This window comes from Lissotriton vulgaris, chromosome 4_1 (genome assembly GCF_964263255.1).
Source record: "Lissotriton vulgaris chromosome 4_1, aLisVul1.2, whole genome shotgun sequence".
Taxonomy (NCBI): domain Eukaryota; kingdom Metazoa; phylum Chordata; class Amphibia; order Caudata; family Salamandridae; genus Lissotriton; species Lissotriton vulgaris.
In genome coordinates, this window is record NC_141691.1 from 487,299,323 (window position 1) to 487,371,411 (window position 72,089).

Consider the following 72,089-nt stretch of genomic DNA (forward strand, 5'->3'; position numbering starts at 1 on the left):
TATCGGACACAAGTCCTCCAGCCGGGAATCCGCACCACAACGTCTAAAACAACTAAACAAAGTACTGCGACTAGGCATCTTGCACACTAGCCGAGTTTCACAAACTTCAAGGGTTACGGGATTTACCAAGTCCCAGCAAAAGCAAAAACCCTCGGTTTTTGGCGGCTGCAGTCGTCAAACAACACAACAAAGTACCAAGAACTACAAATGCAATGGAACCATGCAACCACTAAGCAACCACAACCAAGAACTCTGGGAGCGACCCACAAATACTTAACTCAAAGATCGATGGCGTCACCAGGAAGGCCCGTTAATCGTCTCGCTCTACCAAAGTCTACGCCAGGCGCCAAAACAGGTCTACAGTCAGGGCAGCAGTCCGTCGCAGCCGTCAGGAGGCGGGAATCTTCGCGGGAAAAGTCTTCGGGCCACTTATTTCGACAACAGGATCGATGAAGCGGAGTGCACCTTCCCTCGGAGATTTCACACGAAGTTCCTCACGATCGTCGGGCTTGGACCGGTACCACTGATGCAGCCCCACGTAGGGCGCCAACTGAAGGACTGGGTTCTTTAAGACCCAGCGGTGCCAGGGGACAACACCTGAAACCTTCGTGGGTTACCTGCTCCGGCGTACGAATGACAGAGACACGGGACACTTCCTTCGGCGTCAAAGATTCAAGGTTTATTTACTGCAGGGAACACAGAAGTCACGACAAGTACAACACGTGCAACTTGGGGAGACTGCTTCAAATTGGTTCTGTGGATCGCTCCTTTTATACACGATTTTCCCATAGGTTTGCATAGCAGACAAAGGTTTACAACCCGGTTCCCACAATTATCCCCGAGAGGGGTCGCTTTGGTCACTTTGATACTCATAAGGTCCGGAACATAAGTGCGGAAACATTTGGCGATTCCCAACTGTAAAAACCCATCTTCCCACCATTAGTACATTCCAATCAGCAGTAAAACAGATCGAAATAGGAACAGGGACAGGTGTAGAGGAAGATGGAAACAGTGGGGAGATTGGAAAGGGTGTAAAAGGGGAGGTATCGGGAAACACGAGCTACAGGCATCAAAGGGACGTGCCTAATGAGATGCACGGCTAAGACAATAAACCGGCACGGCGAGATGAGCCTCGAGCGGGGCCATCTGCCTTACAGTATCACCCCCCTCATCATAAAGACACTTACAAAGGACATGTGTCTTCCACAAATATCTTGGGAGTCCCAGGGTCGCGAAACGGACAACGTCCGTTCGCTGGCTACTTGAGGGCAAGAGACAAAATGGATGCCGTATCTAAGATGGAACCCGTGGGTACAGATGAAAAACCCACGTAGCAAACGAACTGTTTAAGTTAGCACAGCGAAACTGCGCACACTTACTAAACTCGTCATTTGCGGTTCGTAGATACCAGACTCGACCATATCTGTGCGAGTCAAAAAACACCACTTACAATTGTCACGGAACCTCACCTGGTAATTTTGTGCGGAAGAAAGAGCGCCGTTTGCAGGGGCCTGGGGGAATCCAGGTCAGTTTCGACCACGACGTGTGGCTGGAAAGGCGTAGGGTGAATACAGAAATGGAGAAAGCTGGCTTGGGCACACAGTGCGTAGAGCCGGGGATCAGGGGCTCCCATTCCGCAACTCGTTAGGGTAATGTTAAGATATCATAGGCGATGTGTGGCTGGCGCCCCGCCTAGATCAAGGCAATAACATTAGATTTCAGTTTTTTTTTTAATTGTAAGGTAAGTGCAATTGGGATGTTTGTGAATAAGTACAGAAATTTTTGAAGCACAATCATTTTTGTGATGGCTATGCACCCCACCAGTGAGAGTGGAAGTTTTTGCCACGCTTGTATTTTACCCTCCAGCCAGTCTATTGCTTTACCAAAATTTTCTCTCCATAACTCGTCCAAATCTCTGGATAACCAGATGCCCAGGTAGGTACCTCGTAGGGCCGGTCGCACAAACAAAAAGGTAGTCAGTTGGGAATGTTTTTGTGGTGTCTGTGAAGGGGAAAAGAACAGACTTGCCCTAGTTAACCCGAACACTGGATAAGCAGCCAAACAGACAACTTCCCTGGTCATGGGGGCCAAATTCTCTTGTGGGTCACATATGTAAAGCGTGACATCATCAGCATACTTGGACGTGACCAGGGTGCGGAACGAAAAAACAATGCCCGCTGAGTGTGGTGCTGTTGCAGGTGCGCCGACAGAGGCTCCATAGCAATGGCAAATAACATAGGCAACAGTGGGCAGCCCTGACGGGTGCCCCTCGCAATGCTTATGGGGTCAGTGACCTGCTTGATCACTCTGATGCGTGCCGTCAGGTGTGTATATAAAAGCTGTATTTTCCGCACAAAGCCCACACTGAAGCCCAGGCGAGGGAGGAGATAGAAGAGAAAGGGCCACTCAAGAGTGTTGAATGCCTTGGTGGCATCCAGAAGGGCTGCCACTGCGGGCAGAGAGGGGTTGATTTGGTGAATATGGTGTGCCATTTGTGAGAGGTGGCGTGCCCCTGGATTAACCCTGATTGATCTCGGCGAAAAATCATTGGCATCAGCGGGAGATGGCGATTCGCCAAAAGTTTAGCATATATTTTACTGCCGATGTTAATTAACACCTTCCATGCTCATGACGAGCTCAGCTCGTCATGAGGCACACTGGAGCTGTGCTTATGACAAAGTGAGCTCGTCATGAAATAATGCCTTTCGAGCTTTTCCAGCACAGGAGGGGAAAAGCCATAGCAGCCAAGGTGTTAATGATAATGAGCGATAAGAGTCGCAGCTCTCAGGGGACTTGTCTTGCTCTAAATAAAAGGGTGATCATGGCTTCTCGAAAGGAGGGGGGAAGCTGCCCTCTTCTAGAGATTTGTAGTACATTTCTGTCATGTGTGGGACAAGAAGGGGCGTGTACTCCATGTAGAATGCGGGGTGAGCCCATCTGAGCCAGGGGCCTTATCGCCCGGAAGACCCGCGATGACCCTGGAGATCTCTTCTTGCTTAAAAGGTTCGTCTAAGTATTCCCGGTGAATGCTACTGAGCCATAGCAGCTCTATGGAATCGAAATGCTGATTTAGAGAATCCCTGGATGGGGCTTCTTCTGCGAAGTACAGAAGTGAATAAAAGATTGAGATATGTGTGATGATCTCCGAGGGAGAGGTTGTTCGACCAGTGGTCTCATCACCGAGTGCTGTGATGTAAGAGGACGCATGCGGCTGCCTATGAAGATTTGCCAAGGTCTTGCCTGGCTGGTCGCCCTCTCTGAAGCGGCGGGCGCAGGCCTCTTTGCTGAGGAATGACACCTCCCTGTCCACTTCTTCCTGATACTCGGTAAGCTTGGCTCTGATGGATGCAAGAGTGGCTGGATTGGGGTCTTGGGATTGTTGACTGTCCAGGGGTTTGATGTCTTTTTCCAGCCGTTCAAGGGAGCCCCTAATGGATTTTAGACCCCGGATTGCTTTGCGATGCATCCCCCCCTGATGATGACATTAAAGGCCTCCCAGAGCGTGGAAGGGGACTCAACAGAGCCGCCGTTGCATTCAAAGTAATCTATTATGGCAGTCCGGCTATCCTCCCTGAACGCAGCATCGCAAAGTGAGTTGGGGGGTTCAGGCACCATGCGAACATACGGCACAAGGTGAGTGGGAGGCGCAGGCAGTCTCACTGTGGCGTGATTGGACAGTGTACGGGCCAAGTGGTCCACCGACGTCGTCCAGAAGGCAACTTCTCAAGTGGTAAGCCATAGGTTGACGCGTAACCGGGTGTGTGTGTTGCCAGGCATCGAACAGGGAGTTTTCCTCTAGGAGGGACTGAAGGGTGGTGATGGTGGCCTGCAGGTGGTGTGTGCAGTCGCCAGAGCGGTCTAATGATGGTGAGGGCACAACATTATAATCGCCCCCCCAAATCAGGTGGTAGGGCCCCAGTGAGGCAAATATTTGTCAAAAGTGAGTTAGAAAGGTGGGGTCATCAGTGTTAGGACCATATAGCGCTGCAAATATCAGTGGCTGGTTGTACAGGGTGCCGGCGAGTATCTCATAACGCCCTTCAGTGTAAATGATGGAGTGAGTGCCGTCCCAGGGGAGCCCCTTTCTGAAAAGTATGATAACGCCTCTCGCATAATTAGAATAGAAAGTGCTGTACGACTCCCCCCAGTGTCGAGAGTGGAGTCTGGCTGAGGAGATGGGAAGAAGATGTGTCTCCTGAAGAAAGCAGATGTCCACCTGGTGTCTGCTGAGGTGTGCGTGCATGAGGCTTGCTTTGCCTTACGTTTCATGTTATGACGGTGGTGTCAGTCATAGAAAAGTTTGGGGGGAGTGGTGGAACAGTACTGATGGTCTGAAATCAGGCTAAGAGAAGTCATTGTCGTGCAGCGTGCGTCGATATGGAATGTGTACATTAGGTGACATGCCAAAAACAGTGCAAAAAAACATTGCAACAACACATATAGGAAGGCTGCCTGTTAGGTACCCTTAAACAAAAAACACCTATCCGCCCCACCACCCATTCCAAGACCCCAATCAGGTTGAGTATCAACCCCCCCACCCAGGAACTCCAAGGTTGGAGAGAAAACTACGGTAGTGGGACTCATCCCTTGAGGGTGTGTGGGCACAGCCAGGGCCCCATGCCGCAATGGCAGTGGCGCCAAGCATTGGGTAATAAATAAAGAAGTAACGTTAGGGTATGACACGCGGTCAGAAACAGGCCACGTTGTGGAGGCAGATAGGGTAAGCCATGTGAAGAGAAAACCATGATCCAATAAACAATGCTGTTCCAATACAAGTTACAAATAGCATACATATCCTGGCAGGCAATACATGAATAGAGGACAATGGTTAGTGGTAGAATGCGATTACTGATTGTTCAAACATGGCGTGGGTGGGGCGGACACCCAAAGTCTGGTACAGCCACGCAGAGAAGCCGTGGCGTTTAGAATCAGTCATTGCCGCTCAGGTGCCTATCGTCAGAAATGGAGAGGTGTACGAAGTCAATTTTTGTAGCTTCTTGACAAAGGTAAGGACCGCCTTGGGTCGGCTTCCCCCACAGTCCACGAGGAGTTTGGAAGGGTAGAGCATGGCATAGGTGATATGAAGCTGTTGCAAGATGCATTTGACGTGTAGGAAATCCCGGCTAGCAGCCTCGACCGACAGGGTAAAGTTGTGGTAAAAGGACAGAGTGCTGCCCTGATGGTTAATCTCCCCCAGTTCCCGGGCACTGCTCAGTATGGAGTCTCTGTTTCGATAGTTTAGCAAACGGGCAATGATAGGTCTCGCTGGGGTGCCAGGGGGAGGTCAAGGACCGAGTGACCTGTGTGCACGCTCTATGATGAAACGGGTGGAGAGGACCCGGCCGAAAAAGTCGCGGAGTAGGGTCTTGATGTAGTCCTCTATCCTGCCAGTATCCGTGGACTTTGGCAGGCCTAGACCTGGGTGTTGTTTCTTCGGAAGCTCGCTTCAAGGTCCTCATTTTTAGCACCTTTGAGCTCCAGGATTTTGTCCATGTTTAATAGCTTTTTGCGTGCCTTCGGCCCTGGTTTCCTTGACATCCGAGACCCTGGTCTCGAGCTGATCAATGGGGTAATCATGGGAACCCACCCTTTGTTTACCCTGGCCTAAACGGGAGGTCAGGTTGTCAATTTTGGTGTCAATAGACTTTAAACTGGATTGAACGTCCAGGAGGATTGTCCAAGGCTGTCGTCCCTCTCCATACTGGGATCCGTTTGTGTGGACTGCTCGCCGGCATCCAGGGGGGCTCCCCGTACCTGCCTGCCACGCGCCCGGTGAAGGTGAGCTTAGGCTGCCTGGTATCAGGTTTCCCCATGGCGACCTGCAAAGCGGTGGGGGGGCAGGTTGTGCAAATGGTTGGTCGTTGATTGATGTCGGGGATGGGTGCAGGCCAGTAACGTAGTGAGTGGCGTGCAGTAGCAGTGGTGCAAGGTGGTGAGGGGCCACCCCGGTGAGCTTCAGGTAGTTTCCCCAGTGAGCTGCAGGCAGCTGCAGGCAGGCTCTGAAGGGTCAGAATTGGCCTCTGATGCATGGGGAATGGTGCCGGGGCCCGAGTAGGAAAGACCAATCCTCATGCAGATAAGCCTAGCACAGGCACGTCCAGGCCGGGCTGTATCAATATGCAAATGTTTGAGGTGCCTGGGGGGGGCTAGCCAGGCGGGGCAGCCTCTTGGGGGGCGTGAGGCAGGGCAAAGAGAGATTAGTGTCACAGGTATAGGCCCCCCGGTGTCGGTAGTTATGGTGATGGGGGATGGCAGATGCCTGATTGATGTGGCTGCCAGTACAGTTACAGGGGCTGAGGGAATTGCCAAGGCCCCTCCACAAATACCCCCCACCCAGAGCATCAGATGCAATTAGTGGGCTGCCGCAGACCAGGGGCAACTACCACCAGGCAAACACGGGTTGAGGTTGGGGGATCGAGTCAGCTGGTTACTGGAGGACTGCTGTGGGGATGGCATGGTAGCGGACAGCTACAGACCCATGATGATTTCCCCAGCTATCTGCAGCGTAGGGAGCCGTGAGCCGCTTCACCAGGTGTTCTGCTCCATCACAGGTCCAGGGGTGAGAGTAAGTCGAGGTGCAGACCGGCGCCAGAGTTGCAGCAGCACCTCCACAATGGAGTCCCTGGGTTTAGTGTCAGGATTAAGCCGCCGGGATGTTCTGCTGAATCAGAGAGCACAGAGATGATCCTTGGGTGGTGCAGCACGCCAGTGAGGGATATGCGGGCAGGCGCCTGCTGCAGTGGTGATGGTTTGGGCTGCGTCCGGCAGGCCGGGCCCATATGGCCTCTCCGAGACAGTCAGTAGCGTGCTGTGGCAGGTTTCAGGCTGCGGATCTTCAGAACCCCCTGAGTCATGCAGCAGGTAAGGGAGATCAATATCTGTTTTAGGGGACCAGATGGTGTCCTCACTGGTAGGATATTGATCGGATGGGTGGCTCAGCCCGGCGGAGCTCACTCAGCGCGCAGCCATCTTGCCGCTGGTGGGACCACGCCCCTTCACGCTTCTTAATGTTGATGCAAAGCTGTCAACTAGCATACTGGTACACTGCCTTAATCCGTTAATGCCGGGCCTGATAGACCCTGATCAGGCAGGTTTTTTCCCACTCGCCAAAGTAGAAACATTAGTAAGATCCTATTCCATCTTATGGACATGATACACAGGTCCCACAAGGGGCTTTTTTCCTCTCTAATGAAGCTGAAATGGCCTATGACTGCATTTACTGACCTTACATTTTTGATACGCTGAAGAAATTTGGCAATGGAGATAGATTCTGCAACTGGGTCTAGTCTAGTGTATTTACAGTGCTCCTGAAGCTATGGTCAGGGTCAACGGTGTTTCATCCCTCCCGTTGCCTACACGACATGACACACGCCAGGGATGCCCCTTATCCCCTCTTCTCTTTTTCCTGTATATGGAACCATTTGTGCATCGGCTGAGATATAACCCAGATATCTCCGGGATCACTTTGGTGTAATCAACATATGGTTAATTTGTACGCAGATGATGTTATCTTATCCCTCACAGACCCTATGACCTCTTGTCCCATCGCTGATCACTGAACTTTGAGCCTCGGGATTCAGGGCGAATATGCAAAAATCCCAGATAATAAATCTGTCTGTTACTCCTGCTCATGAAACCACTGTATGATATCTGACCCATTTTGATTGGTCGATGGCTACCATCTACCTGGGCATTTACTTGGTGTGGACCATCTCCAGAACGTTGACCACTAACTACATGACCCTCATCTCTCAAGCGTGGAAAGATTTATTCACTTGGAATAACCTTCGCTTCTTGTGGCTGGGATGCCTACCGGCAGTTAAAGTGTCTGTTCTCCTCAAATGCGTTATATGTTTCAGGCCCTACGTTTGTCCCCTCAGCCGCATGCACTCTGTTCCCTCCAACTTGACATCAGCAAATTCATTTGGGACGGTAACAAACCTCACCTCCACAAACACGTTTTATATCGCCTGAAACATGATAGCGGTCTGGTGGTGCCACATTTGCTCTGCTGCTACCAAGCCACCCAATTTTAATTTCTAGTTGAGTGGGGTCAGAGCTTTTGGAAAAGCACTGGTCCTTCATGGACCAGTGGTGGCTGGTACCAACATTTGGGAGGAAGTTTGGCTTTCCTGTAAACACAGGGCTCGGGCCTCTATATCTCCCTGGTAACCAGCTCAACAGTTACTTTCCTGTTGACCCCCTTTGCTACTTCTTTTGCACTGGGATGCTACCCAAATCATTTTATTCCTGGCATGATAACTGCTGTAAAGGAATGGGAAGTCTTTTCGACACACGGGAACCGATCCCCTACAGATTGATTACTTTCTGGCCTATTCATATCTCATATCCTATTTTCAGCTCAGGCATTGGGTCACTGGTGGGAGGATATGTCAATATGCGGGGTTACCTTTGACTCCCTATACCCCTATTCAAATCCAGAGGACAACTTACATAGGAAGCGGAACAGGGCAGATCCCTCTCAGACAAAGAGTAGGGGGATATTTTCTACAGAGTTCACCACTCGGCACAACATATAGTTAGCCCTGAAACTGCCTATAAAATCACTTCTTACTGGTATCTAACCCCACAGAGACTCCTGAAGTGGAAAACCTGGGAGTTCCGGGGAATGCTGGCAGGGATGTGATGCCTCATGATCCCTGCTTCACCTCCTATGGCACTACCCGAAGCTCATCTGCTACTGGAACCAAACCCTAGATGATATCGACTCTGCTTTTGACACTTCTATTCCAAGGTCTCTGCCTATACCATATTGGGTCTCCCAATCCCCAGACATATCCGCTGCACTCCAACCGAGGGAGCCAAATGTTGCTCACTTTGGGGGCTGCACAGCAGGTTATTCTGTCTTTGTTGGGGCACTGACAAAGACTCAGACCACACCTCTTGGCTACACAAGTTGTGGTTTGTAGTGGGGGCGGAAAAGTTGCTTCTGTCAACAACCCCGAAAACATTTCCTACTCTGATCTGGGCACCCTTTATCCGACTCTTATCCTCTGAGTTCCGTGAACTGACATCTCCAATTTACTTACAACTCCTCCGCTTGCTCCCAGGCATGGCCTATCCTGCACCTTAGATTGTATACATAACACCTTTACCTCTACTGTATCCATATCTAGGCTCACATTCTGACCTTTTTTGATCTTTAAGCCTTACCGGGAAGGAGATTTGGGGGTGAGGTTTCCTTTGTTCTATTTTTAAGTTGTTTTTTTAAATTGCCAAAAGCATTCTCCCACCCCTGTTTAAAGGTGTTAGCTGGGCTCATGATTATTCAAACATTACCTCTACTTGCGGCCCGCCCCTCTGGGCTGTAGGCAACATGCTGTGTATTTGCATTGTGATGACAGTACTTTATGTTAATAAACAGAATTGTTCCATAAACAAGGAGTCACAAGTGTAGTTACCTTGCAGGCACTAGGGCCATGATTTTAATGGTGCAGCAGGTGCAGTGGAACAGGGTCGAAAAGATCAAGGAAACCCACTGAAAACCGATTATTGCTATATTTTGCTACTAAACAAGAAGCCACAAGTGCAATTACTTTTCAGGCACTAAGGAAATGATCTGAATGGTGAAGCAGGTGCATTGGCACTGGGAACTGAAGCTCTAGTAACCCACTGAACATTGATTATCACACTATTTTACTACTAAACAAGCAGTCACAAGTGCAGTTTTCTGTAGGCATTAGAGCTACGATTTGAATAGTGCAGAAGGTGCAGTGGCACAGGGGTCACAGGGTCTAGGAAACATACTGAACAATGATTATTGCTATATTTCACTGCTAAACAAGCAGTCAAAAGTGCAGTTACTTGGCAGACCCTAGGTTTCTGAGTTGAATGATTCAGCAGATGCAGTGGCGCATGGGCCAAAGGGTCTAGTAAGCCCACTGAAACCCGATTATTGCTATATTTTACTACTAAAGTCACAAGTGCATTTACCTTGCAGGCACTAGGGTCACGATTTGAATATTGCAGTGGTATGGGGGCCAACAGCTGTACGAACACCACTGAACACCGATTGTTGCTATACTTTGCTACTAAACAAGCAGGCACAAGTTCAGATACCTTGCATGCACTAAGGTCATGATTTGAATAGTGCACCAGGTGCGGTGGCACAGGGGTAAAAGGGTCTAGGAAACCCAAGAAATAACCGATTATTGCAATATTTTACTACTAAACAAGCAGTCACAAATGCAGTTGCCTTGCAGGCAGCAGTAGGGTCATGATCTGAACAGGGTTGTATGATAGAGGCTTGCATTGCTAAACCATTTGTGCCTCTACCACGCAGCCTAAACCACAAATGCGCTCTAACCAGGCTTCCTTTACCACGCATGCCTTTACCAAATAATTTCATGGTAAAGGCATGAACGGTAAAGGGGTAAGCATTGCTAAGGTCGTGAGAAGTTGGCCTGATATGTGATGTCCACTATTCTAGTGGGCACCCTGTATCAGTCCAAACAACCCTTATGGTGATGGTTGTAAAGTCAACCTCATAGACCAGCTATCCTAGTGGTAGCATGGACAAAGCAGTCTTAGGCTAAACTCAAGAGAGCATGTGAAGCCACCTTTTTTACCATATGTAACCCCTTTAATACCAAATGAAAGGACACCACACAGGTTATATATCAAATATATATGTATTTATTACTAACACAACCCCTCTGAACTCTTTATGAGGTCAGAGGCACAAGCACATAACAGGATACTCAATTATCATACAATAAGTTGCACAATATACAGTAGAGCCCTAGGGGCACTTAAAACCATATACTAAAATAGTGGTATAAGAACCATGTCGCGAACAAGGAATAGGCCTAGGGCCTAGGGAATAGGCCTAGGGCCTAGGGAATCGCTGGGGCTACGCTGTACTACCAAAGGATAGGGAGCAGGAGGCCCATGGGAGGCGTGTGCAGTGTCTCCCTCCGTTCAGATCTGAAGCCACCGAAGTCATCTGCGGCGTCCCTCAAGGCTCCTCGCTCAGTCCAACCCTCTTCAACGTATACATGAGCCCCCTCGCAGACATCGCACGCCAGCACAACCTCAACATCATCTCCTACGCCGACGACACCCAGCTGATCCTCTCCCTTACCAACGACCCCGCCACCGCCAGAGCCAACCTTCATGAAGGGATGAAAGAGGTAGCCGAATGGATGAAGAACAGCCGCCTGAAACTGAACTCGGACAAGACGGAAGTCCTCATCCTGGGATCCTCACCCGCCGCTTGGGACGACTCCTGGTGGCCCCCCGCCCTAGGCAGCGCACCCAAACCAACAGACCACGCACGCAACCTGGGCTTCATCCTGGACTCCTCCCTCTTCATGACCAGACAAGTCAACGCCATCTCCTCGCCGCGCTTCAACATCCTGCGCATGCTACGTAAGATCTTCCAGTGGATCCCCACCGAGACCAGGAAGACGGTCACCCAGGCCCTCGTCACCAGCCGTTTGGACTACGGCAACTCCCTCTACGCCAGAACCACCGCCAAACTCCAGAAGAGACTCCAGCGGATCCAGAACGCCTCAGCACGACTCATCCTGGACATCCCCCGTCGCAGCCACATCTCCGGACACCTGAGAGACCTGCACTGGCTCCCGGTCAACAAGAGAATCACCTTCCGTCTCCTCACCCACGCACACAAAGCCCTACACAACCAAGGCCCAGGATACCTCAACAGCCGCCTCAACTTCTACGGTCCCAAACGCCAGCTTTGATCGACCAGCCACGCCCTCGCCGCCGTCCCCCGCATCCGAAGAGCCACCACAGGGGGACGGTCCTTCTCCTACCTCGCCGCCAAGACATGGAACTCCCTCCCCACACTCCTCCGCCAGACCCAGGACCACCTCGCCTTCAGGAAGCAACTCAAGACCTTGCTGTTCGAGCAGTAGCGGACCCCCCTCCCCCAGCGCCTTGAGACTAAGCATGGGCGGAAAATCCGTTACGCTCGCGGATTTTGCGGATTTTCGGGAAATCCGCAATCCGCGAGATTTGCGGATTTCCCGCAAAATCCGCAAATTCGCACGCAGCGGATTTTTTTGGCGGCGCGCGGCGTTGGTGATACAATTTTTGCGGAGCGCGGCGTTTATCATCGTTTGCCGAGTTGTTTTTTTCGATAGTTTGCGAGTGCTGAGCCATTTTGGATCTTGCTGTGTGATCCCGCGGGAATTGGCGAGCGCGATTACGTCATCGCGGCTTGCCAGCGATAGTTTGTCAACGCGAGTACGGCGAGATCTCGTCTCGCGGTACTTCGCAATTGCGAGATTTGAGATGCGGCGAGCGAAAATATAAATTTGCAATTCTGCACAAGAAATCCACCAGCAAGCAGCATAAACCTTCTAGAAATGATGATTTTTATGTGAATAACTCCTTAGTTTGACATTTGCCTGCACTTTTTTAGCGAGGAGTCCATTTTGGGGAGGGGGGCAGGGGGGTGGGAGGAAGGAAGTGCCCCATAGTCTTCAACTTCCTGTTCCTGTTCAGCAGGCTCCTCCCAGTGCTTTGTCCATCTCCTGGTCACTTTTCATTTGGATGTGCAGCTGGAAGGATTACTTTTTGTGGATGCTGCTGGATCTTTGGATTTGAGGCCTTTTTGACTTTCTTTGGATCACTGTTGGATTAGAAATTTTACAAGTAAGTTTGTTTGGGGCAATACAGTTGCTGCAATAAAAATTTTGGAATTTTCGATTTTTGGGCTGTTTTGGGGCCTTTTGCCCAGGGGTACTCAGTGGTGGGTGGACTGAGTCTTTCTGTGGGGTGTCTTGAATTTAAACATCATGGAGGGGCTGGATGGCTTGGGATTGTGCTTATTTTTCAGTGATTTTCGTTTTTTTGGGCTGTACTTGTGGCCTTTTCACCAGGGGTAGTGAGTGTTGCATGGGCCTAGTCTTTCTGTGGGGTGTCTTGAATTTAAACATCATGGAGGGCATGGATGGAATGGGATTGTGCTGATTTTTCTGTGTTTTTCGATTTTTGACCTGTTGTTGGGGCCTTGACCAGGGGTAGTGAGTGGTGCATGGGCCTAGTCTTTCTGTGGGCTGTCTTGAATGTAAACATCATGTAGGCCATGGATGGAATGGGATTGTGCTGATTTTGCAGTGTTTTTCGATTTTTGGGGGTGTTCATGGGGAGGGACATGCCATGTGGCTGGTGGCCATTTTGAGTGCAGCTACAGGCACTGGCCATGTGCTGGCAGGCAAGTGGCCATTTTGAATGCAGGCTTTGTTGTTAGGCCTCCAACCATTTTGCCTACTTTTCAACCTTTATTTATGCCCAGGGGTAGTGAGTCTTGCATGGGCCTAGTCTTTCTGTGGGTTGTCTTGAATTTAAACATCATGGAGGCCATGGATGGAATGGGATTGTGCAGATTTTTCAGTGATTTTCGTTTTTTGGGCCTGTACTTGTGGCCTTTTCACCAGGGGTATTTGAGTCTAGCATGGGCCTAGTCTTTCTGTGGGCTGTCTTCAACTTAAACATCATGGAGGGCATGGATTGAATGGGATTGTTCTGATTTTTCTGTATTTTTCGATTTTTGACCTGTTGTTGGGGCCTTGACCAGGGGTAGTGAGTGGTGCATGGGCCTAGTCTTTCTGTGGGGTGTCTTGAATTTAAACATCATGGAGGGCATGGATGGAATGGGATTGTGCTGATTTTGCAGTGTTTTTCGATTTTTGGGGGTGTTCATGGGGAGGGACATGCCATGTGGCTGGTGGCCATTTTGAGTGCAGCTACAGGCACTGGCCATGTGCTGGCAGGCAAGTGGCCATTTTGAATGCAGGCTTTGTTGTTAGGCCTCCAACCATTTTGCCTAATTTTCAACCTTTATTTATGCCCAGGGGTAGTGAGTCTTGCATGGGCCTAGTCTTTCTGTGGGTTGTCTTGAATTTAAACATCATGGAGGCCATGGATGGAATGGGATTGTGCTGATTTTGCAGTGTTTTTCGATTTTTGGGGGTGTTCATGGGGAGGGACATGCCATGTGGCTGGTGGCCATTTTGAGTGCAGCTACAGGCACTGGCCATGTGCTGGCAGGCAAGTGGCCATTTTGAATGCAGGCTTTGTTGTTAGGCCTCCAACCATTTTGCCTACTTTTCAACCTTTATTTATGCCCAGGGGTAGTGAGTCTTGCATGGGCCTAGTCTTTCTGTGGGTTGTCTTGAATTTAAACATCATGGAGGCCATGGATGTAATGGGATTGTGCTGATTTTTCTGTGTTTTTCGATTTTTGACCTGTTGTTGGGGCCTTGACCAGGGGTAGTGAGTGGTGCATGGGCCTAGTCTTTCTGTGGGGTGTCTTGAATTTAAACATCATATAGGGCATGGATGGAATGGGATTGTGCTGATTTTGCAGTGTTTTTCGATTTTTGGGGGTGTTCATGGGGACAGGCCATGTGGGTGGGGGCCATTTTGAGTGCTGGTACAGGCAGGCCCTGGCCATGTGCTAGGAGGCAAGTGGCCATTTTGAAAGCAGGCTTTGTTGTTAGGCCTCCAACCATTTTGCCTACTTTTCAACCTTTATTTATGCCCAGGGGTAGTGAGTCTTGCATGGGCCTAGTCTTTCTGTGGGTTGTCTTGAATTTAAACATCATGGAGGCCATGGATGGAATGGGATTGTGCAGATTTTTCAGTGATTTTCGTTTTTTGGGCCTGTACTTGTGGCTTTTTCACCAGGGGTATTTGAGTCTAGCATGGGCCTAGTCTTTCTGTGGGCTGTCTTCAACTTAAACATCATGGAGGGCATGGATTGAATGGGATTGTGCTGATTTTTCTGTGTTTTTCGATTTTTGACCTGTTGTTGGGGCCTTGACCAGGGGTAGTGAGTGGTGCATGGGCCTAGTCTTTCTGTGGGGTGTCTTGAATTTAAACATCATGGAGGGCATGGATGGAATGGGATTGTGCTGATTTTGCAGTGTTTTTCGATTTTTGGGGGTGTTCATGGGGACAGGCCATGTGGGTGGGGGCCATTTTGAGTGCTGGTACAGGCAGGCCCTGGCCATGTGCTAGGAGGCAAGTGGCCATTTTGAATGCAGGCTTTGTTGTTAGGCCTCCAACCATTTTGCCTACTTTTCAACCTTTATTTATGTTGCCCAGGGGTACTAGTGAGTCTTGCATGGGCCTAGTCTTTCTGTGGGTTGTCTTGAATTTAAACATTATGGAGGGCATGGATGGATTGGGATTGTGCTGATTTTGCAGTGTTTTTCGATTTTTTTTGTGCTCTATAACTGAACTGATGTTCCTCTGTCTTCCATTTTTTTAGGTGCACAAGACTCAAGAGAACCACCAGTGCCAGGAAGAAGTCCTGCAGCGGTGTGTGTGTGCAGCATAACGTCACGCGACGTCACGTCTGGCCTCAGACAACTCTACAATTCGTGCAACTGCGGCCTGCTGTCTGACCTGCTCTGAAGAAGATGGCCCCGCCCCCAAAGAAAGTTCTCCGTAGCTCCTCTAGCAAGAAAGTTGCTAGTAAGGAGCAGAAGAAGCAAGTTACCAAGGAGGCTGGTGTGCCACCCGCCACGTTTTTTGGGAGCAAAAAAAAAAGTACGCCTGCTGCAGCAGGTTCTGCTGGGGACCAAGCTGGGAGCAGCACCCCTGCTCCATTGGGTTCAGTGCCTCCACCACCACGCCAACTTAAGTCAAAGCCCTTGAGTGCTTCAGAGGCAGTCAGTGTACTTCTCCAATCACCATCGACCAGTGATGTTGGCTCATCGCAAGAAAGTAGCAGCAATGTCCCTGAATCAACACAGCCGCAACAACAACACCATGTGCAAGTACACGCCCAAGTACATGTGGAAGGAGAGGCAGCAAAAGGAGATGCGCAAGCAAAGGTGCATGGAGGTTCACAAGTGCCCACAATAGTTGTTCCTCCCGAAGTAGGGGCACATCAGGAAATCGACAATGAAGCCGAGGTATCATTGGAAGCCACTCCTCCTGATGATCATTCATTGTCTTCCACATCCCTAGCAAGGAAAAGATCAAGGGGGGTGTCTAAATCTTCTTCAAGCCCACCTCCTTCTGATGCAAGTGATCTGTCTTGGGAACCACAACTGCGGTCTGACAGTGAGGCACACCATGATCTGACACCGGTACCTAAGCGTAAAAGGAAGGTCGTCCAAAAACTCAAACCTATGGAGTGTGATGAGGCTCAACAAGAAGTGACAGATACTGCTGGTGATGAAGCCTCTCACGATGACGACGAGCCAGTCATCACAAAGGTCACTGCAGCCCCACCGGGCATGCAGCAAAGAGACATTTTGACCCTATCCCGAGAAGCTGCTGAGCGTGATGATGATGTCGGCGAGGAGGCAATGGAAATGGAATCATTAGATTTGGAGTTAAGTAGTACACCAAAACCTACCGCTTCCATATTTCTTCGCAAGAAGGTACCCACCTCGTCCTCGACCTCAATTCGTGGTGGTGAAAGTGCAAAACGTACTGAAGTTCGGCAATCCACATCCTCCACTTCATCTGGCATTAGCAGCAGGACACCACCACCAGTATCGCCGCCTCCTCCGGCCCCCAAAGACATTTCAAGTCTCCAGTTTGGGACTTCTTTAGTGTTTGTCCAAAAAAGGAAAACGTAGCCATTTGTAGCCTTTGTAAGCTTCGAGTTGGTCGTGGTAAGCTTGGTTCTAACTATGGTACCGGAGGCCAGAGAGGTCATCTTGAGAGAAGGCACGCTGTCCAATGGTTTCCGCACCTAGAGGCGGTCAAGAAAGCCGGAATTGCACGTAATGAAAACGTTGATTTTTCATCTGCTGATGACGAGGAGGTAGAAGAAGACGATTCAAACACTTCACTTACACCCAGTTCCCATGTCAGCAGCACACCCCATGGGAGCCACACTAAGAGTGTGGGAGAGAGTGAGACATCAATGCGGAAAAGTTCATCAGCGAGCGTAACTGGGTCGAAGAGATCATCATCATCCCGTAAATCATTGGTCCAGGGCAACATTAAAAAGATGTTGTTTACAGAAGCGCAATATGAACGCAACCACCCAATGACCCGTCTGTATAACACTAAGCTGGCTAAAATGCTAGCTCTGGACCTTCTCCCTTTTTCTTTTGTAGAAGGGGTTGGTTTTCTAGAATTAGTGACAGCGCTCTGCCCTAAATGGAAGGTTCCTAGCCGGTTCTATTTTGCCCGAGTTGCGGTTCCAGCACTACATGAAGATGTTCTGAAGGTGATTGGGGCAGCTTAGCAGAAGAGTGCTGTTCACACTATACATCTGACAACAGACATGTGGACCAGTGGCGCAGGCGCTGATTACATGTGCATCACTGCACACTGGGTCTCTTTTTCAGGGGCTAAAGCAAAGCTAAACTCAGGTGTTGACACTAACATTGTTTTTAAAGGTGCTCGGAAACATGCAACACTAGCCATGTTTGGTTTGGAGAAACGTCACACAGCAGAAAACATTTTGGATGTCTTTAACACAAAGGTCCTTAACTGTCTGTCCCCACTAAAACGCAAGGTTGGTTATGTTTCCACGGACAATGGCGCCAATATAGTTAAGGCCATGAGGGACGGTTACTATTTCAGAGTGCCGTGTTTGGCGCACTGTATAAACCTGGTTTTCCAAAAATTCTTGGGTAATAAACGCAGTGCAGCGTACGGTGTATTGGAGACCTGCCGAAAAATTTGCAAGCATTTCAGGCATTCTTTTAAGGCCCGGAAGCAGCTGAGGAGCATGCTATATCAATGTCAAATGCCAGTGAAAGCACTCATCCAGGAGGTGGTAACACGTTGGAACTCAACCTTCTACATGCTTGAGCGTCTGTATGAGCAGTATACGGAACTCGATCAATATTTCTTGAAAGAGGGTATAGAGGAGCTGAGGATGGGTGGGCCGCAATGGAACATAGTTGAAAGCCTGACACGCATGCTTCGTCCTTTTGAGGTCTTCACGCGTGCAGTCAGCAAGGAGGACTCTAATTTGGGAAAAGCTATCCCATTGTTGTACATGCTGGAGGACCAACTGAAGGAGGTGTGTTCTGTGTTTGGAAAAGATGACAAAAAGCAAGACTCTTTGCTTCTGGCTGAGCAATTATTAGAGCTCCTACAAGGTGATGAACGTCTTAAAAAGATCCACTCAGAACAGCATTACATTTGTGCTACTATTCTGGATCCATGCTACAAAAAGGCGCTGGCAGGCCAAGCATTCTTTCCTTTTAATGATGAACATGTTCCAAAGTACAAACGTTGGCTAGCCTTGTCAGCCAAGAAGTTTGAAACAGAACGGCTGGAAATTGAAGGAAATGGCAGTACATCAGCAGGCCATCCCCAGTCAAAACAATCCACTTCTGCACCTGTGGCACAAGTGACCTCTCAGCCGTTAAAGACACCGGCAACCGGATCATCTGCACGAAAGACAACAGAAACATTGGAGGCTGAAGAGGATTGGCTAGCTCTGCGTGGGTTTGGTTCTCAAAAGGTCAGAGGCACAGCAAGAGCTAAGCAAAGTGGAGGAACCTTGGATGAGGACCTTGAGTCGATGGTGAAGGACTATCTGAATGACTCAACAGAGGTCTATGTTAATTCTGACCCATTGGCGTATTGGCATGGGAAAAAAGAATTGTGGCCACAGCTCACCAACCTGGCTTTAAACTACTTGTCTTGCCCATTCGCAAGTGTGTCTTCTGAACGGGTTTTCAGTGCGGCTGGTGGGATTGTAACTCCCAAACGGAGCCGCCTCTCGCCCAAAAATGTGGAGAGGTTAACAATGATCAAGATGAATCAGCACCTCATACCACCAGATTTCAGAGTACGAGAGAGCGTGCCGGATGAAGAGGAGGTGGCCAGCAACATAGATGAGGGAATTTCTACTCTGTCAGGTGACACTGACCTCACCCTGCCTGAATTCGCAGAGTATGATGACGAAGCCTTATTCTTATTCCTGGACCGTGATTCCGACTTCGAGCCCTGAAAATGAGACAACGAATCAATAACTTTCTTTTTCATCCTTATTCACTTTTATTCCTGTGTGTCTGTCTTTCTTTGTTGTGCACAGTTAATATAATTCAAACTTTAATCAGATAATCACAAAAACAAGCCCATCAGCAGAACTGTCTTCACTTGTTTGCTAATTTATTTGAAGGTGCCGCAGTCTGCATTCCTCAGGTTCACAAGTTCAGAAGAACATGCTCCTCTATCCTCCTCCTCCAGACTCCTATTTCCATCAAAGCAGAGGGCTGGTTTACGCCCAATGAAGAAAGACTCAGCACTTGTGGGGGTGTTGTTCTACCTCTTTGCAGGTGAGTTGACAGGTCTGGGGCCATTGCTGGGAAGCACTAAAAGTGGTTTGGACCAAATCCGAGGCGGAAATTTTTTTGTGTTTTTGATGACTTGCTTGCCTTTGAGGTGCTCTTAGGGGGGGTTCCGTCTGTTTGTGGGTGAGTTTCGTGGTCTGGGAGCATTGCTGGGACACTCTAATCTTGATTGCATTTGCTTTTCAGGAAATCCGTCGTGCCAACCCCGACTTATGGCCTAGCTACGCAGCGCGTTTGGACCGAAGGCCCTGAAATATTGCAAGTATGAGATTTTGCTTTTGGCCTGTTTGGGGGTGTTATGCTTCTTGGCGGGTGGGTTGCCAGGTCTTGGGGCATTCCTGGGAAGGTCTAATACCGGGTAGAAGTGGTTGGGACAAAATCCAGGCCGATTTTTTTTGGGGCTATTTCTGACATTTTGCTCTATGTAGCGTTTTCGGGGGCCTGTTTGGGGGGCTTCCTGGTGTTTGTGGGTGAGTTTCGTGGTCTGGGAGCACTGCTGGGACACTCTAATCTTGATTGCATTTGCTTTTCAGGAAATCCGTCGTGCCAACCCCGACTTATGGCCTAGCTACGCAGCGCGTTTGGACCGAAGGTCCTGAAATATTGCAAGTATGAGATTTTGCTTTTGGCCTGTTTGGGGGTGTTATGCTTCTTGGCGGGTGGGTTGCCAGGTCTTGGGGCATTCCTGGGAAGGTCTAATACTGGGTAGAAGTGGTTGGGACAAAATCCAGGCCGATTTTTTTTGGGGCTATTTCTGACATTTTGCTCTATGTAGCGTTTTCGGGGGCCTGTTTGGGGGGCTTCCTGGTGTTTGTGGGTGAGTTTCGTGGTCTGGGAGCACTGCTGGGACACTCTAATCTTGATTGCATTTGCTTTTCAGGAAATCCGTCGTGCCAACCCCGTCTTATGGCCTAGCTACGCAGCGCGTTTGGACCGAAGGCCCTGAAATATTGCAAGTATGAGATTTTGCTTTTGGCCTGTTTGGGGGTGTTATGCTTCTTGGCGGGTGGGTTGCCAGGTCTTGGGGCATTCCTGGGAAGGTCTAATACCGGGTAGAAGTGGTTGGGACAAAATCCAGGCCGATTTTTTTTTGGGCTATTTCTGACATTTTGCTCTATGTAGCGTTTTCGGGGGCATGTTTGGGGGGCTTCCTGGTGTTTGTGGGTGAGTTTCGTGGTCTGGGAGCACTGCTGGGACACTCTAATCTTGATTGCATTTGCTTTTCAGGAAATCCGTCGTGCCAACCCCGACTTATGGCCTAGCTACGCAGCGCGTTTGGACCGAAGGCCCAGAAATATTGCAAGTATGAGATTTTGCTTTTGGCCTGTTTGGGGGTGTTATGCTTCTTGGCGGGTGGGTTGCCGGGTCTTGGGGCATTCCTGGGAAGGTCTAATACCGGGTAGAAGTGGTTGGGACAAAATCCAGGCCGATTTTTTTTTGGGCTATTTCTGACATTTTGCTCTATGTAGCGTTTTCGGGGGCCTGTTTGGGGGGCTTCCTGGTGTTTGTGGGTGAGTTTCGTGGTCTGGGAGCACTGCTGGGACACTCTAATCTTGATTGCATTTGCTTTTCAGGAAATCCGTCGTGCCAACCCCGACTTATGGCCTAGCTACGCAGCGCGTTTGGACCGAAGGCCCTGAAATATTGCAAGTATGAGATTTTGCTTTTGGCCTGTTTGGGGGTGTTATGCTTCTTGGCGGGTGGGTTGCCGGGTCTTGGGGCATTCCTGGGAAGGTCTAATACCGGGTAGAAGTGGTTGGGACAAAATCCAGGCCGATTTTTTTTTGGGCTATTTCTGACATTTTGCTCTATGTAGCGTTTTCGGGGGCCTGTTTGGGGGGCTTCCTGGTGTTTGTGGGTGAGTTTCGTGGTCTGGGAGCACTGCTGGCTATATATACTTTACTTTGCAAGAGGTTTGAAGCAAATCCATGGTGGCAGAGGGGACTTAGGGCCTAGCTGCAGAGCGCGCGCGGAGTGATTTGGGAAATTTGTGAAAAATTGACTAAGTCCCCATTTTTGTACTTTTGCTCTTTGGCTGTTTGGGGGTCTTCTACTCGTTTTCTCCTGGGTTGACGGCTCTGGGGCCATTGCTGGGAAGCTCTAATACCGGATAAAAGTGTTTTGGACCAAATCCCAGGCGGAATTTTTTTTGTGTTTTTGATGACTTGCTTGCCTTTGAGGTGCTCTTAGGGGGGGTTCCGTCTGTTTGTGGGTGAGTTTCGTGGTCTGGGAGCATTGCTGGGACGCTCTAATCTTGATTGCATTTGCTTTTCAGGAAATCCGTCGTGCCAACCCCGACTTATGGCCTAGCTACGCAGCGCGTTTGGACCGAAGGCCCAGAAATATTGCAAGTATGAGATTTTGCTTTTGGCCTGTTTGGGGGTGTTATGCTTCTTGGCGGGTGGGTTGCCGGGTCTTGGGGCATTCCTGGGAAGGTCTAATACCGGGTAGAAGTGGTTGGGACAAAATCCAGGCCGATTTTTTTTTTGGCTATTTCTGACATTTTGCTCTATGTAGCGTTTTCGGGGGCCTGTTTGGGGGGCTTCCTGGTGTTTGTGGGTGAGTTTCGTGGTCTGGGAGCACTGCTGGGACACTCTAATCTTGATTGCATTTGCTTTTCAGGAAATCCGTCGTGCCAACCCCGACTTATGGCCTAGCTACGCAGCGCGTTTGGACCGAAGGCCCAGAAATATTGCAAGTATGAGATTTTGCTTTTGGCCTGTTTGGGGGTGTTATGCTTCTTGGCGGGTGGGTTGCCGGGTCTTGGGGCATTCCTGGGAAGGTCTAATACCGGGTAGAAGTGGTTGGGACAAAATCCGCGCGGAAAAGCCTTTAGTTTTGGCACTTTTTGTAACTTAGGGTTCGTTAGGGTTAGCCCTAGCAGCAGGATTGCATGTGTTTCGGGGTGTTCTAGATTTTTCCAACTGAGTTCTGGGGTCTTAGAGCACTCGTGAGAATGTGTAATTTTGGTTGCAAGTCATTTGAAGAAAATCCATGGTGGGAAAGGGGGGATTTGGCATAGTTAAAGAAAGCCTTTGCCACTATTCTTAACTTAGGGTTCGTTAGGGTTAGCAGTATTTCTATTGCATGTGTTTGAGTGGGGGGGATTTCGAGTCTTGGAGCGATGCTGGCTATGGCTACTTTTGCTTGGTTGCTTGCAAGTGGTTTGAATGCAATCCACGGTGGGTAATGGGTAATTAGGAAGGGGGTACTTCGGCCTACTTTTACTTTCAAAGTAAGTTTTGTCACCAGTTTTCTGCTAGGCCTTGTTTTTTGAGATTTGATTGGGGGTCTTCTACATTTTTGCGACTGGCTTTAGTAAGGGTCTGGGTGGGAGCACTGCTAGGAAGATCTAATTTTGTTCTAAAACACAGTTTACAGTACACCTAGCTTGAGGGGCAAGATCCGCTACATTAATTTGCCCATACTTATTTATCCTTCAAAAGGTGACTCAGAGTACGCACTTTCAAAAATATTGTACTGTCTACTAGGAAAATCAAATTGTGACTTTTTGCACTCCACAGCCTACATACCTTATATTTATTTATCAGTGGTGTTGTAATATTATATCACTTCCTGTTTTTCGTTGAATAATTACAGGCCGGGTTTCAGTCTCTGCAATGGGGAAAAAAACGGATGGAGTCAGGCTTCACAGTAGCGAGCCACAATTCAGCATCAGGCAGGCAGTGGACAGGGTGTCTTCTGGTGACCAACATCGATGGACGAGGCGTCGGCTGCAATGGAGGAGTGCCGCTAATAGGAGGATTTTTTTTCTGCAGGCAACTTACTTACCACTTCCAACAGGACCACTACAACCACATAGATACAGTATCCCTTGCCTTTTTCTCTGACTGTGACTGCATTTCTTGGCTCTCTCTCGGCTTCTACATTGATCCCTTAACACATCACTTAGTCCACTCCACTATCACATCTGCACCACACATAGTCATTTGTAAGTGCTCCTACGTAATTCGCAAGTCGCAGCACGCCCCAGGCCGTAGAGGACTGGGATGGCCCCAATGATGAAGCATGTCACCAAGGGGCAACCCTGGTGAGTGAGGGGACACCTAGAAAAAAAGCAATTTCTCCTTTTCTATCTACTATACCTTCCAGACCAACCCCACTGAGTGTTGTTGTGAATGGATTTATAGTGACCAGCAAGGCACTCGGGTATCTGGCTACAGAGACCTTATGTTGAATATCGTTATCAATAATTTACACATAGGCCCTTTACTGTTGCATTCTTTCTTCCACAGTTGTCGAATGTACTACTTACTTTTCACTGACATGCATGCAGTAGAGCATGCACTTTCAAAGATTGATGGATAGGTTTGTACCCAAAGAATTGTTTATGTTCAATTGTTTGTCTATGCTGTGCTTTTTTTTACAGGGTGTCTTCTGGTGACCAACATCGATGGACGAAGCGTCGGCTGCAATGGAGGAGTGCCGCTAATAGGAGGATTTTTTTCTGCAGGCAACTTACTTACCACTTCCAACAGGACCACTACAACCACATACATACAGTATCCCTTGCCTTTTTCTCTGACTGTGACTGCATTTCTTGGCTCTCTCTAGGCTTCTAAATTGATCCCTTAACACATCACTTAGTCCACTCCACTATCACATCTGCACCACACATAGTCATTTGTAAGTGCTCCTACGTAATTCGCAAGTCGCAGCACGCCCCAGGCCTTAGAGGACTGGGATGGCCCCAATGATGAAGCATGTCACCAAGGGGCAACCCTGGTGAGTGAGGGGACACCTAGAAAAAAAGCAATTTCTCCTTTTCTATCTACTATACCTTCTGTCAGGTTACGCAGCCCCTAAGCGCCTACCGTACTATGAAACTACATTTCCCATGAGTAGGCGGGAGACTTGCAGGAAGTTTATCTGGGGAACAGACGCGCTTCCTGTTGCGCGTTATTCTGGTTTCTGTTCTGCACCGGCATGAGAGCGGACGCTCTGCATGCTTTTCTATCGTGTCTCCTGTGGACTATCACCTTCCCCCCCCCCCTGAGGCTCAGTGGGGAGCGCTTCCGTGTTCTGTCCTTGGCGGTAGACGGACTTCACGCGTCTTCAGGTAAAGCCGCTCTAAACTCTTCGGCCGCCCGTGCGGTCAGCTGATTACTGCCTGAACGGATTGTTAAGGGAGGTTCTGTGACTGTTTTCTAACAGAATTCTAGCTTTGATGAATTCCTGTTTGGTTGAATTGTGTGTGGCGGAGCACAGTGACGGTCTATACCACGTGTTAGCGTTCACATCGGGGATCGTTTTTGTACTATTAAAACGGAGCGCGGTAGTAAGGACAACTACGCGTCTCCGTTGTATAACTGTGTATTTCAAAGGACCTCCATAACTGGGCATGTAGTGAGGTAACTACAGGCTACCCCAGTTCTCTTTGTGTAGTGCACCGTGGGGTGTGTTGTTGGCAGAATTCAGTGGTGGTCGCAACAGCAACTACGTTTTTCTGTTTGACCTTCACCAAAGATTCTCTACTGGGTCATTACTTAGAGAGCGCAGTGTTGTAGTTCTTGCTTCCTACACACTACCGTTTCCCTCTTCCTTTTTGTTGGACCATACATCTTTGCTTTGACTATTTGGAACCCCCTTTGTACATTGAGTCCTCTACCATGTTTGTGGTATGTTGTGAGTAGTGGGTTTGATGTCTTAGTATAACGCGAGTGTGTTTGGTGCGACAGGAGTGTGTTCGTTAACTATATGTTTATGTGTTTCTTAGGCCTTCCTCACAGATTGTGGCAGAAGGGCTATAGTATTTCCTATCCAAGGTCATGTTTTCTTGGTGCTCAGGTACTTGTCTACTTCCTTGGTTATTTAGTGAGACTATATGAGAGTACCCTTGTATGTTAGGACAGCACTTCACTGATGCCTGTCTTGTCTTCTGTTACAGGTATCCTTTCCCTGCTGACCCTACCTTTACCCATCCCACATTTTTTATTTTAGTTTGTTATTTTTCTCCCCCGCCTAATGGCTCGAACACCCTGTGTTTACACTTCTGGGTGTTGGTGACATTTGGAGGTGGAACCATATTTGCATCGACTGGATCACGGGGAGTAAACCTGACACCTTCCAGACCAACCCCATTGAGTGTTGTTGTAAATGGATTTATAGTGACCAGCAAGGCTCTCGGGTATCTGGCTACAGAGACCTTATGTTGAATATCGTTATCAATAATTCCACACAGGCCCTGTACTGTCGCATTCTTTCTTTCCACAGTTGTCGAATGTACTACTTACTTTTCACTGACATGCATGCAGTAGTGCATGCACTTTCAAAGATTGATGGATAGGTTTGTACCCAAAGATTTGTTTATGTTCACAATAGTTTGTCTATGCTGTGCTATTTTTTCTTGTCTCCCAAAACCTTTCCCAAAACCCCCCGTACCCATCTATTTTTCAAACCCTAACCCTCTTCCCCCGGGCTGTGTGGTTTTGATTGATGTGTGACTAAATTATTATTACAGCAATAAATCCACACACTTGCTGGGTGGGGAGGATAAGGTGATAGCAACAGGCTGGTGAAGAAATCCGAGGATATATTCTTACTCTGCTTGACAAAGAACCATTGCTAATGTGAAAGAACTTCAACCGAATTAGTAGTTATACTTTACCATTTGTTAGGCTACAATGTGGCACTGCTCTACTGTACTTCTGTCACCTGCTATATTCTCAGTTGTACCGTTGAATTGCTCAGGAGGACAAACCAGATTTCATTTTCTTTTTTTTCATAGGCATGCAACTGCCACTGTGTCACACCACTAGTACCACCGCTATGAGGAAATTTTATCCGACCAAGATTGCCAACGTTATTCGGTGTTTCCCGTGGAGCCAGCCCTGGGTCTAGCCCTACTTTCAAACACAAATTACAGGTAAGATAAGCGTTTGGTGGTTTGGGGGTATAATGGAGTATTAGTACGAGAGACGAGAGACTGAAGGTAGTACTACTAAAGTCCTAGGACTCTTGGATTCACTTCACTTAGTCTGTGAGAGGCACTTAGTGTTGAAAACATTTGGGCATTTACACTTAAAGGAAGAAAATGGAACTAAACTTTCAGGAAAACAGTCAACGTTAAACCCCCACCCACCAGGCAAGCAGTAAAAAACAGGTATGCTCAGATAAAGTTTGAAAAAGTATATTTATATCCCTAACAAAATAATCTCCCGCAAGACCCTCCCTAACCCCAACGATTGTCCTTCAAAAGTCCCCAAAAACCCAACTCCCAATTCCCACCCCCCAAAAGTCTCTAAAAAAGGGGCAAGGGACACTATGGGTGGATGCTGTTAACTTTTTGGGCCAGGGCATCATGCTCCTCGCGGAGCAAGGCGAGCTCCTGCTGAAGGCGGGACACCATCAGGGTAGTGCGGCGCAGGCGTGCCTTCACTGCCTTGCAGGTGCAATGCCTGTGAGAGGCAGCTGTTGGCCTTGCTGCTCGGCGGTGGCGTTTGCCTTTGGCAGCCCGGCTCAGTCTGGGTGGACCACTGTGCTGGGTGGCAGCCCGTGGGGCCACGGAGGCCGATGCAGACGACGTTGTTGTAGTTGTCGACTGCACACTTTCCACGTCCTCCAGGGCCACCAGCCGCCGATATTCCGCAACAGTGGCCTCGATCCTCCGTTGCCGGGCCGCTCTAGCCAGCTCCTTCCTCCTTGTTCGTTTGGAAGGAGAACCTATATGAAGAAAGAAAGACATAGTCTGTAACCAATGCTCTTTAAGATTAACTCAATCATTCAGCAGAAATGTGTGTTGCAGTACAACTAGCAACTTGCAAGCGCATTACATAACTATTGAGGCCAGTACCTATCTAACCTCACACTTCTTCATCCTTGCTCTAACATTAGTGGGAGTTTAAGGAACAAATTCTACGAGCACTGTGGACTTCCATTGGAGTCGACTATGAAAGTACACCAGTCTTATTCTTCTTCTTATCTCTTGTTTTGGAAAATTGGTACGTTATTTTCTGCAAGCCGGCATAATGCCAGCGCAGTAAACTTGCACCCGAGAAAAAGAGACGCACGCCATGAGGAGTGACCTAGACTTGCGTTGCCGTTGCGTTACTGTACCCGTCCAGTACATGCAGGTGGTGAAGCTCTTACTTTTCTATTACGGGTGGCACTGAGAATACTCTGTTACAACTCAAGGGCTACTGCTTAATTAATTTAACTTTCACCCTACAGTGGAAATGAGTACTAGAAATGGAAAATTGAAGAAGATAAATAATCTGATTATCTATCACTTCACATGGGATGTTTTTGCTTATATATGGGATGACTTTAGGTGCTTTGCTTTTTATTGAGTGACCAGTGATACATCCACACATGAATGACTGAGTACTACTAAACTTATTAAGAGAGGTAGGGAGTGGCCACCATAATAACCGGATCTATGCAGTGCTTGCAATACAAACTACTGCTACTATTTATGGTAGTATTTGGACAAAATTAAAAGTTCTTTTCCTTGCCTTTCCTACACTGGAACGGACGTGCGGGTGCAGTGTTACATGCTCTTCAAAGTTACACTTAGTTCATCCACTGACCGTCTACTCTCTCTAGATCATGGGTACTCACAAACTTTCTCTCAGGGCTACATTTACAGTGTAGTTTGGGGCCGAGGGCCGCACTGGTGGGGGCGGAGTCAGAGGGGGCGGGGCTAAAGCAAAACGATAACTTGTGACCATGAGGTTGCACACAGGTCCCTGCAGCAGATGCCCTCATCCACTGAGCCACCAGACCCAGCATTTACATACATCTCTCTCCCTCCTGCTCTCCCTCCTGCCCTCCCTCCATCTCTCTCTCCCTCCTGCCCTCCCTCTCCCTCCCCCTCTGTCATCTCACTGTGTGTGTGTCTATCTGTGTCAGCCTTCAGCCCGGGTTGAGACCGCTTCCTCAACGCGCACACACAGACAACAACACCAAAGTACTTAACAGGTCTTTAAAAGACCATTAACATATTATTGAGGCTTTGTTTGTTTTAGCGCCCCTGCTTCTCCACCCTGACAATGACTGCTTGCCCGGCCCCACAGAGCAGAGGCTTTGTTCTATTTCACCTCTTTGTGGCCTTGCATCTCCACTCTGCTCTGTGGGGGCCGGGGGAGCAGTGATTGTCAGAGTGGAGATGCAGGGGCGCTAACAGGTGAAATACAAAAAAGCCTCTGCTCTGTGGGGGCCGGGGGAGCAGTGATTGTCTGCAAGGTCTGCGCACCGCCAAGGAAGGCTTGCCGGGCCACCACCGGCCCGCGGGCCGTACTAGGAGTACCCCTGCTCTAGATACACATATGCTATCTAAGAGTCAGATAGTAGCATGATCCAGGTATATGGACACATACAGTTTCTGTGTCACCCACCCAGGCTGTTGTCCTTCCACCCATCATTGCTTCATCATTCACCCAGCCATGCATCTCATATTCTTGCCTTCCCAGCTAGTCTTCAATCTCAATAAGTAAGGAATATATAAGAGCTTACCTCTGGCCGCCACCACCACCGTCTCAACTCTCACAGCCGCCGCCTCCTCCCCTGAAGAATCGCCCTCCGCCTCCGTGTCGAGCACCACCACCTCCACACTGGCCCCGCCACCAGATGTTCCACCTACAAAGTACATTTAAGAATGTTAGAATAAAGCACTCACTAGTCACTAGTATTTGGTCTAGGAATGAAGACATGTGAAAACAATGTAATTTGTGACTGTCTACGTTAAAGTTAAAAAAAAAATGTCCCTTTTTCCAGGGAAGGTTGTCTTGCTGCACTTTTTGGCACAACTGATGAAGGCTGTTTTTTTAACACGCACCATTTTTCTCCACACAGACAGAAGATGGACTTCTAACAACAAGATCAAGTTGAAACCAGGTGAGAGCTCGGCTCGACCACAAGAAATGTCTTCAATTAATCGTCAGCACTAACCACTTTTCCATTATCAGTTAAACGTTTAGTTTTATTATGACTTGATTTTAATAAATGTGTTTACTTTTAATAAAGCTTTTAAACTTAAATACAATCTGTGTTTTTTGGTCCAGACTAGAGTGACTGAGCGAAAGGTTTTGCAATTTTTGCAAGCATGAGTCCAGATAGAACACTTCAAAAGACATTATGGACAATCCCAGAGGACTGCACTAAGTTGATAGAGCTATTGCTGACTAGAATCATGGGAGTTTCGCCAACCGTGCAATCTTAGTTAGCTACACAGACAGACTAATAAGAATAATCTAGTAATACCACAGGGAGTCATAGTACAGTAGAGGCAGGATAAGAATTTAGATACAGTCTACAAGAAGAGCAAAGACAATTTTGAAAAAAGTCAAATGAGGAACGCTAGGAAAAATAGGTACTAGTCTAAAATGAAAACTTACTGGGGCCAGCAGAGGAGCCCTCGCCTGCCCGATCCTGGCCCTGTTGAACAGCATCCGCCGCCTGCTGCTCCTGTGTCCTCCTCTCGCCCCTGGGGGGAGCTGACGTACAACATGAAAGAAAGAACAGAAAACATGGATGATTGTTGCTTGTCAATGTCAACCAAATCAAACATTTCAAAAGAACAATAACAAAATATTTCCGCGAAATTATATTGATTATGGTTACTTTTCATTTATTTGCGGACCTGTGACTTCGAAAGTCACGTAACTCACTAAACAAAGTACTGAAACGTTCACCTAGGACTGGCAGGCAGCAGTCCGCAGGCAAGACGCAAAGTGACAGACAAACTCCATTGTGATTTCAGTCAGATCAGTGACAACACTAACAGTTGCCTGCTACATTACCAGTCATTTAAATAGTCAAACTATCAATCCACCGCCACTATTTTTCTTATTGTCAGGGTTACAAAGGAAGGGGCAGATTTAAGCCCTTGCGGCTCTTTTGCGCCGTTCTTGCGTGACTTTTGTGACGCAGCAGCTAAACAAAAAAGGGCGCCATGGTGCGGCGTATAATATTATAACAACGTGACCATTTGGGAGATGCATCCCGTTATAAAGCCCTGCGCCATCAGGGGGCGTTCCGGCGCAAGGGAGGGCATTCCTGCGCTGGAACACATCCTAATAGTGGCTGAGGGAAATCTACAAAATATCAATCAGTCACCTTTAGGACAATGATGCGTCACACAAACCCTGCACCTGCTTGAAGCAGACGTACGGCTTGACCCAGCATTGGGGAGATAGGGTACCCCAGAGCATTGATGGAGCTGCGCCATCGTTGCGACGCAACTCCAGCAGTAAAGCTTCGGTGACGTTTTGGGCCCATGGTGCGCCGCATTGCAAATACGGCGCACCATGTTTGGTGGTGGTAGCGGGCCGCACAATTAATGGCGCATCCCTGCTACTTTGCAGGGATGCGACAGTAATTGCAATTCTGCCCCTTAGGGGCATACTTACTTACGCGTTCTGGCGCATCTCCAGAGATGCGCCAGATCAAATGCGTCACGCAAAACTACCCTTGCGACACGGCAGATGTGCCTCATTTACAATGCGGCGCGCCCTGGCGCAAGGGTAGGCACTTGCGTGACGCATCTCGTCACGTAAGAGCGGCGCATCGCTGGAGTCACGTCTCCAACGCAATGCAACTCCAGTAATGCTCAGGGCCACCCAATACTTAACATGCTGTGTCAGTCCTTTCGCCTGCTTCGAGCAGACATAAGGAATTGAATTGACGTAGCAGCGTCGCAGAAGTGCCTGCGTTAAATCTTGTACATTTCACGCAGGCAATTTTGCGAGGCGCACAGCCGCTGGACCGCCCACCCTGCGTACTAGGAACGCACCCATTGTGGTGCAGGCCCATGGCTTTATAACGTGACGCATCTCCCTAGATGCGTCATGCTGTAAATGACTCGCAGGGATGCGGCACGTTTACGCCGCTGTTGCGTCACGCAAGGCAACGTAAACGTGGCGCAAGGGGCTTGTAAATGTAATCTGCCCCCTAGTGTCTAGCATTACGCAGTTCTGTAAAGTACACTCATACATAATAGTTACTCAGGCCAATGAGACCACGAAATAGAAAACAAATAAGCATAGTAGCAACGCCACTGAGAAGGAGAGCAGTGCACCTGAAATGCACAGAAGATTTTGAAATATAATTTAACTACAATGTAATCGTCATCAGCGGCATTATTGGCTTGCTCCATGTAAAAAACAAATATTTGCAATACAACAACACAGAGCAGGAGAAAACATCATAGTAGTGAGTGATTAAATGGCTACTACTACTCACCAAGCCCGGGGATCTCCAAGCCGAGCTGGTCCAGCAGGTCGCGCTCGCGGTCCAGGAGGTCCGTCCAGCGATGGGTGACCTGGCTGTAGGTGCGCTGGACCCCGTAGAGGTGGGATATGGCCCAGCACACCTTCTCCCAACGCTTCCGGCGCTCCCGCATGTTGTAGCCGCCGGCCGCGATCCTGCCGCCTCCCGCGATGGTCCTGGGCAGGCGGCGCTGGACGAAGTAGACCAGCGCGCCCACTTCCTCCGGGCTGAATATCTCCCGTCGCGTCACCTGCTCCCCCCTCAATCTCCCGCATGCTGTCCTGCCACTGGGTCCAGCACTACTCCCCGCCGCCACTGCGGCCCTCAAGTGCCTGGGCAGCTTCACGGCGCCTGGCTTGACCATGGTCTGGGCAGGTAAGGTAGGAAGAAGTAGAAAATTAAGAAAGAATAGGATAGGGAAGAAGAAAAGAAAAGAGTTTAAAAAAGTAGTTTAAAAGTAAAGAAAAATAGCAGAAAAGACAAAAATATACAGCTAGGAAAAGAGAGGGATAGATAAGAAGCAAAATCGTAAAAAAAAAACTGAAAACAAGCAAAGGATGGCAAAGATACCAAGAGGATTAAACACCATGCCCAGACACAGGAAATGAATGAAAAACAAGATGGCCGGCGCCCGTTCACGAGCGCGAAAGAAAGTTCGCTCGAGATTTTCCTCGCGATCTCGTGCGAACCTGTAGATTTCCCGCGCGATCTCGTGCGAACCTCTACTCGCAATGCGCTTACTGCGCGAGATTATACATAGCGGGCGGAAACGGAAATACGTCACGGAAACAAAATGGCCGCGCCCGTACTCGACCTTGGGGTAAATTCGCGTGTTGCGCTGCAAGCGGCTCCCGAATACTGCAAAAAAACTCGCGAAACAACAAGCCGCAAAAAAAATAAAATGCTCATTCGCACGAATTGGCGGCTTCCGTGGTCGGTTTCGCACGACGCCGCGCCCCGCGAATAGCGCAAAAAAAAACGAAAAACGATTTCAGCAAAAGCAAAAGCAATGAGCATGTGCAAAAGGTCAACCTCATGATTTGTAACGATTCTTTGTAGTGCTTCCTGAGGGGGCCCTCCAGAATTCGGTTGCCTGCTTGCAACTATTTTGTGTGACCCTGCTCTGACCTAACTGTATGCCACAAAGGTCCTGATTTACAGCTAAAGGAGCAGACAAGCAGGTGCCAGGCTGGAACTTTAAATTCTTTCAGTGACACATTAATTAGCCCCTAATTCATTATTGTCAGTTGGGGCAGGGCAGGTGTTGTAACTAATTTTGCAACAATGAAAGCACTTAGCAAGTGCAAAAGATCACTAATCAGGGCGCACTAAGGAAGCAGGTGCCAGCTAAAAAAATATTCTGTGACACATTAATCAGCCCCAAATTAATTCAGGTCACTTGAGGCAGGGAAGGTGTGCTTTGCTTTGCCGAAAATAATGTACACTGGACAACCAGAGGGTGTGGTGATGAAACAGAGGGTGGCATGGGTGGGCCAGAGGGTGGCATGAGTAGTCAGAGAGTGGCAGTGGTGACAGAGAGTGGCAGTGATGAAGAAGAGTGTCCCAAACAGGCTGGACATGTAGAAACAACAAGTTCGCAAAACTTGCGACCCGACAGGTAAGTTCGCAAATTGCGAAATTGTAAAAACCCTCGCGAACTGGCAAAAACACGGGCGAACACAAAAAAAAAAAAAATCCGCAAATTCGCGGGAATTCGCGGATTTTGCGGATTGCGAATCCGCAAATCCGCAAAATTCGCGAACGCGAGATCCGCAAAATTCGCCCATGCTTACTTGAGACCCTCTGGGTGAGTAGCGTGCTATATAAATGCGATGATTGATTGATTGATTGATCTTAACACACACAGGAGTTACCATAGAGTTATAATGGGAACAAAAGAATTAGAAACTAGTTGATTTAGGACACTTCCGGATGGACTAAGAGAAAGCTACTGAAAACTAGGACACTAGGATAGTCAATACCCACAGGAGCACCGGAGTACTCGCGTTACCTCACCCACAGGAAGCGGGTGCATAGGTGTCAAAGTGTGTCGGGTTTCGTCACTGAATCCTATGGAGCCTCGGAGAAAGATGCTGCAAGCGAAGTCTGGAAGTCTGGTTCTTGTCAGGCTCTGTGATCGGGCTCCGGCGGGAGCGTTGACAAAGCAAACCGCAGATCGCTGGATGGTGCCTGTTTGCACAGGGTGGTCATTCCTTGACCACAAGGGAGATTCTTCAGACTTCTATGTTGAGTAGAATGTCGAAGGTCCAGAGTTTCTTTTTAAGTTTCAGTTCAGGATAAATCTAAAGTCTCTTGACTCAGCTCCTACCTATATACTAATCTGAGGGGCTGGATTACCTGCTAGGTCCCTCCTATGGGTGGGTCCAGGGAAGGGGGTGGTTACACCCCTTTCCCTTTGTCCAATTTCGCGCCAGAGCTGGGGCTGGAGTGCCCCAGAAACTGGTTTCAACCGGACTATGCATGGGACACCTTGTGTGCCCCAGACAGTGTCTCATTTTATTCAGCCCTCCCTGCCCCAATACACTATGGTCTGTCTGGGGTGGTGCTAGCACCTCCCAAGACAGGAAACCTATTGTCCAAGCCTCCCTCGCTGGATGGACTCCCAGCAGTCGGAGGTCAGATTTGTGTCTGTGGCAGCAGCATCCATTTTGTGATGCTGAGGTTCTTGTTAACTTTAACCGGGTTTACTAGGAACAACATGTCTTCTCCCTCCAAAAGGGTGGAATGCTACCCCCGTCGCCAGAACTGGTGAGGGGGTAGTATTCCAAATCGTATGACACCTTACACAACATGTTTTGATAAAGCCAAACCAAAGTTAGCATTCAACCACGAGGATGATAATGCACTTATGAGTGTATGGTATGGCTATATCATAGAACAGCTATAAGGACATGGTTCCGAAAGCTGCAGACATGCTCAGCTCATGCTAGAGCCTCATCTCACATAAAACCAAGCACTCTGCCTCCAGGATTGTTAAGGCCTGCCATAGGAGTGACTTATGGGTGTATATGTGTCTATATATAAGGTTAGATATAGGTATACTATAGCTAAAGCAAAGGGTGATTACACCACATTGCCCAAGCTGAGTAATCAGCCAGTTGTGTTAATTTGGATGGCCTGCCAGAGGTGGCATAATACATGCTGCAGCCCCTTGTTGGCCTTGGATGCACCTATGCCCTGGGTACCTAAGGTACACTATACAGGGGCTCATAAGGTGACCCAATATCCAATTGGAGATGTACCTAAAGTACATGGAGTCCGTTTTACAGTGAAGCAGATAGCCTGGGGCCCTGATTAGCAGGATCCCAGGCCAACTAAGTTGAAAACCAGCTAAACACTAGACAAAAAATCTGGGGTAACCATAGTCAGGTATCCACCTTCCTACACAACCCCCCCCCAAGCAAAAGGAGATAAGGCTATCCTTGACCAGGTAAGCCTATATTGCCTAAGTGGCCATATAAGGAAGTACCTTCACTAGCATGGTTACCCCCTGTCTCATGGTCCACTAAGCAATCCCTTACCCTAAGGGTATCTTAGGGTCTCCACCATAGGGAATCTCTACCTGTGGTGTGTTTTGGCAAAGTAAAAGGCTGGTGTTGAGATGGAGTACTGAAGTGAGGCTCCTCTAATGTAGGGCTCAGCTTCCTCCAATCATCTTCCACCATATGTGCCTTTCTTTCCAAGACTGAGTTGCACTGTGCTCTCAGGTTCAACCTCTGGCTGCCTATAGCGGGATTCTGGGTCCCTTTTGTTGGCTTACTGGAGGGACAGGTCAGGTTTGGGCCCTTTGGGTCCCAGGTTTGGCTGTGCCCAACAGAGTCCATCTGGGGGAGATTCCTAACTAAGTGTAAGGGAGATCCCTCAGGAGTTTTTGAAATGTTCACCTTGCTAGGGCTGCTAGCTTTGGTGCCCCTAATCTGCTGATGGGGCTGTTCTTGTGGACAGGGGTCCCTTTGGGGTCCACTGGCCTCCCAGACCTCTGCAGCCCTGGGCTGACTGAGCAGGGTAGAGAGGGGCAGGCTACCTGCTCCAGACTGGGTCCCACCCTGGAAGGGTCCACTGACATCAGGGGTTCTGCCAGGCTCGGCCTGACTACCTCTGGGGCAGTTCCTTCACATGGGGTAGGGTCAGTTCCCTGAGGAGGCTGACTCTCACCTAATGTCTGGTGGGAGGGAGACTTTTCTTCCTCCCCAGTACTCTGTGTCTGATTGGAGTGGTCCATAGTTTCAGGCTTCACAACACTAAAATCTGTTTGAGTTTGGGCTGTGACCATCACAGCCCTACCAATCTTTTCAGAAAAGAACTCTGTTTGGGTGATGGCTGTGACCATCATAGCCCTGACAACCTTTTCAGGGAAGTCTGCTTGAGCTTGGGCTGTGACCATCACAGCCCTTCCAACCTCTTTAGGAAGGAATTCTGCTTGAGCTGGGGCTGTGGCCATCACAGCCCCACTAACCTTTTCCGGAAGGCCTACCATTTTAGAATGGGTTTCTTGTTCTACCCCAGCCCAGGCTGAGATCTCTAGATCATTTCCCAGTACACAATCTACAGGCAAGGTTGTAGACACTGCCACTCTCTTAGGCCAAGTGACACATCCCCAGCTGAGATTAACTACTGCCATTGGATGATCTTTCTGCACTCCATCAATGTTGGTCACCTGATAGGTGAACCCAGGTAAAAGTTGTCCTGAGGGGACTAGACTGTCAGTCACCATAGTGATGCTAGCCCCTGTGTCTCTATAGGCTTCAACGTTCTGGCCATTGACATGGGGCTCCTGTCTGTACTTGCCCAAAGTGTTGGGACAAGCAGTGAAGTTGGCAAACCCTATGCCATTTTCTCAGACAAGAGTAGCTACATTAAGGGACCTGGTTATGCCAGAGTCCACATGAGTTCCCAAAGTAAACCCAGCCAAATTCTTGGGGGCACTCCCACCACCTGGGGGATTACTACTAATAGTAACAGGAGGTCTGGGTGTATTACTTGGGGGGATGTTTTCCTTATTGTTGGCCCTTGGGCAACTGCTGTCAGTCTTCCAGTGGCCAGGCTGTTTACAGACATGGCAATAAGGTTTCATAGGGTTGGAGGAAGTGTTTTGGGGCCCACCCCCACCATTGGAGTTTTGGGACCCTGTAGAGGACTTGTCTTTAGATTTATCCCCACCTTTCTCTTGAGGCTTGGTAGAATCTTTCTTCTGGTCACCAACCTGATTTTTAGGCCTTATCCTGGTTCTGACCCATTTGTCTGCCCTCTTATCCAATTCTTGTGGAGAGGTCAGATCTGAGTCTACCAGGTGCTGGTGTAGAAGCTGGGTTTGACAATTACTAAGGATCTGCTCCCTCATAATCAAATTATACAATCCTGTAAAGTCCTGTACTTTGCTGCCCAAGAACCAGCCCTCCAGAGCCTTAGTAGCACAATCTACACAATCAGTCCAGTCCTGAGTCTGTGTCTTTTGGGTATCCCTGAACAACAACCTATATTGCTCAGTGGTTAAGCCAAACCCATCAATTAGAGCACTCTTCAGGACTTTGTAGTTATTAGCATCCCCATCACTAACTGTGAGGAGCTTATCTCTACCTTTTTCTGAAAAGGAGAACCACAAGATTGCTGCCCACTGACTTTGGGGTACCTGCTGTACTTTGCAAGCCCTCTCCAAAACAGTTATCCATTTGTGGATGTCATCCCCATCTTTGTAGGGGGGCACAATCTTACTTACGTTTTTATTATCATAGGACCTATCTTTATCCTTAGGGATATTGCTGCCACCAGTGGAATCTAATCCACTTAAATTTTTCTCTCTTGCAAGAGCAAGTTTCTCTTTGGCTAGGGCAAGTTCTTCTCTCTCAATCCTGAGATTGACTTCCCTCATCCTAGCCTGGTGTTCTCTTCTCTGAGGAGAAGTCATTCCCCTCTGAGAACCCCTTTTAGCATTGGAGTGGAGAGATTCCCTAGAGCGCGATCTCTCCCTCCTATACCTCTGGTTAAGTCTACTTAGGGAAGGGTATGGGGCTATCCCATCTCCAGCCCCATGTAGGCTTAGATTAGCTTGGCTAAGTCTCCTAACTTGGACCTGGCTGTCTACCTCTTCCCCAGAATCTTCTGCCTCCACATCTTCCTCATCATCTATGATTGTAGGATCAGTGGCATCTTCTGCTGAGAATAAGACCTCATCTGCATTACCTGTAGGGCCTGTGCTAGAGGCCTTAAGAACATCATAACTTTCTAGGAGTCCTATCAGGTGCTGAAGGGTAGGGTTGGAATCCTGTTTCAACCTCCTTGTGGTACACAAGTTTATCAGCTCATGGAAGTTGAGTGCATCATACCTAGAAGCTGCCCTTGGAGGGTCAGTTCCCACAGGGAGAGTCACAGTAGGCTCTGCTGTGGTAGACATGATCTAGTGAGGTGTGGTGTGTGCACCTACCTACCCTAAGTGTTTCCTACTAAACCTCTCTAGGAGTTGTAGTGAGGGTGTGCTAGGCCCTTTGGTCTACAACAACTAAGTTCAGTAGAATATAAGTATTATAAGTCTTGTTATCTGTACCTATAGGTACCTAATGTGATCTTTCAAATAATATCTTAAAGATTACAATTTTTTTTTTGTAACACCTTTATTAACATAGTCCAAGTCATACACAGCATCCCGCCTACAACCCCCTCGGGCCGGCGATGCAACAATGATGAATATAGTCGAGAACCAGGCAATCCAAAGTACACAGCCTGATGCCGTCAACCCTGGGGTACGGCGGCGCAATATCACTGTACAACAGGCAAGTGGGCTATGAGTTATTGCTGGTGCTGTGACGGTATGCACGTTAATATCCCCCACATTCACAGAAGATGGGATATGTAGGTCGAGTGCTGTAAAGCCAGAAATGTAGGTGTATTTTGTGTTATGTATCCCCCCCCCACCCCCCTGCAGGAGGCTCCCCCCCCCTCGTTCAAACAGGAAAAAAAAACACCCAGAAAACTCCCGATCACCCCCTTCCTCCCACTGTCCAACCCGTTCGCTGATCCACTCAATACTGACAGTGCCATGTCGAATCTCGTGTCGGTGTCCATCTCTCTCACCCCTAGTGTAACTCCTTCGGAGTAGCCCGAGTGTGTCTCGACCTTACCCCTCGCATCAACCCCTGTTCCTTACCACCCGTCCTTCGCCACAGGACAGCCAGGTTTCAATGCTCCACCCAGCCGTCGCCATGGCTTCCCAGTCGCTGACGTCCCACCCGTAACTGAGGCCTCAGGGGTGTATCGTACAAGTGGCAGCTACTGTGTATCCTCCCTCTCATCTCCCTGCGCGTCCACTGCGTCTTACCTAGCGTATCCGAAGGTGTTATGTAAGCCCCAGAAGTTTTTCGGCCTGCTAGTGGGAGGGAGGAGCTCGCTGTAGTGTTCAGCTTGTGTGCAACAGTATACCATGGCCCTAGCCCATCGTTTTTTGGTCGGGGTCGGCCCTCTCATCCAACACTGCGCCCCCGTACGTCTCGCCAACAGTAGTCCCATATCCGTCAACCGCCTATACGCAACCGGCAGATGTTTCGAGTAGCCCAACAGCGCCAAAGCCGGATCGATCGGTAGTTCATGATCCAGTATCTCGCTCAATTCCGAAATGACCGCCACCCAGAACTCATGAATCTTGCGACAGCTCCACGCCATGTGCAGGAAGTCTGCCACCGGCGCGTGACAGCGCTCACACTCCGGAGACTGTCGGAGGCCGTATCGGTGTAAGCGTTCGGGAGTGTAATACACTCTCTGTAAGAATTTAAAATGTATCAACCTGTGCCGTCCATTCAGAGACACTTTTCTGGTGTTGGCACAGCAGTATGTCCTCATTGAATCGTCTATCTCCACCTCCAGGTCCCTCTGCCAAGCTAATCGGGCCTTGGAAGGTTCCTGCGCTCTGTAGGAGATAATGCTCTTGTACTGATGCGCCGTCAAGTGCCGTGGGGAAGCAGTAGCTATGACGTAAGAGAGTTCCGGAATGTCCGGTGGCTCTGCCATATCCAGGCCCAGGACGTCCCTCAAGGCACCCCGAAGCCTGTGGAACTGGAACCGCTGCAACAGTGTCGGGCTCTCAACCGTTTGGGCCACTTGGTCCCACGTTTTGACCTTACCGTCCTCAAACAATGCACCCGCCGTCTCAATCCCCAGTCCATGCAGCGCTCGGATAACGTTCCTGTCCACGATGGGGGCCAGCCACTGTAGCCATTCCACCGCCATCGCGGGAGAGTATAATAGCGCTTCCTTCTTAGCTTTCAATAATTCATTCCATGCATGTTTTGTAGCCGTTATCGAGTCCATTACGCCGACCCGGCGGTCTACAGGAGTGCAAACCGTGGCCGGGAGCGGAAGAGGTTCCGCGAAGATCTGCTCCATGCATACGTGCGGGATGTTCCTGTCTCCATGAATCCATGTGTGCAGGTGCGTGGCCTGGGCCACTCTATAGTATCTTTCTAGGTCAGGCGCACCGAGCCCTCCCAGCTCACACGGTAGTGTGAGAGTGCTCCACTGCACATGCGACTGTCTACCTCCCCAGGCCAAGTGAATCATAAGTTTTGTTACATTTCGGAAGAAGGCTTTTGAGAGTATTATAGGCAGAGTGGCAAACAGGAATAGAAATCTCGGGAGAAGCACCATCTTCATGATGGCTACTCGGCCCATCAAGGAAAGCAGGAGCTTGCACCATCGCTCTACATCATCTTCACATTTACTAAAAGCCACCCCATAGTTTTCATTGAAGAGCACTTCCGGATCCGTGTGAATCATTACGCCTAGATATCGTACGGGGTCCGTAGACCAGCGTAATGGATAGTCCATGTCAAAGCGATCCGTCACTGGGGTCAGCGGGAACACCACCGATTTCTCCCAATTCACCTTTAGACCCGAGAGGGCGCCAAAAAGCACTACCTCTCTGAGAACTGGGGCAAGGTTTGATTCTGGGGTTCGCACATAAAGTAGCGTGTCGTCTGCGTACGTCGAGATGACTATTTTGTAGGACGGGAAGCTAACCCCTCGGTACCAGTGGTACTCTCGCAGTGCGCATGCGAGTGGTTCCGCCACAAGGGCGTATAGCAGGGGGGACAGGGGGCAGCCCTGTCTCGTTCCTCTGCTGATAGTAAAGGGATCCGAAACTCGATTCCCCAGTCGCACCCTAGCCACCGATCTCCAATACAGCGCGCCTATCATTTGTAAGAACTGCTCTCCTAGCCCCATACGACGTAAGACCCTTAGCATGAATGGCCATTCGACTGAGTCGAACGCCTTCTCCATGTCCAGGAAAATGGCTACCGCTTTCGCGTCCTGACGCACATGCTGCATCGTACCCAGCACTGTACGTATATTATAGGACAAGTTTCGACCCGGTACAAAGCCGGACTGTTCTGGGGCTACTATCTCCGGTGCAATGAGGGACAGCCGGGTGGCCAGGACTTTGGCATAAAGTTTAGCGTCCACGTTTAAGAGGGATATTGGCCTGTATGAGCTGCAAACATTTGGGGGTTTGCCCGGCTTTAAGATGGTAACTAATAGGGCTTCCCTCATTGTGCAGGGCATGCTGCCCTCCTCGCATATCTCGTCAAATATGGACAGTAAGGTTGGAATGAGTTTGTCCTTGAAAGCTTTGTAAAACCCCACTGTCAGACCGTCTACCCCGGGAGCGCTGTGGGCGCGCATGGTAGCCAAGGCCTCAGAGAGCTCGTCCGCATGTATGAGCGACATGCGAAATTCCCTGTCCGATTGCGCCAGAAACGGTAGCTGTATATGCTCCAGGTAGTCGTCCATGTCTGCTTCCAGATATTTTGTTTTGGTAGTGTACAAATCAGAGTAATAGTCACGAAAAGCAGAGAGAATGTTCTCGTCTGTCGAGACCGTGTTCCCTCCCGGGGTGTCAAGTTCCGTCAGTCTGGGGGTTCTTTTTTCGTCACGCAATATTCTGGCTAACAGCGAGCTAGGGCGTTCACTCTCTCCGTAAGTCCTCGCCGAGGCGTATTTCCCCATGAAACAGGCCTCCCTGTCCGCCTCCTCATTGAATTCCGAGACCAGAGATCGTAACCTGTCAGCCACAGTGGGGCCAGGGTCCGTCAGGAGTTGCGTCTCCAGGACCGCCAACTGGGACTCCAGGGCGTGGAGCTGCTGTCGTATGGCCTTTAAGACGCTGGAATGTTTGGCTATAGCCATCCCGCGAATGAAGACCTTGAACGCCTCCCAGATTGTGTGGAAGTTTTCCACGGAGCCCAAATTCTTCTCAAAGAAGAGGTCAATTTCCTCCGCCATTTCCCCTCTGAAAGTGTCATCCAGCAGAGCATATGGCGGGAAGCGCCAGGTGAACGGGGGGATCCTACGATTCGGCGTCTCCAAAACCAACAGTATCGGCGAGTGATCAGACAGTGTTCGCGCGAGTACAGTGCACGCTACAATTTGGCTAGTGATGGAATGAGAGGCCAACCAATAGTCAATCCTGGTATGGATGTCATGAAAGGAAGAGTAGTGTGTGTACCCACCCCTGCCCGCATTCCTGCTTCTCCACACATCGACCAAATCTAGTGTCAGCAGCTCAGCTGTAAGAGTCACCGCCGCTGCAGCAGGCTTCCTCGCAGGGCCAGAAGACCTGTCCAATCCGGGGTCTAGCACTAGGTTAAAGTCCCCCCCCCAGAGCATGTGTGCCGAGGTATACGTTCTACAACAAAGGGCCAACCGGGCATAGAAGTCTGGGAAGTCATAATTCGGGCCATACACATTAACTACAATTAGATCATGTCCCTTTCCCTCGCATCTCGAAATGAGGTAACGGCCCTCAGGGTCTGCTTTAAGCGGCCGCAGGACCAGTTTGGAGCGCGGGTTCACCCATGTCGAAACGCCCCTCGAATGTGTAGTGTAGCCCGCTACCGCAGAGTTACCCAATAGGCCCCTGTGTTTTAATATCTTGCTCGTGAGTGGTAAATGGGTTTCCTGAATTAAAGCTAGATCCACGTGGTGTCTCTGTAGATAATGGAGTACCTTCCTCAACTTCCTGTGATCATTGAGACCCCTAACCTTCCAGGTTAACACTCGTAAGGTATCAGCAGATTCAACCGAGGGCGTTACCCGGGCGTCCGCCATCGGAGCCGACATAGTGCAATACAATAGTACACTGCTACAATGCCACCAACATTGCTCAAGTCATCTGAATGGTATAGCGAACATTTTGTGAACAATCCCTTCCCTCCCACACCCACCACCCCTCCCATCCCTCCCGAATGCAGTAACCACCATAGCAACAAACTCCATCTCCCCATCCACATCAAGACAATCCAACCCCCCACCCACAGCAGATCCACCCCAACCCGGTCCGACAGTAGCTCGCCCACCCCACACCCCAACAGTCCCACCCCAACTAGGTTCAACCCCCACAACAGTGTGCATAACGCGCGGGGAAGCAGGTAGCCAAGTGACATAGTCTCTGCCTACTTCTCAGAACTCTTTTGTGGCCCTCCACCCGCTCCCGCCATGCACAATAACCAGGAGTAACGCAGCAGTCGTAACTATAAAGATTGTCTGTTACGCGCCTTGACCTACCACATCGTGCACAAGGCTATGTCCGGCCAAGGTCCCCAGTTCCAGGCCTATCACCATCGAATGTCAATCAAATAGACTCCTGCAGCAGGCCCCAGCGTGTTCCCGGACCAAATGAGTATCAAACCGCCACCTGAGCGCCCCCTCGCCCCGTACACCCCCCGTCTATATCACTTATCTATGCAACCAGCAATGTTCATGTGAGGCATCGAACGTCCCGACTCTCCTCCAGGAAAACGCTGCACACCTCTGTCCCGGGATATCCGTGCCGGGCTTATGAGAAGCAATCCATCGAAGACAGTGATCAGTCCTGCTCGTCCAGTCGGCCGTCAGCCTCTTCGTCATCGGGGTTCTGCTCTGAGTTCGTTTTCTGTTCCTTCGCCCACCTCTTTATAGCCTGGTGTAGTGCCTTCGGATCCGTGAAGATATGAGAATGCCCCCCCTTGTTGACGCGCAGTTTGGCTGGGTACAGTAAGGCATAGTCCAGGCCCATCTCGCGGAGACGCTTCTTGTGGGGGATAAACTGTTTCCGCTCCTCCTGTACCTTTGCCGTGAAGTCTGGATACAGCGAGATGGCGGACCCTTCATATTGAAGATGCTGTTTAGATCTCGCCAGGTGGAGCGCAGTGTCTCTATCCCTGTAGTTGAGGAGCTTTGCTATAATTGGGCGCGGTGGCGCACCAGGTTGCGGCCGCTGGGCCAACAACCTGTGCGCCCTCTCAACTGTAAAGATGGCTGAAAACACTCCGTCCCCCAATAGTTTTGTGAGTAGCTGCTCCACAAATCGTTCCATAGGACCGGTGGATGTGCTCTCCGGAAGGCCCGTTATACGTAGATTGCAGCGTCGAGAGCGCGCCTCCAAATCCTCAGTCTTATCACTTAGGGCCTGCATCATCCTCTCCATCTTTTTCTGCGCCGAGTCCAGGTCTGTCTGCGCCTCCTCCACCTCCGTCATCCTTCTTTCTGCCATATCGTGTCTCTCTGCGTGCTTATCTAGTCGTTCCGCCATCTGGTCCATGCTATACGACATGGCGTCTACTTTGGACCCCAGGGCAGAGATGCTGGTCTGTATTCCCTGTTCCATAGAGAGCAGCATTGTTTTGATGTCCGAATCGACGCTCCTAGCCTCCTCCGTACGTGTCGCATGTCCATCTTCCGTGGCCGGGCTTTGCTGGAGCAGCCGTTTCTGCGAGAAGGGCAGCTTGCTTTGGGTTCGATCCCCTTTGCCCATTGGAACCTCAGCGATCGTCAGCAGTTCACAAGAAAGTGTGGGGTCCCCAAGGCAGTATGTGGTGCTATTAGATACAGGGCCTTATCACATGGGTTCACCTCCGCGCCCCCAGTCAACCTTTTAGTGGAAGCCAATGGGAAAAAACAACCATGCCAACGCTCTCACCGTTGCACCGCGTGGTCCAAGTGAAGCTACCGGTCAGAGCCCTCGGGTGTGTGTCTCTGCCCTCATGTGGAGCGGGCCAAGGTCCCAATCAGAGGCCCAGTCAAAAGAAAAGTGAGGAGGGAATGGAGGGTCCCAAGTGCCCCTCAGCCGGCTAGGTGTCCCGTTCTAGTCCAACCAGGTGTGCTTCCCTCCTCCTGTGCGCGCTGGCTCGGTCGTTTCCGCGATGGCCTCCAACAGCGTCGCATCAAGCGTGCACTGCGAGGAAATGGGGCGAAGCTCTCCAGGGGGCCGACCACCTCGCCCCACGAGTCCACCAGGGCAGCAGACCCCAGAGCGGTCCCCAACGGCGTCCGCCCCACAGCAAGTCCCTCAAAGTCCACCAATTTTGGGCTTCCGTACCTCAGCTGCCCCAAGGGGGGGCTACGGCCTCTCTCCGCTTCCTTGCGCTAGTCCGCCGGCTCGGGGACAGCCCGCCTGGGTCTCGCTCCGATGGACCGCAGCACCGGAGCCATGGCAGAAGGTCCCAATCTCTCCTGAGTGCTCTCCGCACTCAGGCGGGGGGAGGTCCGCTGGACCGGCAACCGGCGGAGCCCGCAGCCGCACGCTCGCTACGCCGGCTGGGCACCGCGACTACTCGAGCCCGCTGCTTCTCGGCCTGGTCCCTCGGGGACGCGAGCGCCGCCTCGCCCAGCCGGGGTATCTGCACTGTCCTCACTTGTTGGGGAGTCGGTAGGACCCGGAGTCGGCGTATTTACGCTGCTGGAGAAGGATCTTGCAGGATATATATGTTAGTGCACGGCGGAGCTGTGGGACTAGGCAGCCATTTCGCTTGCCGGCTAGCTCCGCCCCTTAAAGATTACAATTGCAGCAAGCTCTTATCCCAACCGCTGCACACCAATGTGAGAAGTTGGCCTGATATGTGATGTCCACTATTCTAGTGGGCACCCTGTATCAGTCCAAACAACCCTTATGGCGATGGTTGTAAAGTCAACCTTATAGACCAGCTATCCTAGTGGTCTCAACTCAAGAGGGCATGTGAAGCCAGCTGTTTTACCATATGTAACCCGTTTAATGCCAAATGAAAGGACATCACACAGGTTATATATACAATATATATGTATTTATTACTAACACAACCCCTCTGAACTCTTTATGAGGTCAGAGGCACAAGCACAAAACAAGATACTCAATTACCACTATTTTAGTATATGGTTTTAAGTGCCCTAGGGGCACTTAAAACCATATACTAAAATAGTGGTATAAGAACCACGTCACAAACAAGCAATAGGCCTAGGGCCTAGGGAATCGCTGGGGCTACGCTGTACTACCAAAGGATAGGGAGCAAGAGGCCCACGGGAGGCGTGTGCAGTGTCTTAACACACACGCGAGTTACCATAGAGTTATAATGGGAACAAAAGAATTAGAAACTAGTTGATTTAGGACACTTCCGGATGGACTAGGAGAAAGCTACTGAAAACTAGGACACTAGGATAGTCAATACCCACAGGAGCACCGGAGTACTTGCGTTACCTCACCCACAGGAAGCGGGTGCATAGGTGTCAAAGTGTGTCTGGTTTCGTCGCTGAATCCTATGGAGCCTCGGAGAAAGATGCTGCAGGCGACCAGGAGAGAAGTGTCCGGTTGGATCCAAAGGTGGATCGAGGATGAAGAATACCTGAAAGCAGAGGGGACAGAGTCTAGGTCACTAGCCAGTGACCAGGAAGGAACCAGGCGATGTTGTGAAGCAATCAGGTGATGTTGTGAAGCTTGTCTCTGCGGCCACGTGAACCAGGAGGTGTCGATGACAACCAGGAGCTGGGCACGGACTGTCCCACAAAGGATCTAGCTTTCAGCGGTGTCAGCTTCTGGATTGGAGTCAACAAGCCTTGGCAAAGGCAACCCACGCAGGAATCGAAGATGGCTTCTTGATCAGACCAGCAGGATCTGATTGGCTTCTCCTTTTCAGGGAAGCAAGGGCCATCCTGGAGCAACCAGGCCAGTGGTGTAAATTTATATGTTCATCATCACAGAGGTCACTAGGCAACGGGCAACTGACCGGACTAAGCATGGGCGAATTTTGCGAATCTCGCGTTCGCGAATTTTGCGGATTTGCGAACTCGCAATCCGCAAAATCCGCGAATTCCCGCGAATTTGCGGATTTTTTTTTGTGTTCGCCCGTGTTTCTGCCAGTTCGCGAGGGTTTTTACAATTTCGCAATTTGCGAACTTACCTGTCGGGTCACAAGTTTTGCGAACTTGTTGTTTCTAGGTGTCCAGCCTGTTTGGGACACTCTTCTTCATCACTGCCACTCTCTGTCACCACTGCCACTCTCTGACTACTCATGCCACCCTCTGGCCCACCCATGCCACCCTCTGTTTCATCACCACACCCTCAGGTTGTCCAGTGTACATTATTTTCGGCAAAGCAAAGCACACCTTCCCTGCCTCAAGTGACCTGAATTAATTTGGGGCTGATTAATGTGTCACAGAATATTTTTTTAGCTGGCACCTGCTTCCTTAGTGCGCCCTGATTAGTGATCTTTTGCACTTGCTAAGTGCTTTCATTGTTGCAAAATTAGTTACAACACCTGCCCTGCCCCAACTGACAATAATGAATTAGGGGCTGATTAATGGATTTTAACTTCCAGCCTGGCTCCTGCTTGTCTCCCTTAGCTGTAATTCAGGACCTTTGTGGCATATGTGTAACTATTCTGAGGTTCAGAGCAGGGTCACATAATAGTTGCAACTGGCAACTGAACTCTGGAGGGGCCCCTCAGGAAGCACTACAGGAAATGGCTACTAATGATGAGCCTGAACTTTTGAACCTGGTAAGTAGTTTCAGTTTTGCTAAGATCGTATTTCTGCAATTTAGCACTTATTCGCGGGGCGCGAAGTTGTACTGGGAAGCCGCGAACTCACGCGAACAGTGCGAGCAGTGCGAGCAAAATCCGCTGCTCGCGGATTTGCGGATTTTGCGGGAGATTCGCGAATCTCGCGGATTGCGAATTTCCCGAAAATCCGCGAGCGAAACGGATTTTCCGCCCATGCTTAGACCGGACAGATGCGTCAAGCACAAAAACACTAGCAGGCCCCACATGGCACTCGTGGAGTGTGGAGGGCTGTGGTCAGTGTAGGAGGTGCTCGGGGCTGGGGCTTCTCAATCCCCAATGCACAGCTTCGAGGGTGCACAGGTAGCAAAGTGCAGGTTTTCCAAGATGGCCGGTCCCACGTCTCTCGTCGCCTCCACGGGCCTCAGCTTTGCTGTGGCTGTGGATCGGGCTCAGGGAAGTCTGGAAGTCTGGTTCTTGTCAGGCTCTGTGATCGGGCTGCGGCGGGAGCGTCGACAAAGCAAACCGCAGATTGCTGGATGGTGCCTGTTTGCACAGGTTGGTTCTCTCCTTGACCACAAGGGAGATTCTTCAGTCTTCCTTGTTGACTAGAATGTCGAAGGTCCAGAGTTTTGTTTCAAGTTTCAGTTCAGGATAAATCTAAAGTCTCTTGACTCAGCTCCTACCTATATACTAATCCGAGGGAATGTATTACCTGCTAGGTCCCTCCTATGGGTGGGACCAGGGAAGGGGGTGGTTACACCCCTTTCCCTTTGTCCAGTTTTGCGCCAGAGCTGGGGCTGGAGTGCCCCAGCAACTGGTTTCAACCGGACTATGCATGGGATACCTTGTGTGCCCCAGGCAGTGTCTCATTTCATTCAGCCCTCCCTGCCCCAATACACTATGGCCTGTCTGGGGTGGAGCTAGCACCTCCCAAGACAGGAAACCTATTGTCCAAGCCTCCATCGCTGGAAGGACTCCCAGCAGTGGGAGGTCAGACTTGTGTCTGTGGCAGCAGCATCCATTTTGTCATGCTGAGGCTCTGGTTAACTTTAACCGGGTTTACTAGGAACAACATGTCTTCTCCCTCCAAAAGGATGGAATGCTACCCCTGTCGCCAGAACTGGAGAGGGGGTAGTATTCCAAAGCGTATGACACCTTACAGGACATGTTTTGATAAAGCCAAACCAAAGTTAGCATTCAACCACGAGGATGATAATGCACTTAAGAGTATATGGTATGGCTATATCATAGAACAGCTATAAGGACATGGTTCCGAAAGCTGCAGACACGCTCAGCTCATGCTATTGCCTCATCTCACATAAAACCAAGCACTCTGCCTCCAGGATTCTTAAGGCCTGCCATAGGAGTGACTTATAGGTGTATATGTGTCTATATATAAGGTTAGATATAGGTATACTATAGCTAAAGCAAAGGGTGATTACACCACCTTGCCCCAGCTGAGTGATCAGCCAGTTGTGTCAATTTGGATGGCCAGCTAGGGGTGGCATAATACATGCTGCAGCCCCTTGTAGGACTTGGATGCACCTATGCCCTGGGTACCTAAGGTACACTATACAGGGGCTCATAAGGTGACCCAATATCCAATTGGAGATGTATCTAAAGTACATGGAGTCCATTTTACAGTGAGAGCAGATAGCCTGGGGCCCTGATTACCAGGATCCCAGGACAACTAAGTCGAAAACCAGCTAAACACTAGGCAAAACATCTGGGGTAACCATAGTCAGGCATCCACCTTCCCAAAGTCGTGACCACCCTCACCTCACCCTAAGCTACAAACTCCCTACCTTCCACCCCACTCTGAGGTCCATATACCCTGACCCCTTTCCAACCCCTGCTCTGTCCCTAACTCTTAACAAACACTACCTCGACCAACTCACACCCCTATGTGTGTCCCTCAAACTACCCCAACCCCTTCCACTGCCCTAAGGCCCAAACCTTTTTTTAAAAACAACCTGACCCCCCCCCCCCCGAACCCTAAAGTTACCCTGCCCTACCCATAGCCCTAAAAACTACCTGACTACTCATTCCCCTCCCCACCCTGAGGCCTAAAAGTAAAACCCATCTCTGAACATACACCACCCTGACCCCTTCCCACCCCGCAATGTCCCGAAAACTACCCCAACGCCTTCCACTGCCTTTAGGCCTAAAACCCTTACCCCTAATTAAAAAAATGACTTGACCCTCGCCCAGCTTTGTAAACTAACCCTGACCCTCCCCCAGCCCTGTAAATTACGCGACCCCGCCAGCCCTGAAAACAACCCCCCAGCCCTGAAAACTACCCTGATCCTGCCCTGAAAACAACCCCGACCCCGCCCTGAAATCTACCCAAACCCCCAGCCCTGAAAATTATCCCGACCCCTCCAGCCCTGAAAACTATTCCCAAACCCCCATCCCTTAAAACTGCCCAACTCACCAGCCCTGAAAACAGCTCCCAAAACCCCCAGCCCAGAAAACGACCCCAATCCCCCACCCAGAAAACTACCCCAACCCCCAGCCAAGAAAACTACCCCATCCCTGCAGCAGCCAGCAGCTAAATCTAGCAATACCTTAACCACACATGTGTGGTTAAGGCAAGCAAGTTTACGCTTGCGATGTCGGAACACGCGTGGCTGAGGCCGAGGTGTTCTGACTGTTTGTCTCTGAACGGGATATCAGGTGCAGTGGCACAGGGCCAAAAGCTATAGGAAACTTTCTGAACGCAGATTAAACCTATATTGTTTTAAGTTTAAAGTATTTTATTGAGTTTTGCAACCAGAGATGTACAGTGGTAAAAATAAATATGTGTACAGTAAGAAAGGAGGGTTACGTTGATGGGGAAAGGTTGAGGCTGTGCACAAGATAAGACATAATTCGGTTATGTAATTGCTGCATAGCTGTTCTCTGAACAATGTACAGAAGAATTATACATGAATGTCATATTGGGTACATTGAAGGAATTTACATTTCCGGAAAAGTGATACTAAAGTGGTACATTCATGACCATCATACATGTAAAACAAGCTGATACTAATGAATAAAGGCTGCAGACTGGTTAATATACCATGACGTCCCAAGAAATCGAAGATATCTTTGTTCAGTACCATATGTCGATGGAGATATTTAGCCTCAGCATGAATAAGCAATTTGTTTATTCTGTATGGGACCCAGAGTGTAAATAAGATGTGCACAGGTGTGAATAGAAAAAAGTGTTTGTCTCACAAGAATGAGGGAAGATGGCTAAGAGGGTGACCTTGGGAAATGGTCACATGTTGGTGGACGTGTATTTGGTCTATCATGAAAGGAGCTCTCTAGAGGTGAGGTGGTTTTCTCACAGAGAAGATCATGGAGGTTTGTGCGCAAAGGCTTTTGCATCTAGCGCCTTCCATATTGAACAACGAGAGGTTCTCCACAGGGAACGGGGTTTTGGAGCAACCTGCCTCAGTTTGCCCCTTTGCATCCTGGTAAATGCAGTATACAGTTCAAACTTACTTCAAAAATAGCTAGAGTTTTTCACCAAAGTTGGTGCAGAAATTGCTGTATATCTCTAGACACGTGTTTCTGGGTTGAGCCCATCATCAGTAGAGAGCAGCAGTATTAGAGAGCAAAGAAAAATCATCTAGGGTTGCTGGAAATGCTGCCAAGTTCTTCTCAGGTCACAGTACCACTCACAGGCACACAGGGGCATCTCCAAAGCTCATCAGCTTGCTGGCTCAAGGGAGCCTTTTAAATAGAATGGGGGGGGAGCACACTGCCTCACAGTCCCAGCACAGTTCGCCCCTTTGCATCCTGGTAAATGCAGTACACAGTTCAAACTTACTTAAAAAATAGCTGGAGTTTTTCACCAAAGTTGGTGCAGACATCGCTGTATATCTCTAGACACGTGTTTCTGGGTTGAGCCCATCATCAGTAGAGAGCAGCAGTATTAGAGAGCAAAGAAAAATCATCTGAGGTTGCTGGAAATGCTGCCAAGTTCCTTTCAGGTCACAGTACCACTTACAGGCACACAGGTGCATCTCCAAAGCTTGTCAGCTTGCTGGCTCAAGGGAGCCTTTTAAATAGAATGGGGGTGGGGAGCACACTGCCTCACAGTCCCAGCACAGTTCGCCCCTTTGCATCCTGGTAAATGCAGTACACAGTTCAAACTTACTTACAAAATAGCTGGAGTTTTTCACCAAAGTTGGTGCAGAGATTGATGTATATCTCTAGACACATGTTTTTGGGTTGAGCCCATCATCAGTAGAGAGCAGCAGTATTAGAGAGCAAAGAAAAATCATCTGGGGTTGCTGGAAATGCTGCCAAGTTCCTCTCAGGTCACAGTACCACTCACAGGTGCATCTCCAAAACTCGTCAGCTTGCTGGCTCAAGGGAGCCTTTTAAACAGAATGGGGGTTGGGAGCACACTACCTCACAGTCTCAGAACAGTTCGCCCCTTTGCATCCTGGTAAATGCAGTACACAGTTCAAACTTACTTCAAAAATAGCTGGAGTTTTTCACCAAAGTTGGTGCATACATTGCTGTATATCTCTAGACACGTGTTTCTGGGTTGAGCCCATCATCAGTAGAGAGCAGGAGTATTAGAGAACAAAGAAAAATCATCTGGGATTGCTGGAAATGCTGCCAAGTTTCTCTCAGGTCACAGTATCACTCACCGGCACACAGGTGCATCTCCAAAGCTCGTCAGCTGGCTGGCTCAAGGGAGCCTTTTAAATAGAATGGGGGTGGGGAGCACACTGCCTCACAGTCCCAGCACAGTTTGCCCCTTTGCATCCTGGTAAATGCAGTACACAGTTAAAACTTACTTAAAAATAGCTGGAGTTTTTCACCAAAGTTGGTGCAGACATTGCTGTATATCTCTAGACACATGTTTTTGGGTTGAGCCCATCATCAGTAGAGAGCAGCAGTATTAGAGAGCAAAGAAAAATCATCTGGGGTTGCTGGAAATGCTGCCAAGTTCCTCTCAGGTCACAGTACCACTCACAGGTACACAGGTGCATCTCCAAAACTCGTCAGCTTGCTGGCTCAAGGGAGCCTTTTAAACAGAATGTGGGTTGGGAGCACACTGCCTCACAGTCCTAGCACAGTTCGCCCCTTTGCATCCTGGTAAATGCAGTACACAGTTCAAACTTACTTCAAAAGTAGCTGGAGTTTTTCACCAAAGTTGGCGCAGACATTGCTGTATATCTCTAGACACGTGTTTCTGGGTTGAGCCCATCATCAGTAGAGAGCAGCAGTATTAGAGAGCAAAGAAAAATCTTCTGGCTGCCAAGTTCCTCTCAGGTCCTGTGACAACCACCTTTCTGTTCTCCACAGGGAAATTTACAGTGCAATGTTATGAGCACCTCTGAGAAAAGTTAAACATTCTTGCCACATAGTGAATGAGACTGCTTTGTGGTTTTTCCAGTTGTTTAGTACTAGCTTGCAAGCTAGAGTGACCATTAGGTCTGGTAAAAAGCGGTCACTGTTGTTCTTGAGTTGGGGGTCCAAATGTCCAAGGATGATATAGGAGAACTCATTTGTTGGTTGGATATCTAGGGTGTGCCTGATGTAGTCTAAAACTTTATTCCAAAAGTCTTGGAGAAGAAGACATTTGAATAACATGTGTGCTAAGGAGCCTTCATGTTTGTACCAGCACCAGCAGTTTGTGGCGTGCTTGAGACCAACCTTAAAGAGTCTTGCTGGAGGCCAGTATGCCCTATTTACTATCATATATTTAGTTTGTGATATAATAGGGGACATTTTATAAAAAAAGGAAGATTTGTTGATGGTTCTCCAGTCAAAGGCTATGCCATTCTTGTTCGATTCAGCTTCCCATCTTCATTGATTGCGAGAGAGTTTTATTTTGGAAGGAGAGTTTTGTATTTACTACAAACCAGGTGACCTGCTTTGAGTAGGCGGTTCATGAGGGTAATGAGAGAAGGAGTGGCAGCCGAGAGATTCTTTTTGGCGAGTCTTACTTTAAGCTGCAGGAATTTATAAAAATCAAGATTCGCGAGATTAAACCGATTTGGTAACAATGAGTATGGTACAGACGAAGTACCATCGAAAATATCTTGCACTAGGTTAATGCCTTTGTGTCATCAGTCCGCCCAGAAAACTGAAGAGCCATCAATTTTGAGTTTGGGGTTATACCATAGAGATGATAGGTGGGAATGTTGTAATTCGATCTCCAGCTGTGAGTCAAGGGTCATGAGGGCTCTTTTAGTGTTCTGTATGATGTTTCTGGAGTCCGGTAGATGGGTTGTGTCCTCGTAGCTAGTGCAGCAAGAGGGGTGTTCTGTATGAGGGACTTTTCTATTGCAGACCCAGGGGGGTGCATAAGTTGGGGTTTCAATGAACCAATTAGCTCCTTGTTTACATAAAAGAGCTGTTTGATAGTTCTTGAAAATGGGTAGGGAGAGGCCCCCTTTGTCCTTGGCCAGCTTTAGCTTTTGCGTGGAGATTCTGGGTTTTCGCCCTGCCACAGGAATTTACTGACGTTCTTGTCAATCTTTTTTAAGAATTCCTCTGTTAGGGTCATGAGTAGCATGCTAATAAGATAGTTGAGAAGAGGGGTGATCATCATCTTTAGTGTCTCGGCTCTACCCCCCCATGATCAAAACCAAGGGGACCAATTATCTAAAAGGGCATCTATTTTTTGGGACAGTATTTTTTCGTTAGTATGTAAGGTAGTGATTATTTCATTTGTGAACTCTAGACCTAGATACTTGATAGTATCCTGTTGCCAAGTGAGACCTGAGGAACCTAGGATACTTTTGTCACCACATCGGCTGATGAGTTTTACCTCAGATTTGTCCTTATTGAGAGAGTACCTTGATACTTCTGAAAATTGGTGTATGGTATTCATTGGGGCTGGACCGGCTGTCATCTTCATTGAAAATTAGCACGTCGTCTGAATATGCAGCCAACTTGATGTTTGTGTTACTAAATGAGACGCCGGTAATGTCTTTACTTTCTCTGATGTGTTCGAGGAAGGGTTCCAATGCTACAAGAAAAAGGGGGAGAGAAAGAGAGCAGCCTTGCCTTGTCCTTTGTTTCAGGTTAAATGTAGAGGAAACTATGCCTCCAGGTTATAATTCTCCAGAACAGCCTTAAGGTATCTCCAATCAACCTTATCAAAGGCTTTTTTCCGCGTCTAGTGATGGCTACGGTTGGTGAGTCAAGGAGTCTAGCCTTTTCTATGGTATGACATAATAGACGCGTATTGTCACTGTAGAGCCTACGTTTTAAAAATCCTACCTGAGCTGGGTGTATTAGATTGTAGATGTGTTGTTGGACCCTATTTGAGAGAATCACAGCATAGATCTTGCAATCGAGGTTAATTAATTAAATCGGTCTGTAATTTTTAGGCAAGAGGGGATCTTTCCCTTCTTTGGGTAGGACAGTTATGATTGCCTCAGATGGTGTGCCAGTTACCTGACCAGTTTTTGCGAAGTGGTTAAAGAGTTTCAGAAGTGGTGGCAGTAGTGATGATGCAAATGTTTGAAAGAATTTGGCATTAAACCCGTCAGGGCCTGGGGCTTTACCAAGTTTCAACTTTTTGATCACCTTTAATACTTCATTTTCTGTTATCGGACCATTTATTGAGGTTTTTTCTGTTTCAGTGAGGCTAGGGAGAGGGATACCACTTAAATAATCATGCCATATTTAATGATTTACATTAGTATTTTCTTCATATAAGTTCCTTGAAGATATCAGCTATCCTTTGAGGGCTATGAATAATGTTCCCCTCCTTGTCCCTTCATAGCATTGATGGCATATTTCTGTAGTGGATTCGTTTTTGATCTTATCTTGATTATTTCCCCTCTTACTGTTGTTTAAGGGCCTCCCATCTTGTCAAATCGGAAGTATCACCAGCTTTGTTTTCATCAAGGAAATTATGAAATGTATCCTTAATAGCCTGAAGACTACTTTGTTCAGTTAGTGTCTCGTCATTGAACCACCAGCTTATTTGTATGTTGTGTGGTGCAGGGTCCCTTTGCATCCTGGTAAATGCAGTACACAGTTCAAACTTACTTCAAAAGTAGCTGGAGTTTTTCACCAAAGTTGGCGCAGACATTGCTGTATATCTCTAGACACGTGTTTCTGGGTTGAGCCCATCATCAGTAGAGAGCAGCAGTATTAGAGAGCAAAGAAAAATCAGTGTGATACAGGAGTAGTCTGAGATTACCCTAGGTTCAATTGTTGTTTGGTCTACATTACATAAAGTATTATTGGAGACCAGGATGTAGTCTATCCGTGAGTATGATTTGTGTGGAAAGAAGTAAAATGTATATTCTCTTTCTACGGTGTTCTGGATTCTCTAGGCTTCTACTAAGTTGTATTTTGAGCAGATTTTCTTCAAGACTTTGTGTGACTTATTTGGATGAAATGGACATCTAGAGTTTTTGTCTAAATGTGGATCAAGTGGTTGGTTAAAGTCACCCACTAGAATAATGGATGCTGTATCAGGGATTTTTCGTATTTGAGAGTATAGATAATCCCAGAAAGACGGATCGTCATTAGTAGGAGCATAAATGTTACCTACGTAAAATTCAACCTTACCTTTAATAAGCTTTGATATGATCCATCTACCTTGAGAGTCAGAGGAGTTCGAATTAGTTGATTATGGAGTTTTTTGTGACTAGTGTAAGTATCCCATTCTTTTTCCCTGTGGCTGCTGAGAAGGCCCCATCTGAGAAGTGACAGTTTGCAAAGTTCTGGACAAGTGTGTTGTCCAGTTTCTTGGAGAAGTATTAAGTCACCTATTAGTCTGTTCAGATATTCTATAATCTTTCTCCTCTTTACCGGGTGATTCATCCCTTTCACTTTTAATGAGATTAGTTTAATGCATTGATTTAGACCCGCGATTTGGTATGTGAGAGATTTTCTACAGCCCAGTGTTACCCTTCCTTGAGGTGGCGATATCTAAAGCCACATCTTGTTATGAAACTTCCCTTTGTGTGTGACAGTTTGACAGGGGACATAAGGAACGCAAATCAATGGGCAAGAGTGCCAGCAAAAGAAATAGTAATACTAATGGAAAACCCAACCCATGTCAATCCCCACAATCCCCAAAAATCGCAAACGGACGGAGCGACTAGAGAATAGCTCCCCGGAGGAACCGATTTTAAGAACTACATTGTTTTGGAGCGGACCTCCATTAATACAATAAGAATCAAACATTGTGAAAGAGATCCACTTCAACAGAAAGTCTGTAAGCATATAAATATATTCAGCTCATTATATTTGGTGGCGCATGAGAGTATAAAAAGTGTAGGAGCATTAGGTACATATTATTACAAGCAGCAAGTGTATAATAGATGTTTACGCTGATAATGTGTGCCAGGGTATGTGTTCAGTGTGTGTGTGTGTGTAGATAAGATACTCCCACGTCAAGAAGAGGACAGATCTTCGTGAGAGCATAGATGTCACTGGATAGATTGAGTAGACTATGTGAAGCCGCTTTGTAGGCAGGCGGTTATTACTAGAAAAAGTAGTAACCACCTATGACCGGCATGTGCGGAGTGTGACGTGATCAAGCATAGTTATGAGTGTTAGGGCCTATGTTCCCCGGTAAGGTTTAAAGTGTGTGTAACAAGTATGTGAATGGAATATGTAAAAACATGTGCAACATGTGTAGTGGGGTTATTTGTCCATCTGTGGTAAACGTGTGCTGATTAGTTATTTGGTGTTGCATTGCTGGGAGAGATATATTTGTGTACAATAACAACATGCATAATATTAACATTCATGTATATACCTTAAAGAGAACATCATCCTCAATTTATCCCATTTTTCGACACACAATATTTCTGGTTAATGTTGCTAATTTTCGTTAGGAAGATCTATTGATATTGGTAGTTAGTAGACGGTTAATACTTTACCAAGTTGAGTGGTGTAAAAGACATAGTCTACATGTTATCTGATAACATGAGTTTTGATAGAGTCAGGAGCAAGAGTAACCATCAGATTCAAGAGCTAGAGCATTTGTGAGCAGTGTCAGGGTTCGAATCCTTGGGAACTGAAGTGTCCATTTATGTTTCACCTTTTTTGTCTAGGAACTTGTTGAGCAAGGCTAGACCTGTGAATATGTGAGGGATGCCTTGTGAGATAATCCTGAATTTTGCTGGAGCAATAAATGATCCTTGTAGTCCGGTTGCTTTCATTTTAGGATGAAGGTTTAGGAAACCTTTTCGTGTTCCAACAATCAACTTTGGGTAGACCTGAGAGATGAAAATATTTGTAGCTTTCCATGGTATATGGTTATGCTTCCTCATATGGTTCAGGATGAGCTCCACATGCTGATATCTTAATGATTTGCCTACTATGGGTTGAAGAGCTCAGTGGCTAGGGTATAACTGTGCTGGGACCCTATGGGCCCTGTCGAATTCCAGCTCCTTGTAAAATTTTAAAGTTGTAACCTGGGTGAACAATTTCTCTAGAAAGGCAGTACAAGAGTAGGCAGATTCTTCTTCACCTTCTGGCATTCCAAATATACGTATGTTGCCCCGTCTGTTCCTATATTTTAATTCTTATATATCTTTAGCATAGGAATGGGAAGCATTACTGAGATTTTGAATGGACGTCATGATATTTCCATTATCTTCCAGATGGCTGATCCTGTTTTCCGCTTCTGCAATTCTGGACCTTGTTTCCTTCCTTTCTTGACGGATGGCTCCTATTTCATCTTGCATAATGTCAGTATTTGTTTTTGTTGATTTAGCCAGATCGTGTCAGGGTCTGACAACGGTGCCTGCCCGACTAATTGACTACATCTCCCAGAATGCCTAGCGTGGAATGGGCGGATCACGACAGGCATAAAGCCCTATGGGAGTCAGCGATCATCGCATGTGATTTGTCCTATGAGTGTAAGAGGTTGTGGACGCCCCGGTCCCCGCGGAGCTGCTGGGGAAGTACTGTTTACCTGCTTCGTGGCTGCGGAGTAGGTTGCGTTCTGTTCTGTGGAACCTAAGCTGCAAAGGCGGTTACCGGCCGGTACCGCTGTTTGTGTTCCTTACCTTGAGACGCGTGAGATGCCTGGATTGCACCCTCCGCGCTCTTACGATTGTTGACATGCCTTCTGGATGAGTCGCTGGAGACGCTAGGATTGCCCCCTCCGCGCCTCTCTCAGAAAACGTTTGGAGCAGTCATAGCAGTCACTGGCTGGTGCTGCTTTCAGGGGGTCGTTGCGAGATGCGTGAGACTCCGGATTGCTCCCTCCGCGTTCTCGAACATTTCTGTTTCTCTTCGGGGGTGTTGTTGGGAGACGCCGGATATCACCCTCCGCGCTCCCCGGGGGAGAACATTTGGAATTTCACTCGGGTGAGTGTATCGGAGCATTCCAGAGTCAAGAGCCGTTGAACTACACCCTTCTGGAACTCGTATGTGTATACATCATACATTTCATTTGTGCTATTTGAACTACATTCCCTGATTACCCAGGAAGAGCCGGTAGGCTGTCTTTGTTTATTCTTTCAAATATGTTAAATGCAGTGACTCGCTGTCTTTATCAACCTAAGGGGTAAAAGGAGAGAAATCAATATACAGAAAATTTGAGGAGTTAATCTTTCATTATCCTTCTCTTGGCACCTGGTGAGTGTGTATTGGATTGTGAGTAAGGCAAATGCAAATACGTGACGTATAGTGTAGATGGAAAGGGCGCTAATTGTTTTTTCCATTCTTCAGCAAAAGAGAAGGAATCAGCAGAAGGAAGGGGTCGCCTCATGAGCATTATCAGGTGAGGGTCAAAGATCAATTACTGGGATAGAATAGGATAGAAGCGAGTTGTGAAATAACGTATGTCCTCTTTTGTTACAGGTCCCTATCCCTGCTGCTTATTATAAGAAGGATCCTGTAGGCATGTAGGTTCTTCAATTACTCTTTATTAACATTCAAGTTATAGCGATACAGCAACACGATAGTACCTCCTCCGTCCTCCCTTCAGTAACTGACTCCCCAGCATTCGCCCTTGCATACATTCCACGCATTCCACACGAGCACCAGAACACACGCGCATACATACACATACACGCACCACAACACGAGACACACACGCGCACAACACCAACACGATACCACACACCCTCCTCCTCAAGGAGTTTAGGTCCCCACAACAGAATCAACCTAATCTATAATCAGAAAACCGGACAGGCAACTTCCTTACTCTATCACTACGTCGGAGACACTCATCATCAACGCCGGAGTGAGAGAAAGGTGGTCTAACATCACCAGTATCCCCAACATCATCACCAGGCTCACAATCGGTATTACAACTACCTGTACTACAACTATTTGCATCACCAGATAACTCCAATTCTTTTGCTAGGCCAAAATCATCACCTAATAAATAACCACTACAAGAGCCACCATCATGATGTGCACCAACCACACCACTCCTCTCATTACAAAAACTCAATTGGCGAAAATTCCATCTTTTGCCATCTTCTAATTCTACAGCACTACCAAAAACCCTTACTACCTTTAAAGGTTTAGACCATACACTTTCACCCTTCAACACTTTCCTGGGGTTCTTCACTCTGACCAACTGACCAATCCTCACTACAGGCCAAGCATGTCTACTACCATGATACCGCTGGTTACGATCTTGATATCTCTTAACCTCGGATCTGACTTCTTTATCAATGCCCCTAGTGTTGCATTGCATTTTATCATTCCTTTTCCTCAACCACCAAGGCACCAACCCAGAAAAAGGTTTCCTGCCCCTCAAGATCTCGAAAGGCGTCCTCCCTGTAGCTGAATGGGGGGTAACACGATAAGCAGTCAGCCTCTCTTGCAAGGCCTTCCTCCAAGGCAACCCTGCACTCAATGCCAACTCAATTGCTTCTTTAACCACTCTGTTGAAGCGTTCAACTTGACCATTGCCTTCTGGGTGATATAATGAAGATTTGACATGCTTGATACTCATCACTTGTAAAAATTCTTCCATCTTCTGTGATACAAATTGGGGACCATTGTCAGAAACTAATGTTTCAGGAACACCCTCTCTAGAAAATACATCCTCTAAAAACTCAATAACCACATCGGATGACATCCCACTCACCATTCTTACCTCGGGCCATTTTGAATAATAATCCACTAGTACAATGGCATAACAATCCATAGATGATAAAGCAGAAAATGGCCCCATAAAATCAATAGCTACTTTCTGCCACGGATATTCAGGTAATTCTACCATGGTTAATGGTACATGTAATGGTTTAACCACTTTATCACTAGTGCCACAAATCTTGCAATCCCTTACCAGTCGGTCCACCATAGAGTCTAACCCTGGCCACCAAAACCACTCTTTGACCCTTCTCTTTGAACTGGACATACCACCATGTCCTAAGTGGCTTTTCTCAGCAATATCTTTCCTTAAGCCCACTGGGGGAACAATCCTGTCGCCTCTTAGGATAATATCATTAACAATACACAATTCATCCTTAATCTTAGAAAATGCGGCACATTCACCACGTAAACTGGACTCTCTTGGCCAACCCTCAACTATAAAACGTTTAACCTCTTTCAGAACTACATCTTTCTCCATCTCATTCATCCACGATGTTTCAGAGATACCACTAATGGCATCCCGAGTCCCAACAAGAAACACATCATTGGTGGTAAATGCCACTTCACAATCAGTATTGGTTACAACTTCCTTAGAATCCACATTGGGTAACCTGGATAATCCATCCGCAACTACATTATCTTTACCCGGAATGTACTCTATGCTAAAATTAAACATCTGCAGCTTCGAAGCTAAACGAGCTAACCTTGGAGTTAAATTTTTTCCTCCCTCGGGTCTTAAAATATTCACCAATGGTTTGTGATCCGTGCAAATTCTAAATTTCCTCCCCCATACATACATTCGAAATCTTTCAGCTGCCCACGAAGCAGCCAATAATTCTTTCTCAATCACGGAATAGTTTCGCTCCGCTTGAGTCAAGGTGCGTGAAGCATATGCTACTACCCATTTTTCAGACTTAACCCGCTGGGAAAATACAGCCCCAATTCCATAACCAGATGCATCCACAGATAACACACATTCAGCCGTTGGCAAAAAAGGTTTTAAACAAGGAGTAGTAACTATCTCCTTCTTCACTTCTTCAAAACATGTCTTTTGTTGCTCACCCCATGTAAAAACTGCATTTCTTTTTAATAACAATCTCAAAGGTTCAACCTTTGAGGCATAATTTTCAATGAAACGTGAATAGAACTCTGTGAGTCCAAGGAATGACATCAATTGCTCCTTGCTAGTAGGCTCCGGAACAGCTAAAATAGCATCAACATGACTAATTTTTGGTCGGATCCCCTCCTTAGATATCACATGTCCTAAGTATTCAACTTCAGATTTCCCAAATACACATTTTTCGTTTTTTATGGTCAACCCACTTCTTCTCAGTGCCTCTAAGACCTCGAATAAACTTTTATCATGACATTCTTTGTCTTTCCCATATATTAAAATGTCGTCTTGAAAGACCTTAGCATTTTCAATACCTTGTAAAACTCTGCACATTTCCCTTTGGAATACAGCAGATGCACTGGCGAGCCCAAATGGCATTCGTTTGTACCTGAACATTCCCTCTGTAGTAATGAAGGCAGTACAATGTCTGGAATCGTCATCTAATACAATTTGATGGTACGCACTGGTTAAATCAATCTTGGAAAACCAAGATGAGCCACCAACAGACGATGTAAGCTCCTGCAAATTAGGAAGCGGAAATGTGTCCACCCAGATAGCTTCATTTAAACATCTTAGGTCCACGCACAGTCGTAAATCGCCATTGGATTTAAGCGAAATTACGACTGGCGAAACCCAATCTGAACTTTCAACAGGTTCAACAATGCCATCACTACATAGTTTCTTAAGTATCTCACCTAACTTCTCCCTATAGCTGATGGGAACGTTCCTAAGTTTTTGTCGAATAGGACATGCGCCCTCTCTTAATATTATTTTATGTTGAAATCCAACCATTTTGCCAATCCCATTTGAAAACACATCAGGAAATTTTTCTGGTAAATTTGAATAAGTATTATCCTCAATGCATTCATCCTGAATAGAATAAACAGGACATTCCCGTCTGGGGTCGATTTTCATGCCCAAATCAAAAATATGTGGCCATCCCAAAATAGTTGCACCTTTGTCGGCCACATAAATTTTACCTTGGCATGAATTACAACCAAAGGTTATTTTAGCACTTATGAACCCTTCTAAAGGTATTTTATGCCCAGTGTAACTACCAGGTCGTACATCAGGACCTAATAATGGTCTAGTAGGCCAAAGAGACTTAAACAAATCCATACCCATAATGGTGTACCATGCACAAGAGTCTACCATAACCTTTACTTCCAGACCATCAATGGTGACGAAACATGACGGTAATCTTTTTACCTTACTTGTTCCTTTAAGGGACTCGTCCTGTATGCTATATACATCGCCTACAACGTAGAAAGCATCATCTTGATTGTTAGCATGAACACAATTAATATCGTCTTGCTCATCATTTTGTAAATAGTTAACTTTAGCTTTGAAATCTCGACAAACTCTAGTAAAATGTCCCTTTTTTTTACAATTGGTGCATATTTTGTCAAGAGCCGGACACCACTTATAATTTGCTAGATGTGTCGCAGACCCACATCTGAAACACGCAAACTTTTTTGATTCACTAGTTTTTACATAAGACTTTTCATTCCCCTTTTTATTCGAATAAGATGAAAAACTAGTCATCTTACTATCAGTCTTACTATCAGTCTTAGGTTTATAATTATCAACCCTATTCACAGCATTAATAGATGTAGAATCATTATCACTTTTTTCACTCCTAACTTCACGAATGCATTGGTCAGAAATTTCTACACCTCTAGCAACTTCAATTGCATTCTTCAATGAAGTGCTGCCAGATGACCATAATTTCTCCTGGATTTTTTTAGATTTAGTTTTCATAAGGATCTGGTCCCGCAAAACCTGATCGTATGTGATGGTTTCAAATTCACAGGTGACTGCTAAACCCCTTAGAGCAGACACAAATTGATCAATTGACTCATCACTCTTTTGAGCCCTTGAATAAAACTTAAACCTTTCCATCACCACATTAATTTTCCTTCCGAATCTTTCCTGCATCTGTTTGACGGCACATTGATAAGCACCCATATCACCAGCATTCTCAATTTTCGGTAAATTTTTGAATTCCCTCAACCCTACAGCACCTAATCTATGTTTAAGTAGTGAAACCTTCCTATCTTGAGAGGGTTCCTCTTCATTTAACACTTCAACATAAGCCTCAAACATATCAATCCAAAGATCCCATGCAATAGGAGGTTCACCAGATTCCGCCAGAAAAAATGGAGGTGGATGAATTGAAGACATTACAATCAGAATATAAAGCAACAATTTAACACTTCAAAAATGAAAAAGAGAGAAAGAAAAAGAAAAAAAAATATGCTTTGCAGATGCTTGCGCAAACAGTTCACCAAAGTTCAAGTTAATATGCCATTCTTCTTGAACAAAAAGTTCACCAAAGTTCAAATAGTGTGATAAATGAATAAGACTTGGTACTTGTAGCAAAAAAAATTACATCAAAATAGCACAAAAGGATGTTACCCTTAACGTAGAACAAACTGGGTGGCCAGCGTTAATTCTGCTTATGAGCGCCGTGTATATATTTAATTAATACTGGCACGCTGCTTAAATGCGATGTTGAACGCGTTGCTCCGATGTCGTTTTGATCGCGTTGCAGTTGAACGCGTTGCTATGACGTTGTTTTGATCGCGTTGCTCAGACGCTGTGTTGACGCGATGAAATGATGAATAAAAACAATACATCCAAGATGGCCACACGTTGTGCGTAGTACGTGATGACACTATCACGTGACGGAGACAATCCGCTACGGGAAGACAAGGAGTTCATCCGCACGCGCAATTGTTCTTCACGAGTCCGGTTTAAAAGATGCACCATACGTTGCTGTAGTATTTTGAAGAAGGTAACTTCCACTTTCACAATTTACGAGTTTCTGCCAATGGCTACTCACTGTTATTGTTGGACGTCTTTAGTAATTATCCGTTAGTAAGTAAATGGTAACAATCCAATATTGGCTGGTCCAACAAAGTTTAAGGTTAAAAAAAAAATTTCTTCAAGAAAATCGATGTTGCTGCTGCCAAATCCCGCTCGTCGCCATGTATTATAAGAAGGATCCTGTAGGCATGTAGGTTCTTCAATTACTCTTTATTAACATTCAAGTTATAGCGATACAGCAACACGATAGTACCTCCTCCGTCCTCCCTTCAGTAACTGACTCCCCAGCATTCGCCCTTGCATACATTCCACGCATTCCACACGAGCACCAGAACACACGCGCATACATACACATACACGCACCACAACACGAGACACACACGCGCACAACACCAACACGATACCACACTGCTCCTACCTCTACCTTTCCCTCGCCTGACTGCCTTTGTGCTCTGGATGTTACTGATAGTCAGAGTGCAGGGACGTCTGGAGGTAGACCCCATTTGAGCATCGTTTCGACACCGAGGAGCGGCAGCCGTGACAGATCGTGAACATCCGCAAGTTTTTTTAGGATCATTTCCATTGTTGAGTTAATGTCTTGTGTTCCTTTTACTGGAGAGTCTGGGTGCGGAGGGTCCGCTTTTCTTCATTTTAACGATTGTTTGTTGCCTTTTTCCGCCATTTTATGTACTGTTATAGGACTGGAAAGGTTAGAAATGAATTCAACTGAAGATGAAAACACAGACATTCGAGGAAGCACTTAAGTTACCCTGGATTCACACTGAAACAGCACTGAGATTGTGTTTTAATAGATCATCGCCGAGTTTGGAACCTTCCTTTCCCAGCTGTATCATGAGCAGATCAAAACTGGTGGATTAGTAATCATGGATGACCATTTGGCAATCATGAGTCACCTATTGGCTTCAAAGCGCAAAATGTAAAGTGTTGTTTTTTAGACTTTTGTGAGTTGCAGTTTGTTGCTCAGTGGTTGAACGCAATTACACTGGTACACAGGTAGGGGCCCGGTCAGCGGTTGCAGTTTTTTGCTTATTGGCTGAACATCAGTACACAGGTACACAGATAGGGGCCTGGTAAGCGGTATTGAGTGCAGACTGCTGATTCAAAACATATCTAGCACAAGCTGTTCAAATCTGTTAGAATAGTAATCGTGGATGGCCATTTTGCAATCAGGAGTCACTTGTTGGTTACAAGGCGAAGACGTAAAGCGCAACATGCAAAACATTGATCTGAGACTTTTGTAGGTAATGGTTTGTTGCAGTTTGTTGCCTATTGGCTGAACACAGTTACACTGGTACGCAGGTAGGCGCCCGGTTAGCGGTATTGAGTGCAGACTGCTGATTCAAACCATAGCTAGAATGGGCACCCTTTTAGAGACAGGTATCAGTGGTAAACATTCAGACGGCAAATCTGTAGTGCAGTCAGGTTTACAAGAACCAGGTTTTGTACACGTTTGTATGTCTTTCATATAACCTGTGACCAAAGTTTGACGTAAAATTAGGTATTTGCTTTCAGTAAGCAGCACCTTGTACTCTCTTAGGCATTCACATTGATTCTGAGTGCTTACACAGTTGCCATCTTAAGGTCAGGCGGCGGTCGATATGAGTTATTCGATAGTCCTTGATTGTTATCCCTTTCACAATTTACCAAAGTGAGTAGATCTGTATAAAATTCTGCCCGTATTTTGTGTAGTTGTGTAGTTGAAGTCTAGTTCAATGTTCGTGGATAGAGAAATGTGGGTTCACCTTGTTATGCCGCCACCCTTTTAGAGTCAGGCATCCGATCCAGTGAGCCTCTGATCAGATCCACTTTATTTAGTAGATTCAATAAAGTTGGATTATTGCCATAATCAGGGTCGAGAGCGCCGCTTATGCAAAGTTTATGGATGCGTCTATTTCTGGAGTCAAGTAGAGAAATGGATAGAACTATAGGTGCGCGATGTCAGACACCCATTTTGGGTTCAGGTATCTGGGCGCGCAAGCCTTCGGTAAGCTTCACTAATCTTTAGAAGTGAATTTGATTTTCCAGGCGGGGACGAAGTTTATGGAGAGATTGTGATTGCACATATATTTTTTGCCAATTAGAGGGTTCAACGTTTCACTTTGAGCGAGCCCAGTATCCATGTGGTATGCCACATTCGCCCTACATCCAGCTCAGATCCTAGGCCGCTTGGGAATCCACCGGAATCCTCCGAGATCGGGTGCTATGCTCGGGTCAAGTGGTGCCTTGTAACATTCTCTTTATGGGAACTCCTTTTTGAAGTAGGTGCATCCCAAAAAACACTGCCAAAATTGAGGTAAGCTTGTTGCAGATGCAGTTACCTTGCAGTCATTAGCGTCAGGATTTGAATGGTGCAGCAGGTGCAGTGGCACAGGGCCGAAGCCTCTATAAAACACACTGAACACCGATAACCGCAATATTATTCTACTAAACGAGCAGTCAGAAGTGCGTTTACCTTGCAGGCACTAGAGCAATGATCTGAATGGTGCAGCAGGTTCAGTGGCACATGGACCAGCAGTTCAAGGAAAACCTCTGAGCACTGACTTTTGCTAAAATGTAATGCTAAACAAGCAGTCACAAGTGCAGTTACTTTGCAGGCCCTAGGGCAGTGAACTGAGTAGCGTAGAAGGTGTAGAGGCACAGGGGCCAAAAGCTATAGAACCCCCACAGAGCACCGATTATTGCTATATTTTAATACTAAACAAGCAGTGACAATTGCAGTTACCTTGCAAGCACGAGGGTCATGATTTCAATGGTGCAGGAGATGTCGTTGCACGGGCCAAAAGCTCAAGCAAACCAACTAAACCCGGATTACTGCTATATTTTAACAACTAAACAAGCAGTCACAAATGTAGTTATCTTGCATGCACTACGGCAATGATCTGAATGGTGCAGCAGGTGCAGTGGCACAGGGTTGATAATCTCTAGGAAACCCACTGAGCTCCGATGCTTGCTATAATTAACTACTAAAAAAGTAGTCACAAGTGCAATTACCTTGCAGTCACTGTGGCAATGATCTGAATGGTGCAGCAGGTGCATAGGCACAGGGGGCAACAGCTCTAGGAATCCCACCAAACATGTTTATTGCTATATTTTACTATTAAATAAGCAATCAAAAGTGCAAGTGCCATTACCTGACAGGTACTTGGGTCATGACTTCAATGAAGCTGAAGGTGCAGAGGCACAGGGTCCAAAAGGGTTTTTTAACACTAAGAACTACAGAATTGGCTAAGTGCTTTGTTTCGAGATATCACTGTTTTGAAAATTCACAGATATACTCTTGCATTGGTTGAGGTACCACAGTTTTTTAGTGTGGTGCAAAACACTGGCACGTGTATCTTTTAAAGCGGTAATGTTATGGTGTAGAAAAGGAAAATATACTGCATTCAGGCGCCTAGCAGCTACTCATAGGTGTGTTCTTCAGCACTTGAGGTAATCATGGGGCAAGGTCTAAGGCTGCCCCAACAGGTCACTTGGGAAGCTCTGGGGCTTCCGGGTGCAAAGGTAAAATACAGTGTTGGATGCCCTGTCGAAGTCAATGGGGAATGGTCGAGTCAGAAAGAGACTGCAAGTAGGGACTAGGGGCCCAGTCCGGGTGAACCCCTGGTGGGCTCAGTCCTTGAGATGCTCGGGCATTTAGGGACACCACTGGTCCACTGGAAGTCGGGCTGGTGGACTCAGCTGTTGTGGGGAGGTCTCCAGTAGGGTCACACTGTGGGAAGCACTCGCGGTTGTAGAGGGCCCCCAAACAGACTGAAGTTGCACTGGGGGACTATTCCGGCCAAACCTAAAGGTGGGCTCAGCTCTTGACGGACTCAGGACCCCAATGGCACAGTTGGCCCACTTCTTCACAGGCTGTGAGGCTCGGGTTTAGTGGTGCTTCATGGTGTCGAGTTTTTGCAGTCTGAGGCTCTTGTGGATCCTGCTGTCTGTCAAGAGAGGCTGCAGGTGCCGACTGAGGTCACTCCCCGGCTTAAATACATACTCCGGAGCTGTAGATCGGCCTCTAGACACACAGCAGACATAGCCGACCTCATTATCGCGCACGAGCTAGACCTGACAATACTCACCGAAACCTGGTTAACAGATTCTTCTTCGCTTCATTGACATTCTAGTTCCCCCCAATTACAACATCATCAGATTGGACAGGAGTGGCAAGACAGGGGGTGGAATTGCATGTATACACCGGAGCAAGCTCTCCGTATATAGAGCCATATATCCTGTATTCTCCTCTTGTGAACACATCTGCCTCGACATCAACAGCGATGGCAATTCAGTATGCCCTTTACATATTATCTACCATCCACCAGGGGACAACCTCACCTTCACTGAACACCTCATGTACATGGTCACAACGAATTCTGGATGACAAAACTCACAAATATTCCTTGGTGATTTCAACCTCCACTGGAACGATCACAACGACTCTGTGGTCAATAGTCTCAAACACTTCCTCCTCGCTCTAGAACTCACCCAAATCTGCAACAGCCCTACACACGACAAAGGCTCTACCTTGGATCTAATCATCTCCAAAGGAGACTCCATCCAACTTGATTCGATCCAACCCTGTGATTGGTCAGACCACCATATTATCACCTTCTTCATCAATAAAACCATGAAACTTAACCCGGCTCAATCCACTAAACCAAAGATTTGGAAAAGAGACCTGAAGAAACTCAATCCTAACTCATTACCACCTCCCAGTTACAATCTTCTCCTACCCCCTACCGGCGCCTCCGATGTACAAGTTCTCCCCAACCACTACCTCAAATCTATGACCTCGATTATCAATGAGGTTGCTCCCCTTCAGTTAAAGAGAGCTTTCTCTAAAAACTCAAAACCATGGTACGACGGGCTGCTTAACGAAGATAGACGATCTGTGAGATTGGCGGAATGCAATTGGAGATCAGTCCTATAGGCTATGCACCTTAAAACACTTAAGAAAAAAAGAAACACTTACTTTAGAAAGATCAAACGCTCAAAAGCAGACTTCTTTAGCCACCAGCTTGACCAAGCAAGAAACCGGCCAAAAAAACTGTTCGAGCTAATCAAACCTCAATCCAAGGATGAACCTCAATGATTACAAAACACAACTGGCACACATACGACCTGTGAAGAATTCTCTACCTTCTTTAATCTAAAGACAGATAACATCAGGAAAGACCTCCTCATTGACCTAAGCCTACACTCTAGCTCTCACAGCAAAACATCCCTTGTTCTAATAAACCATGCTTCATGGTCGTCCTTGGATACTTACACAGAAGAAACTATAGGCAAGATTCTCAGTACCAGTGGTGGCTGGTGACATTTGAAAGTGGTGAGGCGGCAAATTATTGCCAGCCCGCATGGCGGCAAGTGAGCGTAGCCAGTGAGCCCGTACAACCTCCAGGGCCCCAGGGACCAAGGGATTAGAATAAAGATGCACGATGCTGCGCATGGAAGATTCGAACTCGTGATGGCACGAGGCGCGTAGAACAGCGTTCATGCTCTACATGGAGCCAGATTCACTTTGCTCGTTGGGATATAACTCTGAGGCTGCCTGTCAGAGCATGACTTGGAGTCTACAGGCTTGGGATATGATGTGTGGCATGAGAGCAGTTGTGTATGTGGTTCACATGTTGAACGTGCTTGAACCCAGAGCCCATGGCACACTAGGATAGAACACCATGCCTTTGTTCCGATAGGCACCTTGTGCATTGCTTTCTTCAAAAGGGCACTTTGCAGCTGTGTTGCATTCTGTGTTTGAGAATCACAGTTGCTCTTGTTGCCAGGAGGAGGTCTGTACAGGGTAGGGTGCCACTGCCAACGCCGTGACCTCTTGGCGCCAGTGCAGTTCGAAGGGTAACTTTTGATGATGCTGATTTCACATTGCAACCTGATGGGCATGAGATGGTGCTTAAAAGCAGGTGGTGCCAGGGAGTGCGAGCCGAGCAGATAATCTGTTGAGTGTACTCAAGCCTAGATGCTGCTCCGGAGGATTGATAACGCCTTACTGGCTAATTGGATTAGTCATCTCTGTGTGTAAGTTGTTGTACAACAACAGGAAGATAGTGGGTGCAAGACAAGCAACGAGTCCTGTCCAAACTAGGAAAAAGACCCCAGATGAACATACCAATAATAAAAGAACAACTGGGATTACTAAACTCGACATACATGTTCAAAATGTTATCATACAAAACAGCCCCTTCTAAACACGACATTCAAATTGATTGGGAGATTTGAACCCTTTCAACTTCAGGCTATCACAGTGTGATGCCCCATAATCCATTAAAATTCTGGGCGTCATGCAACACATCTGACATCAACACTTTCTACAGCAGGTAACCATCCAGCAATCCAATCAGCATAAGACATTCTGGGACACAAACATTCGATAACCTTAGGTGGAATTAATTTCTGAGCACATTCGGGACACCGAAAGTATGAAATAATGCACCCGTAGCATGTAATATAAAGCACCTGAATGCTGATATAATTCAACACACAGTAATTCAGCACAACTCTTACCCGGTAAAATTTAGCACACAACACGTTCAACCCACAGCAAAACATGAAAACCATGATCAGCTAAATGTAACCGCAAACTCTCACTCCTGTTGAGGCCCTTCAATAATAAACTAAGCGATCGACGTTACCCCACTCTGAGCTACTCCTCAATTGCTGAAATTAAATTAACCCCATAAACCACCACAAAGAGCTCAGTCTCAGTGCATAAAATTCCTGCCATTTACAGTGTGCCAACAGTGCCAGAAGGAGGTACAACAATTTAATTCTGGCTTTCGCTTTTTCACTTCATGTGCTTTCTGGAGGTAGTCTAGCAATAACTGTCTCCCTCTAACAATAAGAGTAAATTAATGACTTCAGTATCGTGACATAACTCGTTCCTGCTCTTGTCAGTATATCTCTTAGTGCCAGACTATGCAGTTTGCAGGGGTATGCATGCCTCACAAATGAAATGTAACAAAAAAAAACGTGTTTGCATAATACCTTCACTTAAAAACCCCTGTGCCAGAGAGTCGTTAATTTGCAAAAAAAGTGCTAACTGCTAGAGCAGCCATTTGCCTGCAAACAATTCACGGATGACTGCCCAATTAGTTCAGTAGCACTCGGATGCTCCTCTCAGGCCCTGTGGCCCTTTCTTGAGGACACAATACACAAAAACTGTGAAATAAATCCTTAACCCCAACCTAATCCCATATAATTACATAAATAAAAAGGGTAATTTTAATTTACCTGACCGCCGTCCGTCAGCGCCGCATCTGGGACCTTGGCACCTTCACTGGAGCGGAAATCCCGCCCTTCGTCCTCAGCCAATCCTGGCGCTGGAGCAGCGCCAGGATTGCCACAGGGCATGGTTGCTTTCTGCCCGCCTGTCCATTAGGAGAGCGAGGTTTCGCTCTTCTAATGGGCATGCGCAGGCACAAGTGCGCATGCGTGGGCAAGGCTGAAAAATGTGCCTCCGTCCCCACTCATGCGCACCTGTGTGCTGCTGCCTGCCCCGGACAATGCCTTATGCCTGTCTTTCAACATGACACAGGACCGCCCACCCCCTTCAGACTCTGAAGGGGGTGGGCAGTCCTGCATCATGCTGACTGACAGGCATTGTCTCTCGGTGTTTTGAACTTAAGTAAACTGAGAGTTTACTTCAGTTCAGAGTACGCTGAGGGAGCTGCGGGTGCGGGCGGGGAGGCAACGCCCCCAATGGACCAGCCGCCACTGCTCAGTACTCTGAAGCCCTCCAATCACCTCACTGACCCTCTCCCCGCAAATGCTGTAAAAGACTTT